Source organism: Scatophagus argus, chromosome 8, assembly GCF_020382885.2.
Source record: "Scatophagus argus isolate fScaArg1 chromosome 8, fScaArg1.pri, whole genome shotgun sequence".
Taxonomy (NCBI): domain Eukaryota; kingdom Metazoa; phylum Chordata; class Actinopteri; family Scatophagidae; genus Scatophagus; species Scatophagus argus.
This window is the reverse complement of record NC_058500.1, coordinates 14646917-14719005: the sequence shown is the minus strand read 5'-3', so window position 1 is coordinate 14719005 and position 72089 is coordinate 14646917. Positions and strand designations below refer to the sequence as shown.

Sequence of the window (72089 nt, the reverse complement as noted above, 5' to 3'; positions counted from 1 at the left end):
TTGTGTGTGACTGTATTTCCTCTCCTTCTCACTGTGTGTGAGTGTGAATGGTGGCTGAAAGTAGTTTATTAAATGCGCTCCTTAGCATTGTGTGGGTGGGAGGCAGTGTGGGACCTATTTCACTTAAAGATCCCTTTTTTGTATTGAACATTTTGTCTAAAGGGCAAAGCAGGCAACAGCCCATGTGCAATTAAGTGATTAATGTAGGGTCTGTTTGCCTTAATGTGCCACTGAGCCATTGCACACAAAATCAGGACACTGAAACCAGAAAAAGCAAAAGGAATGCAGCCATAATAATATCAGTTACACCTGTGTGTTTCCTGCTATGACATGAGGTCTGGTGTGAAAAGTTCTCTAAGCTCTCTGAAATATGGCTACAGTACACATCCTCTGTTTGTTCCTCTGGTCTGTTGTCAACATCACTGTTCGTGACCAACAAACATAAACGCACTGGTAACAAGAAGATGCTGCGTTTTAGATTTATTTTGGTTCATTCTGGATTATGGAATTTATGAAAATTATGCAGCACAGTTTTGTAACTTTGTTCGATTTATTTTTTTTGCCACGAACAGGTCATTGTAAAAAACATTCAGGAACCATTATCTGGCGTAGTCTGCTGCAGAGATACAAACTCTTAAGAGACACCTTTCAAGCCTTCATGCTCAAGTCATACAGGGCTTTCAAGGGGAAACTTACTTACTTGCTGTCTTACTGAAAAGACTGACTAAAAACATCCCCCATCATTCTAAAAGTTATTTTTGACAATTGTATCCTCTCAGCTAGCAAACAAAACTTCAACGGGGCAATTCATTTGTATCTTCTCATCTGCGTCTGATAAGAAAAAATAAGCCAGCTTCTGTGACTCAGCACAGCGTGATGCCGATCAGTCTTTCTAGAAAACACGCTCATAGGCTTTTGTTCATATTCTGAGATAAATGAGTTTCTACTGAAGCACTCGGTTTCAGAATTTCTTAACTATCACTGATGATCTCACAATTAATTGGTCATCATTCAGAAAAACTAAACCCCCCGTTAAGTTAGTTAGCTACACACTATGTAGTCTCCCAGTAATTACAAAACAAGATCTACGTACCGTGGGATCATGGGAGTTGTTGTCTTCATTGTTAAACAACCACCATTGCCAGTGAAAATCTATCTGACGTGACTCAACGCAGAAATGTTCACGGACGAATTATTGCTTTAAAGTTTTATTCAGTTCAAGTCTGGTTGCATTCTCAGGCTTCCTTCTCACACTATGACTCTTTCCTGGAAGTTATAGTGACAGGCGGTCAAATGATTGATGATGATTGATGTTTAAATTAGTGCTTTCTCTGGGTTTGAACACAGAGAGAAATACAGAACTCAACAAAATATATAATAAAGGTACAGTTGAAATTTTGATACAGAAATGCTACATATTAGCCCATATGATTTACCAGTGTGCTCATTGCATGTCATCATAGCTGTTGGTTTCTTCCTTGTGCATGATAACCACCCACAGTGTCTTCTAATGTCATCTTCTAAACTGGCTAAACGTACCTTCCCTGCCTACAAGGTTTTGTTACAGGGATTACTGGATACTGGATTTGTAATAATTTGCACTATAATCTCCTAATCTTCTGGATTAGAAGCTCACTTTGGCTCTCTATTCAAACACATTCCCTCTGTCCATTTCATAAAATACAAAGTTAACATTCAACACATTTTCAAAGGAACTCTCCTATGTTTTAGCAATCCAAGCAATCCACATATGCTTGAAATCCAAGCAGAATATGTGACAGAAAGACATTCTACTCTGGGAGGTGTTGAAAACCTTTATTTCCTGACCAACTATCCCACGGTGCAGAGACCCGTGGTCCTCTCAGGACCCTGGCTGAACAAGGTGGTGACAGCCGCACTGTTACAAGAGCATTATCACCTTAGCGCTGTGGAGAGGGGGGCATTGTCCCCTAAACAGGATGTCCTGGTGTCTGGTCCCATCTCATATGGGCTATCCTTTGTGTGTGTCTCTGTCTGTGGACGTTGCTGCAAATCCTTAAAGCAGATGTGACCAGGATTTGAAAAGCTGCCATCACCCTTTTAAAATGTCGAGCTCTTCCTTCCCTTACCGTGTCAGCAGATCAACATGTTTTTTCCCTTTCTTTAACACAAAGTTTTCCTACATATGGATTATAAAAAAAAACAGCAAGCAGACACTGAAAGTGTAGTGTGAGTGAGAGTGTGTATGTGTGTCATTGTGTCTTTGCACTGCGTGCGGTAGGGAGCTGGAGTTATGAGATGAGCCCTTGTTTCTTTTTTTTTTCTTTTCTTTATTCTCTCCTCTCTGCCTCTTTTCATGCCATGGGAAGGTAAACACTCATCCACTTTGCTCTTGTTTTTCTTATGGTAACTGTTGAACAGTGTGTGCTCCACTCGTGGTTTTATTGCCTGGATTGTCATGCAGGAGGCAGGAGAGACAAGTGTCAATAAGTGGATGGGCTCACTCCAAACAAACGCACCCAGAGAATGGGCCAAGAGAGCTGAGAATGCAGCTGGGTACACACACTCACACACACACACACACACACACACACACATACACACACATGCACAGACACACTTACACACACACACACACACACACACACACACACTCACACACACACACACACACACTCACTCATACACACACACATGCACACACACACATGCACAGACACACTTACACACACACACACACACACACACACACACACACACATGCACACACACACTCACACACGCTCCCTGAAGACATTAGTCAAACACAATTCAAACAAGATATAGCAAGAGCACAACTGTGGCTATAATTTTCATTTTTAAAAAAAATCTCTTTGGGGCATAACGCTCTAGTAAAATGTCTACTTAGATGAAGCTTTTACATCTTTAGGTGCAGGGCTAGGGTTTCAGGTTTTGAAAGTAAAATTGCCTTAATCTGCATGAGATGCATAAACCAGACTTGCAGGCAAGAAACAATTTGCTAAGTGTTAAAGTCTGGGCCTTTAGCTGCAGCTGCTAGTTATTGTCAGCAACATTAAATACATTTTGACCACTTTATTGCAAGCACAAAAGACCTACATCTTCCATGCTTACATTCCTTACTTTACTGTAGTATAAACAGGGGAGTTTTTCCTGTTAATTTAATTTGCCTTGCAGCAGTTTGATGTTATCAGGAGGTAACTTCAGCTGTTGTGCCTGAGTGGCTAATGCAACTCATGCACTATCATGTCCAAATCAAAGAAAAATCATGTGTTGCTTTAAATATTACGACCGCCATGACAGGAAATGTTGATGCACAGAACCTGTCAACACTTCCAAACCCTTCTGCACACATCAGTCACACAGGTGTCACACTCTTATCTTTTTGTCTTCATTATTTATTTATAATAGACAATAGACTGACAGGAGATGAAGTCTGCAGCCGCCTTGTGTCTGTCTGTCTGCTGGTGGTCATCACTCCAGGATGGATCACCCGTCCCACATGACCACTCATCTCCAGCCTCGCTCTGCTCTCAAGAGCTTAAAAAGAAGGGGCCTCATGATGAAAACATGGAGCCGTGATAAGATTAGCACAAGCCAAACACACACATGGGGCTCTGTGCAGCATGTTATTCTCAGTCGCAGCCCATTCATGAAGGGTTGCCTCCCATGGTGAATGTCTGGCTGTGTGTCTCTCACTGACATTCTCTTTCCATATCTCCCTGGCTCCTGCTTTATTTAGGATGTTTAGGGGTCCATTTGTTTTTCTAGGTCCTGTGTAAATACAGTAGAGGTGGGTAATGTTTTTTCCAGAAACAATATCCCCTTGTTTCACTGGATAATCAACCAACCAGTCAATGTGAACTGTTCCATTAGAACTACTGTGCACAGGTGATGCTTTCAATGTCAAGTCTTTTTTTTTTTTTTTTGAGAATTGACACAAACATCTCAGGGATCCATCTCACCGTGTTTTCACTGTAGCTGGCACAGGATAAAGTAATTACTAGAATGGCAGACAGATATGCTTCTGATTGGCACTCAGTTGGCAGTAATGAAAATATCTGTTACTGTACATGTCCCTGTATCAGTAATTAGTGTCCGTATTGGTCATTCTGTGTCCAGTATTACTGTACTTGCTACCAAATGTTGTTGTTTTCTCTACCAAAGAAATAGTCCCTGATATTAATTAGAAGCAGTTCTTTTCATCCAGAGTAACAGGGACACTGATTCAGAGAAAACTCACCTCTACTATATCTCTGTTATATCTCTATTCCTCCCTCTGTCTACTGGCAAATGTTTCAAAGACATACATCTCAAAATGTAGGCAAATAAATGTGAAACTCTCAGCTGTGATGAAAAATTTGCTTTTTTGTTTTTCTTTATTGTAATTTTGGGTGAAATGACCCTTTAGAGTAATCCTTAAAGTGACTGAACAAACCACAAAGTTTCTCAGAGTAAATGATAAAAAAGACACCTGTGGGTTGCAGCTGCCTGTTTCCAAGAACTGTGCAACCCCTAACCACTGCTAAGTCTGGGAACGGTCTGAGTCTAATCTGAGCGTTAACGTCTGTGTGTGTGTGTGTGTGTGTGTGTGTGAGAGAGAGAGAGGGAGAGAGAGAGAGAGAGAGAGAGAGAGAGAGAGAGAGAGAGAGAGACAGAGATGCCCGGCCACCCCCTGCAGTGCTGGTCTGCGTTGACTGACAGCAGCAGTGCGGCTGTACAATAGCTGATCTTTGCTCTGTGTCTGACTGTATAAACACAGAGTGGGATGGTTCCCTCATGCAGAACTCCAGTATTGATCACTTTGCCGAGATCCCACAGCCACACTCATTGTCTTCTGCCCCTTTCTCTCCTGCCAATCAATAGCTCTTTGTGTAGATTTTTACCCATTGACAAATCACTCTGCCCCATTGCCTTTGTTAAGCTGTCAATCAAGCGGAAGGTATTACCTCATTTGATCCTCATTCAGTCCACAGTTTCATCCAGGAGTACAATCAGCACTAAAAAGCAGGGGATGTTTACAACTTGCTATAGCTTAACAAATAAAATATTTAAGTTTTGAAAAATTCTGGCAAGATAGTCAGTATTGTTTTTCAGAGGAACATCAGTAACATGTTAGTTAATCATGGAAAGAAATCAAAACAACCTTGTTGCTCACATGCATAAGCTGTAAACTGTATGCAGTACATAGGTCTTAAGTTATAAACACTACATGTATTTAATTATGCATATGTTCCTGATTTTCTCGAGAAAGCCGGTAATCGTAAATTAAAAGGTTATTATACTACCTTCATCCTTTTGGTGTGACAATGCCAGCACCCATCAGCCTGTCAGCATCTTCCTGAGGGATCTTCCTGAGAACCTGGCCTGAATCCTGTTGTCGCTGCAGACGATGATGACGTGGGTCACAGCGAGAGACCACTGACAGTAACACACGGCTGAGCCTCACAGACTCACAGTGCATGGCTGAATCAGGCTAATGAACCTGCTGACATGGCTCTGTTGTTTGGTAACTCTTTAAGAAGCCACTAAGGCGACAGTCAATCAAAGAGCATTTTGAAAATGACTGTTTATCTTATTTTTGTTGAAGATATAGTTTAGTCAGTGAGTGTGTCTCCTGTTCAGATTTTTGGTGTGCTTTGCGATTGCGCTTTTTGGTTAATGTGACAAAATAAAGCGTCATGGATCAACCACCTGCTTTACATCTTTCCAGACATTTTGTAGCTGCAAGAATTCTCTCTGCGTCTGATTTTCACGTCTCCACTATCTTTTGGATAACTCTGTGACACTGTCGACTCAGGTTCGTTTCCACGTGTGTGTTTATCCCATGGCACAGCCCATTCTTTCCCATATGGCCAGTTGCCATGAGTCAGCGTCAATGGTCAGAGGTTTCCACTCCTAGACACAACAGTCTATCCGGGAAAAACAACTCTGTGATGCCTCAGCCTTCCTATATTGTCTGGGATGATTCCGAGTTGGGAGAGGCTTATTGTTTGGATGTCTTTGTAGTGCAGGTCCATTGCTGCGGAATGTGGGGATTTCCTCCCTCGCGGGTATTTTTAGATCTCTGTGTGAATTCAAGAGAGCTCTGCATAATGCTGTGCATTGTGGGGTCTAAGGGTGGGGTCTGTACACCCATGCACATGTGAGGGAATCTGTGTGTCTGCTCATATGATCACAGAGAGGATCTGTATATCTGTGTGTGTGTGTGTGTGTGTGTGTGTTGGGAGCAGTGCAGTATGCCCATATTTCTGTGCAGAATCACATCCATAGTTACTGTATGTCATACAAGACTAAAATCAGGATCAGCAAGGACCGGAGAGTGGAGCATCACACTCCAGGCTTTGTTGATTAAGACTGATGTTCAGCCTGAATTTCATTTGAAATTTCACACTGTTTTTAAATAGTGTTTTCAATTTGATAGCTCCAGATTGGACCGTTGAGTGTCAGTTGAAAACAGACCTAGTCTGGACACTGCATGTTCGCTGAAGTGTTTCGAGGGAGCTTCACCGGGTCACCTGGGGGTCTCTGACCTCCCAGGGTAATGGTCTCTTGCAGGTCTCTCTCTTTGACAGCAGTCAATGGAGGCGTCCATGCAGGGGACAGCCGGGCGGATTGCTGGGGTGAAATCAGGGAATAGACAGGTCATATCCAGAAGGACCTGTCACCTCTGCATCAAACCAAGTGAGATCTCCTTCCGGGTCTCACTCACAACCCGTCACCTTCACTGACATCAAGTGACACTAAGGCTTGACCTGTCTTGTATGAATGTGTGTGTGTGTGTGTGTGTGTGTGTATTCCTCCACAGGAATTCACTTGCTGAATTTCTTCATCATGAGGAGCATCTATAAATTGATTTTACAGCCATTCCAGCATCTTTGTGAGGCTGGGGTGTTTTCAGCTGAATACTAACATCAGTGTGCTAACACGCTCACAATGAAAATGTTAACATGCAGATGTTTAGCATGTTCACCATGTTCACAAACTTTAGCATGTTTACATTCTGATACTTGCAAATTCGCACTAAACAAGGATTGGACAAATTTAAACTTTGAGGCAATTTGTTGTTAAGTAGAGGCACAAATATTATTTATTAACAGTTATTTATTTCAGTTTCAAAGTCATTTCAGTTTATCCTGAGGGAACGTCAGTTTCCAAGGCAATCCATCCAATAACTGTTGAGATATTTAACTCAAAACCACAAATGTCAGCTTCAGTGTGGTGACCCTGATGTAGTGGGCCAACTGAGTGACTGTTATAGCCATCCCTAGAGCCATGACCACATCTGAATTTGGCCTGCCACTAACTTATCTCTGATGTGTTGACTGTTTTGTTTGTTTGTTGTTTGTTTTTAAATTACAGTAAGCGTAATTAACAGGTGGGCTGTATATAAAATGTTCCCTGAACTTAGTATGGTCTCCTCACATTGTTCTGTGTGATATCATCATTTCAGCACTAATACTGTAAATTATGAGCCCTCAATCACTTGGCTGTCAAGTTTTAATTGAGTAGAAAGTTCATAAAAAAGTAAGTAAGTATCTTAATGTGCCAAATGAGAGGAATCGCCTCCATGTTTCTATAGTTTAAAAGGAGAGCATCTGCACTGCCTTAAGTGAATGGTCGACCCCAAACAGCCCTCCCACCATACAAAGCCTGGAATGACATCATGACATATTTTGGTGGTGAGTAATGAAACAGGTCAACTCTTAAATGTCGTGTTCACACACTGCTTAACTTTCCTTAAGGAATTAGACCTCCTCTGCTCATACGCCTTTTCTCTGAGGGCTTTTCCCCTCAAACAATCGGCAGCCCTGTGTTCATATCACAGTGCCGGTTATCACTAACTCAGTAAGATGGCAAGAAACCTCAAAACCAGCGCAACAAAACATAAATGGTGTAAGTTACATGATAGATTGATTCAGATTTCTTGTTTTCTTTCATTCTTCATACCACATTTTTGTCTGGTGTACCCCTGTATCCCCATTACATGAGTTCAAGTACACTCATGTCCTAAATAGAATGTTACTTAATAATAGGAATCACATAAAATGTAATATGATATCAGAATTCATTCATATGAGATGTACCACTGTCCAGAGTATGTAATAAACCTTAATAACACCTAACTATCTAAGAAAGCACCAAAATGTCACATTTGTAAGACAAAAAACATATGCAAAGAATGGAAACTATGCAGTTTATAAAATTCAGTGTATATCTTTTTCTCATCTGGAGGACGACTGTAATAAACAATTCCTTCCAAGGTTGACATTTCACTAGCTTTTAACCTTTTATTAGAAAAAGTGTGGTTGAAAAAGTTAAAATCAGTTAACATTTTTTTTTTTTTTAGAAATAATTATGTATCTGACATTTAAAATACAGATACTTCAGATAATAAACTCAAAAACATGCTTGAGCGGAAACAAACTCCTGACAAAGGAAACACCACAAAAAAAATCCTGCATCAGCTGAAATAAAAACGCATGTGCATTTGAAGAGTTTTGAGCCAATGGGTATTGAAAGAACTGACATATGCTTCATTCTATTATGTCTTTAAGTTAATGCCTTTTTCCTCAGTCTCCTCTCTTTCACCTTAAACAAAAAGAGAGGCCTTTAATGTGCGTATTAATGTAGAAGCAGGTGGTAAAGGAGCCTTTGTTAATCACTTAATGATGAATTCCCCCCACTTTACATGGTGGCTTTTTCACCAGCCGTTTACTTCTTGTGCATGGGCTGTGGAAACTTTATAAAAAGTTTATTTTACCATGAAATGAGTAGGCACGGATAAATGGCTAACGTGGGGTTTTGTTCATCAATGCAGTCAGCCTATTGGGGGTCCACCGACTGGGCAGGTTTGGACCATATGTCATCATTCCGGCCCTTTGTGTGGGCGTGTCTCTGTGGCAACCGCATCAGCTGTGGCCATTGTGTGCTGGGATTCAACGGCCCATATATTCATTGCAGGGCTAGTGTGGGCCCCGCAACAGAAACAAATTGATACATACAAGCCCCAGCCCCATTTGGCTCGCATGACACATTTCAAATGCACAAAAAAGGACATTTTAGCCTGTTGAAAATCTTGAGAAAAGCTTGGTCGCCATAGTTACTGTGCAGTAAAAGCGGCCATGGGCCATTAAACTCCAATCAGATGTAAATTTGGGCTGCCCCCGGGCCCACGGATGGAAAGGCCCCTTCACACAGCAGACACAAATTAAACAGTTTGTTTGCCAATTCACATGTCATCTTAATGAGTTTTTATTCGTTTGCCCTTTGTTTAAATGAAGAGAATTACAAACTGCCATTGATTTATAATATTGGACCACTTCAGCCTGTCTGCACATAGTCTACTCATTACTCACTCCAAGTCAGATTGGTAAAAGGAGATAAAGGACATTTTAAAAACTTGTGAACTGTTAAAGAGGAGCCAACAGGAAAATTGTTTTATCCATGATGAAATAAGTGAAATAAGCAGTTAATCCACTTTCTATGAATATGTTTCTGTCCGGGCCACAGATCAGATCAGATCTCAATTTTCCAATAATAAAAATTTCCTGTTCAAGTTACACCTGTGTTCTCTGAAAACTGTTTCTGTTTTAAATACCGTAAACATGGCATGGTTGCGTTCCTCATTTTAGAGCATATTATTATCATTTTTACCCAATAAATATGCCCTGTAACACAGGAAACAAGGTCTGTGGAAAACAAGGAGGCTCTGGTTGACACAGTCTCCGGGAGAGGAAGCAATGTGCCCTTGTGATTGGGCAGAGAAAATATTTAGCTTGACTTGATGGCTGGAGATTTGTCCGAGATTGTCATGCCATTCCTATTCACATTTGGGGTCACGTGCAGTCTTCTGATGTTATTGTAATAATCAGGAATATTATGTTTCACAAAGACTGGCCTCTGTCAGAATACAGGCCAACAAAGAGGGGCAGCAGCTGGAGGATAAGTCTACTGCTACTGATTGCTGTGCAGCTTGTCAACACACACATTCAGACTACACTTACTTTTTATTGACAATCATTAGGAGGGGCGGAATTCCTGTATGCTGTAATTACTGCTTAACACATATAGCCGTAAGATACACGGCGAGAACAAAATTTAATTGATAACAGTAGACAGCAGTAATTATGTGCAATAACGGGCATTTGTTTTGCAATCAGTGTTGTAAAAAAACAAGCTGAGTAGTTGCAGTGTTACAGAGAAACAAATGACGTTGGTCTTTGTGGACTTTTGACTGATTTGTAAGTGGGATTATTTGTAGCAAGTTATCACAGTTAGCTGATGGATTGATACATTTTCAAAAATTATACATGTGTAATCTGCAACGTATTACATTTTGGAAGTAATTTTCCCAGCCCCTCTGGCAGAGTCATTTAAGCGACTTTACACTTGTTGTTGCTACTCCCTGTAGGTCCATGTCAGAACATGTAAAAGGGAAGAAAAGAGGAACAAAACCACTGCTGATGATAATGAGAAATGAGTGTGTGGTCCTGTTGTTTTTGTCTGTCGTCTAGAGGCTGCAGCCGGTCTTGTCTTTGCTCCGGCCTCATACAGTAAAATTGCTCTGTTATGACAACACCGGACAGGCACAGCGCAGCATGGGCTTCCACTGGCTGTGGACCAAGCTGACCTGGGACCTGACATTACCAGTATAGCTGCAGCCTCCCCATTGCTAGCCCTTTGTTGCACAGTGTGGCTAACGATGCCCTTTCTATCTGCTGTGGTGTCTTCCATGCAGGGCAGGGGGAATACTAATTTGACAGAGGGATGATTAACTACAGCAGCCACAGCAGCAAACTGCCTCATTTTCATGTGTTATTGTTTCCAGTGTCCCACCTCCCAGAGAGATTTGACTGCTCTATTAACAGGTTTTTGTGGCACAGGAGCTAAACAGTTTATCATAAAGGCCTTGTATGCCACCCAGGACCACCTTGTGTAAAAATTATTTTGCTGTTTGTTTTCAAGTGTATGTCTTTTAAAGTGAAGAGGTTCTCCTCTATATCTGGTTTGAAATGTATTCCTTGTAAAGTGTTAGTCATCAAGTAGAATGAGAGTCAGATGACGTTAAAATAAGATGAACTGCTCAGCAACTCCACAAAACATTGTTTCTTGGACTTCGCTAGAATGAAAGAGGCCAGGAGGCCATGAGAGATGCAAAGAGAAAGGCTTAAAAGGAGGCAGGATGGTGTACTGTCTGGCTGTCTGGTGTCCACACAGAGCTGTGTCTTGTCCACTGGTGGCTGTGGAGGATTCATTAAACTCCACATTCACTCCCCCTGCACGTGAGTGACAGGTCCCTACAGCCAGTGTCATCCCTCTCTCTAAAGCACCGCGGATCATCCAACTCCTCTCTCGCCCATCTGGCTGCCTGAATCTAACAAGGGGTGGCCTCCAGTGGTAAGAGGGTATAGAGAGGGAGGAAAAGTTAAAGACTTGAAGATCCCATCAGATTCTCCGTGGTCTGTGGGCTCCAATTATTCAAAGCTTATCTTTTCAGCTTGGCTGATCTCCAAATGAATAAAGTGCGGGCCATATTACTGCCGGCCGGGTGCACCTCTAAAGGGGCTGTAGGAGGATCAGGGCTGTGTGTTATGGTGTCAATCTGGGCCTGACCCCTGGGGTTAGGGGGGTGACGTTATGTAGTCGCTGCGCCCAGGCATCCCCTTGTAGCACCTCCATTTAGAGTCCGTCTGGATAAATGCAAAAGGGCAATCACATTAGAAGATGTTTCTTTCCATTTTGAAGTGAGAGAGAGTGAGAGACAGAAGCAGAGAGAGAGAAAGAGAGAGAGAGAGAGAGAGAACAAGGGAAAAAAAATCTCTAAGCCACCAAGTGACTGACTCTTGACTTTAAAGTCAGCTCCAAGACTGCGGCTGGAAAAGGTAGAAGTCAGAGGGTTAAGCTGGCACACTGAGTGCTGGTGTCAAGAGCTGCATCAAATGGTTTTAGAAGAAGGCCACGAGCAACACAACAGATGGCTTATTTGGAGTATTTTCACACAAAATTTTGAATGCACGCAGTGTTTTTTTTTGGGGGGGGGGGGTCCCAATATGGATCCCAAATAAATCCCAATAACACATTTTAATACACATATTTTAAATTAACCTCTTTTAAATTAATTTGTTTGTAGGCTCCCTTATATTCGTCTTCATTTACTCACTGATCCTGCGTGAGACCAAAAATGATCTTCAAATATTTCTCACTGTAGCAGAGTGAAAAAATGTCTGTTTGAATCAGTTTGCAAGCCATCTAAAATATAAACCACACTGTTTCAACATTTAAGGACGAATGCTCCCCCTAAACTATGTATTGACCAATGTCAAATAATTTCCTAATAAGTGAATAATATATTACTAATATTTATGCCACATCTCAGGGTTAAATAAAGTGACACTCCTGGACAAGTTCCACTCTGCGCTTGGCACTGAGCTGGGGCACAATGAGAGACTGGTGGTCCTTGGTTTTGCCGTGGCCCTTCTATCCCTGAGAATCCCCAACTCTCAGATCCTCCGACAAGTGTTGCCGATGCCTCTTTTTTCTTCTGCGTTCATGGAGACGGCTGGGAGATTCTCATGCCACCACACAATGCCTAAACAAGCGGGTATGTCTAATTCAATTAAGTCCACAGGGCTGTGCCAAGTGGGTCCTGGTCCCGTGTGACAGGGATAATGAGCGGGTAGAGAGGAGGAGGAGGAGGGCGGTCAGTGGTGGCTTGCAGGGAGCTGAAGAGGGAGACTTGAGCTCATTCAGATGTTCATAGTTCATTCTTTTTATATTCTACTTGGGGCTTTAATGTACCCATGATGATCTGGTTCATTTCGTGTCAAATGGAATATTTTGCATTCCAGCATTACTGCTCAAATGAGCTTGTTGTGGGACACTGAGAGATCGAGAATTATAAGTAGGATGGCCTCTGAAATCCTATAGTTCAGCACTTAAAAATGTCTTCAAATCTGGATTATTCCCCACTGATGAGAACAGTGTGTCACAGAAAAGGAGACTGAAAACTGACTCAACAAATGACTCATCAGTGTAGACACCTGGAAAGGGGGAGAGAGTGAAGCACTAATACTCTTATGTGTTCTGCCATATGCTTGAGTTGATGAAGGACCTAACCTTTAAGAACTAGTAAGTTGGATTTAGTAGCATATAGGGGCATGGTCACAGTTAGCAACCAGCTGAACACCCCTCGTCTCACAGTCCCCACCAAAAATGCAAAAAACAAATGTGGCAGGCTCTCTCTAGAACCAGTGTTTGGTTTGAGCAGTGCAACATGGCAAACTCTGTGGAAGAGGACCCGCTCCCTGTAGATATCATCAGGCTCATTCTAAGGTAATGAAAACACAACAATTCTTAGTTTAAGATTATACACAGTCATGAAAATCTTATTATTAACTGCACAAACCCCCCCTAAATCTGACACGCTGGGCCTTTAACGAAGCAGTAATAGAAACTCACACATGCTTTCTACAGGAAAATGACAAACAACATACAACATAAGTTAGAGGACTCGTGTGTGTTGTTTTCCGTAGATGTATTTTCCTGCATATGCCTGTATATTCCTGCAGAATGTCTGCCCCATGTTTTGTGGAGTTATTTTACAACAAAAATCATTTGCATTTGAGAGTGGGTAGGCTAGTGTAGTGCGGGTGACACCCACTTATCCAGTGTCAGAGAAGAAATTCGCTAAATAGCGCAGCAGTCATGGTTGACAGGGAGTCAGACATTGTTTAAGAAAACCTGCATTTTCAACACTTTTGACTTCAGCTGGGAAGTATCTCAGACCTGAGAGGCCTTTAGTTTCACAGAAGTTTCCAAAGGACTCCTGCTGCTCCTCTGGGACCCTTGTATCCAACCAGCACAAAAAAGCCTCTTAAACGTTTGACTTTCTCACAGAAACAGCTTGCTAAATGGTATTTCTGTAATGGACTCCTGCTAGGGTTCATATGTGTTGTAGCCACGTTGCACAGAGTTGAGTCAACACGATTACCATGAGAATGCTCCCAAAGAAAGGCCCAAAAAGGGTTTTTTTGAATAAAAAAATCTGAAACTATAGAATTCTTTGTCTTCCCAGGGAAAAAAAGATGAAAATCAAAGACATCGATGGTCATTTTTTCCATCGGAAAAGTGCTGCCGAATGAATGTCTTATTTACATGCCAAAGGGAAGGGCCATGGTTTTAAAAGGATGGGAAAGCAGGGGCCTCTATTATGGTGGTGCTGGTCGCAGAGGCCGTGGCTACTCTGGCAGCCTCCCTGCCAGGCAGCGGTTAACAAGGCCTCAGCTGAATTAAAGAATGGCAATGAGTTTTTAATTGGTGACACATTATATTTATCAAGCTGACAGCGGAGTGACTGCACTGCAGCCTTCTTGTTTTGTCCTTGTGCGCGCATTACTTCCCCCTATGTGCCCCTGCATGATACCCCCTATCTGCCGGGGTCCCTCACGTGTGAAGAAAGAAGAAAAACATAATAATCGAGCATCAAGTTGAACGATAACACTGAATTATTCATAAGGGTCCCTTAAAGTGTTGGATAAATCAACCCCCCACTCCCACCCCTGTCTCTTCTTCTTCTTCTTAGCATAAATGCAAGTCCTTTTCAGCCCTTTTTGTCCATCGTGACAGAAGTTTTGCTGCAGGGTCGGAAAAGTTATTAACAAGTGTTTAGTATTTGGATGGGAGTGTTTGGCTCACCTCTTCTATACATGGCATTTATGAGTAGTCCTCCTATACAGCAAGCGGCTTATGACTTAACACTTAATAATGACGCTCAATATTGCTAATGTGACCATATGTCATGAATATATTTGAATTTTAATAAAGTTCAATTATTCAGCTTTTATCTTGAAGATGGTCAGACTCAAGTACTCTGTAAAAAGTACTCACAGTCCACTTCAACTACCTACTGTTGTCAACCTGATTTAACAATTAATCTGGTTGTAGTTATAGTTGCAAGTATGCATCTAGCTACTTGTACTTATACTTGTAATGTAATATAAATCATAACACGCCAAACAAAATAAATCATTGGTGGCTGTAGGTTGGTATAAAAATACTAATATGCAAAAGTTTTGTTCAGTTTTGGAGGAGACCCCTGATAAAGCTTTGGTGAATTAAAATTTTTAAAGTTTATTTGCCATTTTGCCAACAGGAACTACTCCTGTGTTTTCAGAGCAATGTACACAACTGGCACAAGTTCACTAAATGCATCCAGGGTGGTATAAAAAGAAATGAAAGCATCCAGAGAAAGACATAAAACAAGAGTGCAATAAAAAAAAAATATTCAAATGAAGCAGAAGCAAAGTAAAAAAAAAAGAAAAAAAGACAAGATATACATATAGACACATGCACGCATGCATATATAGTGTGGATGGTGTTTTTATATTGTGTAACTAAGGTTGAAATCCAGAAGGCTCTAAAGTGTTCATTAAAAAGGAAGGTAGAAGACGCGTTATATTTGAACTTCTATTCATATGAATTATTTGTCTAAATTTACATGAGATGTAACGTATCACAGCTGTTTTCCCCTGTTTAATTTTAAACACTGGTTGTTTTAAAACTAACAGAAGATTCAAAACAGTTTTGGAAGAAATCCTTTGTTGTTCTTCAGGGCGTTACTAAAGCGAAGGGGGGTTAAGAGTAGAGGTCCTGGCGATGCTCTCCAAAATGGCAGTGAAAGAGAGAGAGCTGGTCTAAGGAGGCCTAATGAAATATTTAAGATTTAGGCTAAAAAGGAACTCTGAAAAAGTCTGCAACAAAGGGGTCTGCCAAGGGCCTCCATTGTTGTGGGACCTGGCGGAAGCAGGGGCCAAGTTGCTACAGATATGAGGAGGGCCCATATTGAGCAGGGATGTGTAGGCTCTGCTCACAGCTGTGTCGCCGCACTCCCGCCCCAGCCACCAGCCCCCTGCCTTTGTGAGCCTTTGTGAGGGCCACAGAGCGGCGATTTTACACCGAGCTGATTGCACAGCAACGGCTTTGTGTGGGCAACGACAAGGTACCACCCATTCCTGACCATCGACACTCTCTCCCTCCGCATCGTAGACACACACAAATACACGCATTCATCCCAATCCTCTCAGCCTACACTGAAATTCAGCCTCATAGTCTTTTTCTTAAAGATGACAAGGTGATGAATCCCCTTTCAGTGGGCCGATATGAACTGTGGTGGTCGGCTGGGTGAGGGAGGAGTATCTCTCATCCTGACTCCTCATCTGCCTATTTAGTGCCTAACTGCTTTTGATTAATGGAGGGCCCATTGTTTGTAACATATGTCATTTTAGGATCCAAGAAGGGGACCACATTGGCTGATGTTTTTGAGCAATGATGTCACCAGGTCACAGCGAGCAGGGTTAGACAGAAATAAAGCCTTTTCATTTGTTAAAGAGCAGTCAGTCCTACATCTGGTGCGAGCTAAATGTGTTTAAGTCACTAGTTATGTGTCTAAAGTGGAGAGATGAGAGTGAGCTGCAATAAGTCAACATTCAGTTGTTTTTCTTCTTAGTTGGATCTTTATGCCTGATTTGTCTTCTACTGTCTGGCTAAAAATAAATGTCATTTTTATGTGTAAGTTGTCATTATTTCATTCATGATAAAGACAACTTTCTCACTAAGTCATTCCCTTCACAAGAGTTTTAGTTTATGCATCTGGCCCTTGGTCCTTCATTGTACTCATCTGATCAATAAAAACGCTCTGCTTCAGAGATGATGTGACCCCTCAAATAAGGCTAAAATCTCCCTGAATGCTCAGCCGTTCCCTCTAAATCCCTGGGTGTCACTCAGAGCCACGAGGCGAGTTCAGGCCTGAGCATGAGGGCGCAGCAGCTTAACACCAACCTTAACACATGGCTCAGTCGATCCAAGCTCATAAACTCTTCTTAATGTGGCTAATGTGATGGACAATATAGCCATGCCCCAAGGAATGATTGGGTCAGGGACCTGCAACAATACAACTCCTAACAAATAAAGAAATCTCTTTTGGTCTAAATCTTTGTTAAGGTTTTAATATTTACTGCAGGTTGCAAGTTTTAAATTTTACTGAAGACAGTTATGCACATGTTGATTCTAGGATTTAATTTAAATGTTACATCGTGTAGAAATGCATGGACTTGGCATCTAAATGGACAATATTACTGTGTAGGTTCAGTATGTGATGTGAAAACTATAAAATTTTATCACGCAGCCCACGATTATTAGTTCACTTTTCAATTAATCAGGTACCAATTAAATACTTACAGTGCTTGTTCCAACCAGTATAATCAATACTTGATATGTATTATGTGAGTTTCGTGATATTTCTGTCACCTTACTTTACACCAGAGTTTTAGTATATTGTAACTGTGAAATCGGTTTATGAAATTCCTGTTAATACCCAGTTAGTACTACCTTATTGCTCATAGTCTTGTTTTACCAGTAGGACCAGGACCAGTAGGATCTCCTATCTATTATATTGGAAACTGATTCATTCAACAAAATACAAATCACAGGCTGTACTATTAAGTGTTAAAATAACTTGATGTTTTAACATTGTATTAAAAACAATATTGTGTTGTCATGTATATTAGTTAACAAGCAGGTTAAAGGGTAACTTCACCTAAATTACCCTACTGGGAAAAAGCAAAACAAAACATACAGATAGTTTTACTTTAATTTGTCCCTTTGCCCAGAATTTTAGATTTTTGTGAGTAACACTTAAAGAAGAGTTATTACAACAGTCTTAATATTCTGCAATTTCACCATAAGTAAAACTGCCTCCAACAGAATTCTCAGAGACAGGTATATCAAATCCTGGATAAACTGAACCAAAGGTTTTGGTTCGATGACTCAATGACACCAGGGATAAATAAGATATTGATAATATTTTTTTGTTCATTGAAATTTGGGTGAAATGTATCTTTAATACGTAGAATGAGGCCATTTGAATAGTATGTTGTTACCAAAGGTGTTTTCCCCCTCATAAAGTATGTTGCACCGCCAATAGGAGGATGTAGGAGTGCAGCAATGACATCACCGAAGCTGGAAAATCCTGCCTCTAATGATCCTCCTATATTGTGTCTGTTTGCATCTGCCCTGCAAGAGTTTTGGCTAACAGCACAGACTCATTCCACTGGGATGCTTAATAGCCCTTAATAGATCTGAGGCTGTGGGAGCAAGTGAGCCAGCACAGAAGGCTTGACGCAAACCAGACTCAAGACTGGCTAACCTGTTAGCCTCCCCTTTATTTAAGCAGGGCCTTGCTAGCTGCACTTTCCTGTGAGTTTGTCTCTCTGTTCTTCACAAAGACCTGTCACGTTTAATGGCCTGTTGGCTGAGTGGGCTGCTGTAGCCCTCTCTAGAAGAAAGCCCCATGAAGAAAGGCTCATGGTCAGCTAATGCAGCTTAATATTCTTTAAAAAGGTTTGGGGGACAATTAAAGAGTGTTTCCCATGGTTCTCCCCCCAGCGGTGCGCGGCTGCTTGTGCAGCAGCTCGTCTGTTTGATGGACTCTGAATGCATCTTATTGATGGGGGTCAGAGATTAGAAGCGACCATGCGGGGGATGAGAGAGAAAAGAGGGTCCCACACGGTGGCCTCAGTGAGGCTCAGACTCATACACACATAACTGCTAACAACTATTCCACTTGTCTGTCTGTGAATGGAATTCATCTAAGTTGAATGAGTGATTGAGTGTTGCATGTCCCCTCATGGAGACTCACAGAGTGTCACAAAACTGTTTTTAGTCCTCTTTTTTACTTTACTTTACTGTTACATCTTTCATCCAGCTTCAGACAACACCAGATAAAAACTCTCATCATTAATTTGTTAATAGAAGCTTGTCTCTTCTAAAAGATCTGCTTCATGCTGTTTCTTTTGGTTGTCTTGCTGGCGCAGCAGTGCTTTGGTATGCAGCTGCCATGCAGATGCCACATGTGTGAATGTCTTAGGTCATGACCCTGATAACAGACGCACAAAGTCATCAAGTGCATAGAAACCACACATTTCTGACTACAAGTGCAGACAGAAATTGGAGGACGGATGAGGACAAGACCATGCTTTGCTAGACGACTGATGTTTGTGAGCTGGGATAAATGCGAATTTCTTGTTATTGTGAATTTGTTGTTGCAAATGGGACAAAAAACTTGCTTGCAGCACCATCAGGGAAGTGGTCTGAGTCACATGAAAGCATATCAACCACTTTCCTGTCATCTGACTCACTCTGCACCTACTTTGTTGTTGGCACAGATCTCCTACATGATACCAAATAGATACAATGTTTCAGTCAATCTAAATTTCAGGTCTGTAATACTAAAGTATGGAAATAATTACATTCTTCTGATTTTTATCTCCTGGTGTAACATTGTGTATTTATCTTATAGTCCCATGTGGAGTGCTACAGGATGGTCCACCTACAGCTACAGCTGTAGCTGACCATGCAGTGGCAATTAGAGGAGTGTTTTGGGTCAAGGAGAGAGCAAGGGTTTTGTTTGCCTCCATCTCATGATTGAATGGCCATGTATAGGACCATGAAAGAAAAGAAGCCAATTAAGAGCAGGGCGGTTTGATTTTTTTGTCCCATGTTGTAATTAGGCCTAGGCTCCAAAAAACTTCCTCAAGTACCTTTCTGGTTGTTTGTCGGGCCATATCATTAGAGCCAAAATGATCCTCCCAGGTGCTTACTGCCTGAATATGTTAAGAGATCATGTAAAGAAAAACTGCTGTCCACAAGACCGCCGGACTTGTAATACACTCTGTGGTTCATATACGACTGCATAAGTGGAGTCCTTAAATTCTGCCAATCAAGCTAGTTCAAACAATGATGAATATGTTCCACATTCGGATCAGAGAAAACAAATGGGCTTCTAATGTCTGTGATGTACATTCAATCTGGAACTTCATCCTAAGTGCATTCTCAGAAAGATGACCAAAAAAAAAAAAAAATGAAGACAATGAAGGGGAGTAATTATTTTTGTTCCTTGGACATTAAAAAGGCACTTCAGTGCTTCTGTTACCTTTGATGGCCCAGAGCCAGGAAGTGGATCACGTGCTGTAAATGCTTAGCTTCATTCACAACCAAATCCACCCAATCCAAGTTCATTTCTGTCTCTACCACGAGATTTTGCAGTTCACATTTTTTCCACTTTCTGTTCTTTATGCCTCTTTAATAAAATCTTTGTTTGAAGTATTCACTGATTCATGCGGATTCTCTCATTTGGACTGCATGCCATAAATAATCATCCAACTTACTGATTAACTGGCTTTCTGCAGTAAAACTGTGGCCCTGACTGTTGTTAACTGTTCTGAGCATTTTGTCCCAGCTGTGTCAAGCGATTAGACAAATCAGTCCAAACTGTGACAGACAAAACAGGAACCGTTGGTATGCATATCTGACCAATTAATCAGACACCACGACCCCATAAACTCCCCACCCTGAGACACCCACACCCACACACACTTGCTGACACACTCCCTGCTCCCTGACTCTGGGAAAGCGAGAGTCCGACAGCTGCTGTCAGAGTGGGAGGTTAAGGGAGGGGGAGCCGAGGGGCATGGGAAGGATTTGAGTGTGCCATGTTAATAACTCACAAGTGGCCCGAGCCACTGGTCACTCTGTTATTAATGTGCCACCACACTCCTGGCATCTGACCCACGGATACATTCCTGGTGTAATGAGCAGCAGCTGTACCGAGGTTTCCGGGAGGACAGCTGAGAACAAGCGTGGGCGACTGTAGGGAACACCCACCTTTATCTCCCCCCTGATCCATAAACCTGCTCACTGGTCTCTCCCAACCAGGAAATCATTTCAGCTTGCCTGTTTATAAAGGAGGACAAGACAGAAAAATTACGATTTTACATCTTGTGCCAGTGGGTTTATGTCTCTTGGAGAACTCTTAGCTCCACTTTCTTGAAGTTTGAGTTTATTGGTTTCATTCAGTGTGTGCCATAGTTTTTACAGTATTAAGCCAAAATTTGAGAGTAAAAATTCAGCCGTACTTCGGCCTTCTCACATAGCCTCAATAAACAATGGACTGCAAATTACAATTAATACCTCGAAAAATTCTTGTGTGGAGACTAGGTAGGCCCAGACCAGTATAATACGTGTTGCAAGTTTTACAAGTTTTTCTTGTATGCTAAGGCAGCTTGTGTGAAGAAAGTTTTTGCCCTCTGTCATTGTAGTGATTTTTTTTTGTGAAGTCAGTAACAAGTTCTGCTTTCTTAGACATGCTAAAAATAACAACATCCTGCATATTTCAAGCTAAAAGCTGATAGAAAATGAAATGTCAAGAAAAGATCAGTATGCTCAGTTAAATAATTCATTGTGCTCTGATTCTGACACCCTCCCTCCTCTGAAACCAGTGAGTTACAGTTTAGAAAACTGACCCTGGGAAAAAAAAAAAAAAACTAAAGGCACCTTCTTTCAGTGTGCATGTGTACACAAGAAGTGGGGCTGACACACAGACCTCAGTCTTGGCTGACGACCAGCGGCCAGAGCAGCGTTGGCAGCAAAACCGTGAGAAACAGGGGGGCGACACCCAAATGTCATCACAGCTGCAAAACTGCTGAGCATAAAAGCCAAATTACAGAAATATGTACCCCGAGGCCTCCTGACAATGAAAACAGAGCCGCGTTTGAGTGGCTGCTGCCCGAGGAGTGCAGTGGAAGTTGTCCTGTGTTATGTTTCGTGGGATTCACTATGAGCAAGAAACTTCAGATTCCACAGCTGCTGGCAGACGTCAGTGGGTAGGATGTCGGTGGTCGTATAGGAATTCATATCAGCTTCGCTATCATCATGCCATGTTATTGCTCATCAAGCCTGATGCCCCATGAATATGCTCTTCACATGCTGCATGTATGAGGGAAGGCCGGGCTTTCAATTGGACACATTTATTATAATGACACTTATATTTTGATTCACAGTGGCTTGAAGGTCTTAATCATTTCTTAACTAATCTAGATTGTGAAGACGTTTGGGAGGAAATAATCATTTTAGTAGTATCATCAAAGAGTATTTTTGTTTTATGATTCTCATTAAATGGGATTTCAGACCTGTCATCATGCACACAAATGCCTCATTGGCAGGGAGGTCTTTATATAGCTTGCAGACCATGTAAACAATATGTGTCTGCATTTGAGGTGGGTGTGAGTATCAAAACATCTGCATGCTGCACTTCAAACTTTTCTTCCTTATGAGATAGTAGTAGTAGTAGCAGTGCACACTCTTGCTGGTATTTATATCCAACCAAACTGCAGTACCCTTTTCAGTGTAGCATCTGACCCACAAATAAAATATTCAAGGTGGCAGTAACAATTGTTCCTTTAGGAAACCTTACCGTACACAAGCGCACATGGTATTTATACCTGCAAAAGTAAAATTAAGCACCTCAAGTGACCAACATGTACCAAATAGGAAAGGCAGTATTCTCCCTGCAGTATTCCTTGTCTCTGCAAACTTCCACTGTCAGCGGATTGTGCAGACAGACCAAACAGTGGGGGTCACCAATTCCGTAACAGGACAGGATCCGTCAAACCTCATCGCTAGACAAGAACGTCAATACAATCAAGTGCAAAATGATGACTGAGAGAAATTACTTTTGTATGAATTTATACGTTGGGTTTTCTTTATAGGAATTTGGTGTATTTCCCTTACCTTAAAGGCATAAGGTCAAGGAAAGAATGTTAGAGTTAATAAAAAGACAAACATTAATTGTAGATGTGTTACAGGACACAAACTCTGGTCTCTTGTAAGAAAGTCAGGTTTTAGACACGTACATTAGCTTCTGCCTTGCTATATTAAGGACATACTACTTCACTGAATGACACAGAAGGATGACAGGGTTAACATAAATTCTGGGGTTCAGAAACTGAATATTAGAATAATCTGAATCTGAATAATTTGAAAGAATATTCCAGTCACAGGCTATACACTGGAAAACCATTTCATATGTTCAAAATGCATCTGGGGTCGATTATATGCATGTTATGGAGCATCTGTGAAAAATTTTTTTTTTTTCATTACAGAAATGTACTTCTATAGGACTGTGTTTGTGTGTGTGATGATAATCCTGCAAAATTAAAACAACTACTGCCCCGCTGTTATAAAATAATAGGCCTCAGTGTGTATTTACATATATACAGGTGAGTGTCTGCATATTTATATATACAAGTGTACAATGGTAACACAGCACACGTTGGTGTTTATTTGTGCATGAGAGTGAAGCTGGGAAAGTTTGAGAGTGGCAGTAGCCAGGCGGGTGGCTGCGAGGGAGGTAGGTTTGTGGTTTGGGTGGGATGGGGGTGTTAGTGATGTGAGCTTAAGGAGGCGGATGAAGAGAAGGGGTGTGCAGAGAGGGAGAGAGGGCCTGTGCTTGTGCCTTTCAAGGTGTGTTATTTGTTCAAGGCTGTCCAAACATTTACAGAGCGCTGGCAGCCCTGGAATGCAGAGGCAGGGCTGAGGCCGAGAGCAGCAGCCGTGGGAAACCGCTGCTCTCCTCAACCTCTGCAGACTCGTTCCCCCTCGGGCAGAGTGTCAACACAGACAGTGCCAGAGATGTGTGGGCCTGATAGTGACAGATCCCGTCAGCAGCAGCGCACACACATGCTCACACATACACGTAGTTACAGCAGGCACACAGCCGGGCTCATTGCCTCGCTTGCAGACTCACACACATAAACAGACAGAGGCAGAAGCCAGAGGCACCCGCTCGCCCGCCCTCCCACACACACACACACACACACACACACACACACACAAACACACACAACACACACACACGCATGCACGCATAACAAACACATTGTTCATTTACACTCCTACACAGACGCACATATAAACAATGGAGTTTAATATTTCTCAAACGTGTTGGTAGCTTTTTTATTAGAAAAATGTACTTATCTTAAATAAACTAAATGGTTTAAACTCCCCACCTCAAACACTCCAACTTGTATGCACTGAATCCAGGAAGTGTGGAAGATCACACAGATTATTCACAAGGTGAAAACTATGTCAAGGAGAACAACTTATTTGTTTGGCTGTAAGGAAACATGACAAACAAGATCACCAAATATTTTCTGGAAATAATATTTTTTGTCTGGAAATCATAAGGAAAGACCAGTATGTGCCTGAGAGCCAGTGTTGTCCAGTCAGGTGTAGCAAGGCATCCTGTTGAAAGACACATGTCAGTCGTCCCTTGTACACCCCACTGCATCCCAAGCAAATGTCTATTGGGCCTAGCCAGACCACAATGAGCAGAGTCAAAGTTCTGCGCTGACGTAATGAGGCCAGGTCATGGGTGGATGGCTAACAGCCAGTCAACCAAAAGATTTTTAAAAATTCTCTTGTTTCAGTATAGACAGTGGACATGACTTGAGAACAGTGACAAAGTGTAGAGACCAAGGTCAACAACTTGCTGTGTGCTTGTTCTTGTGAGCACATGTACATGCAAGCCTGTTTCTGACTCAGGCTACATGTGCATGAACATGTCCGTATGTGTCTCCTTAAAAGAGTACTGGACAGATTTAGCACTGACCTTGCAATCTCTCCAATTTACGGGCATTTTCAGTTGAGGTTCTTCTTCTTTGAGTTAGTTTCTAACTGCAGCTAGCTGCTTTTTAAATCCCCCATTGGTGGGTCCTATAGATGTCAGTTCAGTACGTCCACTACTGGCTTGGATGCAGAACAACAGTGCCCCAATTTTGTCTTGGAAGCCTAACTTTTATGCAGAATTTTGAGGTGGAACAATGCATCATCGCCATCTTTACAGGCTGTGTGAAGATGCTAGTGTCACAATGGAAGTTGAAAAAATATATAATCAAATCAATGAAGAAGAACTAGAAAGACTGTCTTTTTCATTCCACACATTCTTCTTTGTTGACAAAACCTGGCACCAATGATACCCACAATGCAGCTCGAACACTTTTGTCTGGGGACTTGAATGTAGTAGCAGCTAATATAGCCTTGAGCTGCTAGCCCCAAGCAGAGATGAAATGCGTTCCACAGGGTTCTGCAAACCTTTCGTATGTCTAACTTTCCACTCCATACTAACTGAGGCAATTTATCAGATATCACGCAGCATTGTCTCAAGCCACAGAGGGGTGTACTTTTTATTTCACTTTATGCAGTAGTACCTCACAGCACCTGTAAATACACTTTAAAACTCAAGTTAAATTGGAGCAGTTACCTTTGAAGTTAACAACATTGAATTGTAACATCAAATGTAATGAGCAGTATAGCAGAGTAAATACATTATGAGAGAAACTCCAGGCATGTTCAAACCACAAAAGGAAGCCATGAAAAACTCAATTCTTCAACATTTCCACTGTCACTCGGTCAGCATTAGTTGATATAATATAAACTGTAACTGACAGTATACTAGTTGTATGAACAGTTTCAGAACCTTTTACCAAAAAAACTCCTTTTATTTAACTTGAGGAACACAAAAACAGTGATTGGTTAAACATTCACCTCTTACTGCTCCTTGTCATTCAGACAGAGGTGACAGTAAACATGTCTCCAGGTGGAAACCTGCCAGTGCCAGGCATGTGAACCATGCCTTGTCAAAACCCACACCAGGAAGTTAGCTGTCACTGTGCACTGCTGAAGTGATATCCTGTGATAAGAGCTGATTCAGGAAGCTACCAAGGAGTTCACGTTGTTCCCAGGTATAGAGCAAGTTCACTCATATCTTGGTATATCTGTTCTTCGTTCAGAAACAAACACCACCCTCAACTGAGATAATGCATGGCTGACTTGTTGAACCTCGCACCTTGCCTTGAACTCACACAGTTTTCCAAAGAGTAAATAAAAAACAAATATAACTGCAATTTTAGTCAATGCCACAGTCATGTTCCATTGCGCACAGAAATACACAGGGTCAAAGAGTTCACTTGTGTGACTCTGCCTGGTAAGATGATTTGAGCAACTGAAACCTTGCCAAGCTACTCCGCGTAAAATGTGAATATAATGTATAAAATAAATATGTATATAAGACATTTTTTTACTGATATTTAACTGTTTACTGTTGCTTTCTGGACGAGTATAAAGGAGGTGAGAGTCGAGGTTTCAGTGAGCAGGTTTGTGTAGACCTGAGACTTGTGACTTGCACTCAAGTTGTCCTTAAGTCACAATACCAATTTAGTGAGGATGTCCAGTCAAACTAAAGAAAAACAGAAAAAAAAGATCTTTCCCAGCTCCACTCTAAGGAACAGTGATTGTGAAAAGTGATGTGGAAACCATCATCGTTTGGTTTAAGAGGCTCATTTGCCTATGTATTGGCAAAATATCCACTGTTTGTGTTTAGCACCTGTCTTAGGGTTGGTGGAGCAGCTGCTAAACACAAAGACAAAAGGTGAGGTGCTCCCAAACAGATATGCACACGGTGCTAAGCCAAGCCGCACAGATGTATGATACTTAGAGACTCTGAAGGTATGACAAAGCTGAGTGAAACTTGCTCCTCACACGCCTCTTTGTCCTCGTGTCTGGCACACACACTCACCTACTCCTTCTGCCCTGCAGCTTCATACACCTGCCTGCGCTGTCGGAGGAGTGTCGTGTTTCAGCAATGACGCAACGTCCGACCAATGAGCTGCGGTGAGAACGGTTAGGGAGCGTGGTGGGAACTCTCCTCCCATCTCTCCTCTCTCTACCTGGGAACCGGTGCTGCCTCAGGGAGGGGCCCCCAGCCGCCCGCTCTCTGAATGAACACCAAACAAAAACTCTCACCAACAGGTGAGTTACACGAGTCAATGTTGGTTTTTCTGTGGTCTATTATTTTCCCCTCCCCCATCAAATTCTTTTTCATTCATGGCTGGCACAGTGCTTTACATTTTGGCAGGATTGAAAAAATAAAGAGAGGAAAGAGACAGAAACCAAACAGTCGAAGTGTGGGAACTTTTCCTTGTTTCTTTTTTCTTCTTCCAAGAGCTTTTATCAGTATTAACTCTGCTTACACAGGTATTTGTGCACCTGTGGCATTGGATTAGTGGATCAGCTTCTTCATTGTGTGCAAAAATAAGCCCTGTGAATTATATTTAATTCCACGTTTGGGGCTGAAAACACATTTAATCCTGTGCTGAATTATTGTAAAAGCTTAGAGTTTTCAAAGGGAACTGTGTTCTTGTGTCACTTTAATAAAGTGCTTCAATACCTCGAGGTCGACAGTGAAGAACTGCTGTGACAAGTCTTACCTGGCGTTCACTTTGTTTTGAGTTGGTTCTTGTGTTTTTATTTTTATGGCAAGGTGACATACCCACCAGGTTTCCTTTGACCGCTGTTTGAAAGGTTGAAAACACTGTCAGAACTGAATCACCACTTTTAAAAGTGCCCCCTGATGATCCAACAAATCCAACAGTGCCTCCCTCAGTACAGAAAAGAGTAATGCCTTAATAAAATGACATCCAGCTTTTGGCCTCTGCATACTCTGCAAACATACTGTTTGTTTATAACTGAATGTGAACAAATGCTAGTTCTTATATGTGATTTATTTAATATCCAACACAAAACGTAACATAAATTATTCACCGTTAGAGAGCTGAAGTCATTGTTCTGCTATGAAGTTTGAGTCCACTGAATGTAAATAAACATTCTTCTTGTAGGATTAAGTGAAGCATTCAAAAGCTACAGGCTACTGCAGGTCAGGCTGGGACACATGCAAGGTTACTGGGGTGACCGTGAACAATAAAAATCTGCTTCGTCAGGATCATCAGCAGATCATCGTCAGATTATCTGCAGTACTTTCAGGTTGTAGCCATGCATATCTGAAGCTTCTTCCTTTTTTTTTTTAAATAACTGTATGACCCAAAATACATTTCTATACGTCAAGGAGTTCATATGGATGTGGTCATGGTGGTCGGTGGGTGAGAACAAAGCTAGATAGATCGAACCCTCTGCATCCCCATCACTGCTCAGTCCTTGGGGCACTTTGATACAAGTGTGTGCACATAAATAATAGTGTGTGTGTGTGTGTGGGGGGGGGGGGGGGGGGGGGGGGGGGGAGGGGGCTGATAACAGGATAGACACCTAAGTGTGAACGAATCCTCCCTCCTCTTTTACTGCAGCCCCCTGACAGAGCTGCACCGTCCACTTGACTGCCCAATAAAAACAAGTAAAAGGCTGACATTGCACTTCATTTAACACTGCATGCCCTTCACTCAGCCTCTTACTTAGGCCATTATCATCCGCAGGGACTTGGCTTTGTTGAGAGGTTCGTGTTGTCCATAAACCAAAACTCCAGACAACAATAGATGGGCAGCTGTTTCCTGGGCACGCAGTGTGTTTTGTGTCCTACGAGCAGGTGCTTTCTCATGATGTCATTTTGTGGGCTGATACACGTAACTTGAGTGACTAATGTCCTCCTGTCTTTTCCATGTCCTCCTTTTGCTGTAGTTCAACTAAATTCAGCGATGGATCTGTTTTCATTTTTATTTTATAATTTGGAAACTTACCTACAGCTCAGTTTGTTGATCTAAAACCACAGGACGGGTAATAAACTTCTCAAAATTAGCAGGAAAATATTATACTTATGACGATCATTAGACATTCTCTTACAGTAACTCTCATTAAGCCTGCTGATAAATTAAATCTAAAATGGCCTTAACCACAAATGAAAAACAAAGCCAGTGAGTGACCTCACCCCAGCCAGTTCAAAGCTACAAAACAAGTTCTTACAAACAAGAGAAGACAAACCTGTTAAATCAGCTCACAGCTGAGTGGGTAAATGGCTCAGTTGATTTGGCCTGAGTGAGGAGGATGTGCACTCTTTAGAGGATCATTCACAGTGAGGTGTCAGGTGTTAGAGTTGGGTTTTGTCCAACAATTCCCCAGGGCAACGCTCACAGTGGGCCACGACTTCATCCCGCTTGCTGGCCGGCTTTTGACTCCTTTGACTCCGTATGTTTGCAGAGAGTCCACAGAGAGGAAGCTGAGGAGCCACAAGCCCACATTAATCATTATTTGGACACAATTCAGTTATTCTTGTCCATAAAGAAAAGGTCTTTTATTGGCTTGAAAGTTTTGAAGGAGTTACTGTTCTTCCCATTTGTGTTTGCTCTATCTTGCAGTTTCCTTTTACTCAGCGGCTGTGAAGTGTACCACTGGTATCAGTAGCAGTGGAGACAAACACAATCTATTTATTCTTTGTGGTTCAACATTGATGCTTTCAAACTTCACCCTACTTTTCTTTTCTCTTCTTTTCTGACTTGATCTTTTCCCCTCCTTTTGTTATGCGTCTTTCAGTCTTTGGTTTACAGCAGGTCCACAGGGGAGAGGGACATGTTTGCTCACTCTCTCACCAGAAGGGGCTGGCAGAAAGCTGGCAATCACAATGAGCAAATATGTTCATGCAAAGTCAACCCTACTGAAGGAAACTGTGGGCTATTTGTTGTTGTATGGGATGAGATGGCGTTTGGTGACCATGCTGTGGCCACATGGGCCCCCTATTTACAACTGTTGTATTTCTTTCACGTACTCAAAGTGGTGACGAAGGCTTTTCTCACTCCTTCTACTGTAGCTTTTTGTCCTCCTGAGTCAAACAGACCATGCTGGTTCTCACCCACAGAGTCTCTGTGCAGTGCAGAGAAGGGGTCTGTCCAGTGTCAGGCAGAACATGAGTGGACCAAACCATGGCTGACTGAAGAAGAAGAAGGACATAATGATGTACTGTTTAGTCTTCAGAAAAACAGGAGCAATGAATCATGTCAGAGTTGTGGACTGTCCAGCTACTCCGAGACATCTTGTTTTAGTCCATTGCTAAAGTCTGAACAACAATGTTGTTCAAATTCAATACAAAGGTTAGCAGTAAAATAATTTATCATCTAATGTCTATACTTTACAGAACATATTTCTTAAGCACAGAATACTCCTTCAAAGTTTAACTTAACTGTTGTCTATATCAAATTTAAATTCAACACAGGTCATGCTCTGTGTAAAGTGATTCTTTTACATTTTTTTTTGGATTACTCAAACTATAAGGCCAAGTTTGCGTATGTGTCCCAGACCTAAATATGCAGCAGGAATGATGCAAAGTGATCAAGACATTTTTTTTCAAATAGGTGCTTTGGTTTGACCAAGGCTTCTAGGTGAAGGTGTAACTTTTTATTGCCACTGCTATTCCAAGCCTGCAGCACTTAACAGCCTTAAACCTTCAGCAGCATCTTGTGCCTTGGTAACAAAACCAGAACTCTTATTTACCTGACCCTGCCGTGAGTGAGCTGTCATGCATGGATTCAAATCCAACTGGTTTGGGCAGTGTCACAGGCTGGACAGGAAGGTCTGACTGGTTCTATTGTCTGCAGCAGCAGCAGCAGCAGCAGGTCTGCTCCTGTCCAGTAAGGCCATTCAGGTCTCCAGCGAATTAATAAACTTACTGACTTGACTAGAGCAAATGCTTTTATATACAACACACGCACAATGTGTGCATGCCCTTTGCTCTTCTCTGTTCCTCAGCTGCAGTCATAGCATGTTTGAGATGTCCTCAGACCGACACTTAGGTAAAGAAAGATCTTTACCTTTCATTTACATGAAATGTTTGATCTATTTCTCACTGGTGAATTCAAAGATACAGATAATGCCTACTCTCACCAACAAGCAATGAAGATGTTGTTTGCTTGAGAAGTAGGGAGACTAAGTAAATGTTGTTAGACTATTTTACTGCACAGTTTATAAAGAAGTGTCAGAAAGTAGGTGGCTTTCACGCTCTCACAGCCTTTTTTGGTAATTTGGTGCCAAATGAGAGAAATGTGTTGCCTTGCAGTAATGTGTGATTTCACACACATGTATTGTTGCCAGTATGACTAGTGCTAAGTAATCCATTAGCAGTGATGGAACTAAAGACACAGGAGTCAGTTGGATATATACAAAACACAAGCGAGCAGATGTACAGTACAAGATAAATCAATTCAGCTTCGGGCATTGATTTCTGTGCTTTTCATAGTCAAAAAAACACATTTTACAGTTGTGAGTGAAAGAGCCACCCCCTCAAGACTTTACCTCAGTATTTCCATGTTTGCACCCTCCTACAACCCCCTCCTGTCCACAGAGGAAGTGACTTGTTGCAGCACCACAAAAGCATGCCACCTAATAAAGTTAGGGGGAAATAAGTTACAGAAAGCGGGGAGGACTAGAAGAGAAAGCAAAGAGGACATAGGTGTGAAAACACTCAAGGAGAACAGTTTTATGGCTCCATGTTAATTGAAGTGATTTAAAAAAGAATCCCATATTCCTGGAGGGCTGAAAGAGACAGTAGAGAGCTGAGGGCAAAAAAGGAAGAGGGATGTGCTGTAAAACAGCTGCTCTTCACTTTTACCCACTGCTCCTCTGAACAAAGACACAATGAAAAAGTAATTGCATACATATGACACTGAAAAGCATAAGACATCCTTATAGGAAGTGATGTGGCATTCATGTCTACATAAATATTCAGTAGGATAATACAATGTCTCATATTATGCATGTGTTCTCTTGATGTTTTCCTTTTGATAAAGCAACTAAAGATTGGTCATAACCAGTCTGAAGCCCCTTAGTTATTTGTGCAGATCTTTTCAATTAAAGCACCTATAATGATCATTTGCAAAGATGGCGGTAGGCATGCTGCAATGGTGTCAGAGGGGATCAAAACAGCTTGTTTTCTATATCTTTGTTTTTGTCATTTTAAGGTCTCTCTTCAGCCCCACAGCTCAGTCATTTTTAAGCTAGAGTAGACCCTCTATCTCTAGGTTTTGTTCTATGAGCCTCCTGCTGGAAGCTGAGCCCTAAGACAAATCCCTGTTTACACTAATGGCCCACTAGGCCTTTGGCCACAGAAACAAATAACAGTGGGGGGGAAGTCAATAGAATTTAACATTTTGACATTTTTCCTCCAGCTCTCAAAACCAATATTGACCTAGCTCCCCTGCATGGCTCTCTTTAGTCCAGGACCTTGGCATACAAATCAAGCCAATGCAGCCAGAACTGCAGGCAGCCAGTCGAGGGGTGAGGCCAACAATAGGCTGCCCAGGATGGGGCTCTCCCACTGGGCAGGCAGAGTGGCTACTGTCCCTGGTCTCAAGCTGATCCACAGAGGCCTGATGTATGAAAGAACTCATGCTATCCCACCCGCTTTAATGATTCCATCTGAGAGGGCCAATTGTGTCTGTACTCCAGACCCTGCTGGTGAGTGAGTTGGACAAGTAGAAGGGCCAGTGGGGGCACTCACATGTGCAGAACAACCTCATAGTGGGCCAGTACTTCTCAAAGGCCAGATTACAATCAATTAGAGCCTAATGAGCGGGAAGCTGGACTTGTAACCTGTTGCAGCAGGGTAGTTGTTTAGAAAGCTCGCAGTTGGCGGACACATCAATAACCTCTGAAATAGCTCCAGACTGAAAGCAAAGCGCAGCAGGAAGCGCCTGAGTGCGTGGCCGTCTATGTCTGAGTCCTGCCTCTGTCCCTTCGCCCAACCTGACTGTGTCGTGCCTTGGCCGAGGGAAGGCGGAAAGGGAACAAGAACACACAGCAACACAAGATGCCTTATGTTATTCATCTTTTTGTTTCAAGGATTTCTTTTTTTAGTCATATGCAATCACCTGATTGTATTCTCATTTCTACACGGCTGCCTACGCTTCTAGGTGAAGGTGTAACTTTTTTGAAAGGAATATATAATTGATGAATGAATGATATCTGTATAGTTTGAAACAATCTGCAAATCGCTTTGGGCAAAAGTCTCTGCCAAATGGATGTAATGTAATGTAAAACAAAGACACTTTCTCCAGAGAAAGAGTACAGTCTATGAGCATGTGTCACGGCTCAGCGGGAGAGCTTGTCCTCAGGCCACTCTTACCTGTGGTGCCTGTCTTTCCATGGAGACAGTTCTTTACGTGGCAGGTTGGCCCACAGCAGGGGAACCGGGGATGGTCATATAAAAGAAGGTGAAACAGCAGGAATAAAAGTGACATTCTGGCCTGAGGTAAAGTCAGGAGGGAGTGGATTGGTCGGGACAAGTGAAAGCAAAGGCTCTTCTCCAATAGGCTTGAACCTAACTGTGCCTGTTTACAATAATGCATTGTTTCTGAAAGAACACAAATGGTACATTTGCAGAATGTTCTAATTTGACTGTAACAAGAGTAAGGAGGAATCATATAATATGATTACAATCATTTACACATGTCATCTTTGTGTTATCTTGTTTCATTGCTCTATGTACTACACATACATGGTTGTAATGACAATAAAGAACTCTGTGTATCCATGTATACTTTTATCTTATAGCCTTTAAATAATTTCATGCTGTTTCAGTACAAGCTCAAGGTGTTCACCGTGTGCATTCAAACCAAAGCACAGGTTTGGGATTGTGTTGATGAGGTTATGCTGCTCCAGATATCGTTAAGATGATGAAATTTGATCCAGGAAAGCCTGTTTGAAGTGTCAATCCGTGACCACCCACAGGACCCAGGTCCACAGGTTTATAATTGTAGAAAGCATTTTACAACTCTGGAAATCATATGAAAATTTCAGCCTCCCGTCTGGCAAATTGCTGACCACCACTTTCACATTACCAAGTATTCTAACATTAAACACTAAGCACTTACTTGATTTACTAAATTGCAGTGCATTGCTGAGTGACAGTTAGATTGCAGTAAAAGTTGAGCTAGATAAGAGTTTATGACCATTCTGTATTTATTTTTGCTGGAGAGCTCTGTGCTGGCACCTGTGTTACGTCACTGCGTTGGCCTCACTGAAACAACAGATGGGGCTTTGTGTCTTATGCAGTCCTCATGTCTGTCTGAACACCACCTTAAGAATCACCTCTATGAGCAATGTCTTAAGAGACAATCCCAGAAGTTAGTCTGTGAAGCAGGTGATGTTCTTGTCGCTTCAACAAATCCTAAAAAACCCCAACACGTTCACATCTAAGTGACACAGCCCTCTGTGGAGCCACAGAGTGCATGGCAGGATGAGGATGGGGTGGTTGGATGGGATAACAAAACACTGAGCCTTGACGCAGGAGGCTGCTGTTCCCTTCCTATTTCTTAAAGTCAACATGAGTTTCTTTTCATTATGATCATACTGTAGGTCATCAGTGTTATCCTGCTGATACGGGGCTTCAAAGCAAAACACGGTCATATGTGTTTAATTTGAAGGAGCAATCAGTTACTCAGAGTTTCAATGTCTGTATTCTCTGGCATAAAATAGGGAGTTCACTTATAATGAATTAGACAATCATATTTATCAAGGAGGCTTGGTATTTTAAATGTAAGCTTCTGGCCAGTGTTTACTGTATTATGTATTTTTGTATCATACTCTAAGTGTATTTCAGAGTCTAGACTAAATCTCATTCTGTTTTATCCTATTTTATTCTAGTCTATTATTATTATTATTATTATTATTATTATTATATATGTTTTGTCAGAAATCACATGTCAATTCAATATACAATAAATCAGGTTATAATATGTTAACTGTGGGACATACATGTCTGAAATAACTGAACTATGACTTTAAAGGGAGTATTTGTGATAACCAGGCATTGAGCTCATAACATAAACTGAAAGCTGACAGAGACTGACTCAATCGTTTCAGTGGGATGATATTAAAAAGACCTCACCCCTTTAAATCCCCATCGCCACATGCTCTTCGTCTCATGTTCTGATTGTTGTGGGAACACTCACAAGCTCCAGCTGATCATTGTAATATATGACGATGTTAGTTTCCTCACGGCAAGCAGTTGGGTACCACCGGTCACCACTGTGCTGAAACATTTTTAATCAACCAGAACCTACTGTGAAAGCCCGAGCCCCACCCGTCCCCCCACCCGCCAAACCCTAGCAATTCACCTCAGCAACCTCAAAGCGACAGCTAGTATTTAGTAATATCGTGTGGCAGTCCAGCAGCTTCGACTATAATGTACCCACTGACAGCACTAACCTCTCACAGCCCCGGTACCCCCTTCTAAGGGTATATTACAACACAGTGGGAGCTCTGAGAGAGTAGAGGAGGGGAAGGAGTGATTGTTTGGAAGTTCTCAAGACAAGCTGGCATTTTCCCAGGCTACAGTGGGGGTAGGCTCTCTCCCAGCATGCCATGTTCTGTGTAGCTTGATTAAAATTGTGAAGTACACAGAGTTGCTCAAGTATATGGTTGGTCTTTGTTGGCCTCTTTTCTTCCAACTACCCATCACTCCAGCTCTTTCAGTCAAGAGTGGCCGCACATAAAAACTTGCATTTTGACCATCGAGACCCTGTGTGGGTTTTCCAAGTGTAAGCATTCTGAAAAATGTAGCGTGGGCAACAATATTTAAAACTGTGTTTGTGGCGAAACATTACACCACATGGTCGAACTGACAGTGTGCTAAGGTAATTGCTTCCATGATAAAACAAGGCAGAGTGACAGCCACTTTGTAACAGCATGTTGTGACATATGCTTTTTTGTCTGGATCCAACAAAGACAACGCATACATTAATGATAATCGTTTACATCTGAAGAACTGTACACCAGAATGTTTTGCTCATGTGCCCAGGCATCCACCAGCATCACAGCACTGGTACAGTCCACTGCAGTTTAACATTCGTACCAGATTAGCGGAGAGCTTGCAGTGAACCCAGGGAGTGTGATGAAATCATCATCATCACCACCAGCAGCACAGCCGAAAGCTGGCAGGTGTTTGTTTCTCCTGGCTCTTCTTCATTATTCACTATTATTATTATTATAGTTTTCTAAATGCCCTTCAGTAATTTGTGTTTGTTTAAAACAAAAACAGGAACTGCAACAAGATTAGGACAACTTTAAAGGAGTAGCTTACATTATATAAATTTGTTTGTTTATTTGACTACACACATTCTGATCATTTGATTATACAGCCAGTATTGATGATTCTGCAGTGTGAAAGGGTTGCAGCTCTGAGAGGTTTTAGGAGCTGACAGCATTTGTAATGCTGACCTCTGACCATTTGCTTTTGTTGTGCCTCATTAAGCAGGAGGAACACGTCAGCCAATACTACTTATTACCCTTTCTGTTAGGGCAACTACCAAGCAAACAAGCTTCAACTTGCCTCTTGTTACCTAAGCTCTCCATTTGGCCTCTGGCATCATACAAGTGAAGAGTCTCTTTCCGTGGAGAGCTGCATTCCCCCCAGACCAAGAAGAACACTGGAGCACTTATCAGGAACCCGCTGTATTGTAGCATGAACCATGCAGCCTCAATGCAAATTCCTCTACACTCTCAGGCGGCAAATGCCAGCATTGACTAATTGGTTGTGTTAATTCAGCTGCCTTTCAATCCTACTTGATCCACGGTCTTCTAGACCTCAATGGCAAAAGAGTTAAAAACATTTAAAGTGTAAGCGCAAGAATGTGCCATTGAGCCTCGAAGCAACGCATCATTAACAAATGTCAGGCCACAAACAACCAGCTGTGGTTAAACAAACCAGGGAGGTAGGCTCTATAGTTTACCTCACTGTCAAGGCTCTGCTGTCAGCCATTGATAACCTTGTGCACTGAGTGGTTTCAGGGGAGAATTGTTTTAACGTGGTGGGTGATCCAAATCAACAGGAAGCAAACAAGCCGGAGATCTGGAGGAAGAAATATGTGGCTGGTAAATGACAAATATATCCAGAAGTTGATTAATCTTGTGCCCTCTCTCAGTCATTCTGCCCAGTGATGACGTCACGTAGACGCTCACACCGGGGTTACACAAGGGACAGCCCATGCTCTGAGCAGCAGAACGCCCACTCTCACCAGTCGGCTGACTCAGACCCAGAGGGCAAGCAGGGCACAGCACACGCAGGCAGGCATCTGACTCAGACTTGCTGTGTGGGGGCACCAAGCCTGAGGGCGTAGACTGCAGGGCTGCACACCTCAACCGTGATTTACTGGCTGGTTTTGACAGGGTTGCAACCTGTACAGCGTGCCGTTTCCTTTCTGGAGAGGAGACACCCTGAAAACAGACTTCATGGTCATGTTACAGCCCAACTCTAAAGATAACGCTTTTGTGAGAGACCAAGTGCTAATTATGAGTCTATCACTTCATGTTGCTATTGCATTAACGCATTTGTTTAGCTGTCTCTTTTACGTAAAGTCACTAACAGTAAGGGCACTCAAACATGAAACTACAATCCAAAAATAGGATAGACCTGAGTCATTTGCAGCACCTTGAAATGAATCTTGAGCAGCCAGTGCTGGGTGCGAGGAGGAGCAGTTCTCTGGGGAACTTGGCTTTAGAGTATCTTTCTTGATGTGAAACTGGCTCCTGAAAGATAACAATAAGATCAAATTAAACCCAGAGAACGTAAACGTAACTAGATAAGATTAGCTTCATCACTTTGGCAGCTAATTTTTGTGGGACAACTAACATAATTCATCTTTTCAGATGGACCATTATCCTCTCAATATAGAAATAAAGTAAAAAAGTAAATAAAAATAAAAAGTGCATTATTTTCAGTGTAAATGAAGGGATCTACATCAAATATGTCCATAGTGACAAGTATTAAAGGTAAGCCAAGGTGGCTGCAAATTTAAAATATTATATATAATGTTAGGTGATCTATTTAAAAACAAGTCCAAACAAAATACCAGATATACCAAAATGTCATTCTCCCTTACTTAAAGGAACAGTTCACCTCAAAAGTTGCAGATTTTTTGAATCATCTGCCAGAGAGATATCTGCCTTCTCTCAAGCATAATGGAACTAAATGACACTTTGCTTGTGGCTCTCAAAGCATCAAACATAAAAAATAATAAAGTATTTATCTATGTGATAGTGTGTGATAACAATGATCTGGTGATAATTCATTGTAGGTTTTTCCACACTGAGCAAAAGTAACACTCAGGTGTCCCCTCTTGGCTTTTGGACTTGTGTACATCTAAAAATATTTGCAATGATAATTATGCCAACAGTACGTATGCTGTCATGTGGGTCATGAGTTCTACACAGATGCTCCGCACAGGCACCGACACCAGGTCACAACTGTTGTCAGCCTCTGACAGTGATCACTAGTAATAAATGGGAGGTCAAAGGGCTGTTTCATGCTATGTGACACGTTGGCTAAAGTGGTGACAGCCGAGGAGTCTGGACGTATCACATGTGATGGCAGCGCTCTGTTTCTCATGGAACAGCTCTGTGTGGAGGCATGCAGGAGGTGAGTGACAGTGCTACAATGTGATTGGTCTTACCACTTCCTATTGTTCCTCTGTCATTGATAACCCCGATGACCCGGGCCAAAGGAAGGAAGGCCATCGCTCGGTTTGTGGTGGTGGGCTTGTCAGCTCTTTGTCCTCAGATAACTTATTAACCCACTGAGTCTGCCGAGAGAAGAATGATTTCTCACATGGCTCACCGTATGGTTAACCCAGAGTAAACAGCTTTTTGGGAGTCTGTCTGCAGCGAGAGAGACAAGGAAGGAAGGGTATTATTTGGTCTCCAAGGAAAGTGCATACAAACGTACCAGGAGGAAAGGAACCATATCTTTTCATTCAGTCCAAGCCTCTCTGAAATAAACTGGATGTAAGCCCTTTAGTAGCCGTGAAAACAGTGGCTTGAAGCTACACTGAAACTTTTGTTTCAGATTAGATGACATTTTCCCAAATACTGAGGGTTAACTGGGTTGTTGCAGGAACTGAGAGAACACAGATTTAAATTAGTCTTACGGTAATACATTATGAAAAATTTCTGGAAATAAATACAGCAATCAAACAAATGGAAAGGTTAAGGTTGCTTTATTTTGGAAGATAATCATTGTTTGTTTTGCAGATAAGAGGATGTCCTGTTTGAAAAGCAAAACGATACAAGCGATACTTTCACTCATCTGAAACAAAAGGTTCATGATGTCAGAGCTTTTGGGAATAATCACACTATAAATAATGTCAACACAGTTTTGACTGACAAAATAATTCACACAATACTTCATAGTCATGACGAGGTCAGGGGAGGAGGGAGGTGAATTAACAGATAAGAGAGATATTTTGACTTTAGCATCAAATGCTGCTGTTAAGAGTGAACAGTGTTGGCTCTCTTTCACTGATTGACCCGGCCGATGAGGCCTGTAGGGCTGCATGTGTTCAGGACAGACAGAGACCAGAGGCAGACCAGCGTCAGCTGGGGTCACTCCACACCTCGGGCACTTAGCTGATGTCACATGTCTGCTGCCTTAATTGTGCACTGTTCAGCTTCAACAGTCTGCATGTCTCACTCAGCTTGCTTTACAATCATTTCAGCTGTTTCACTTCAAGTGAAGAAGTGATGAAAATGGGCTGTTTTATGTGACACGAGTCAGTCTGCATTGAAACTGACTTGAAACTGAAAGAGAAATTCAACCTGCTGTCAGGGTGTCTACAAACACTTTGACATCCGCTAATGTGTAATGATGTGGTTGTATGCATATTAGTGAGGGGGGAGGAAGCAGTAGAGATGGAACCTATGACTCAAATATCGGACCAATGAAGGTGGTTCTGCGCTCAATGAAAACATCCTTTGTGCAGCTGTATGGTTTAATATACTTTAGAGCTGTCAGAAAGTCTGCCCAGTTTTTTTTGTTGTAAACAATCAGCAGATTAGGAAGGTTATAGAGCTACACATGGCATACTGAGCTGAAAGGAATATCTTAATATTTCAAAATACGTATATAATGCACAGATATGGTCTTTTACTCCTGCATCAGAAAGTTCACCATGAAAGCATACAAGTTAAGTGTGTTGTCAACAAGATGTTGTCTTACTGCTCCAAAGAGACCAAACTGGAAGAGACACAAAAGCTGTGAAATGACAATGAAGCAATCCAGAAAGATTCTTGTGGGTCGTCTGATTTTGGTGTTGATGGCACATTGCAAAACATTCTTTATGGAGGAAAACAACAAAAGCGTATAACATTATACTGATTATATAATCATTCTGTGCTTAATCTGTAGAAGAGAGTAGGCCACAGAGAAAAACTGCCATTGTCAAAGGGCAGTACAATCTGGGCATGTGTTATTCCTGGATGTATTTGTTGCAGGAAATGTAGCCTTGGGTTTCCCTATTTACAGTAGTGAAATGTCAGAAAATACAGCACTTAAGTGTATTTTTTAGGTACTTGTTTTACTTGGTTGCTCCAATTTTGTGCTCCGTTTCCGTTTACTGAGTCCATGTAGTGATATCTTTTATACAATAGTGTTTTTTAAAATCTTGCCTGAGCCTTTCAGTGATGTTCCTTTCATACCCAGTGCTGACGCCATCACCTGTGACCAGTGAATCTGTGTACCTGTGGAATGTCCCAAACAGGTGTTTCCTGACCAGTACTTTCCCAGCCTTTTGCTGAAATACATTGGTAGAATCAAATTCCAAATAAGCAGATATTTTAAAAAAAGAAATCAATGAAGTTGAAGAGGTAAAAGTTAAATATATTGTATTCATACTGTTTTCAATGGAGTACATGTCAAAAAATTAGCAAACGGTTAAATTCTGATTTTTTTTTTTTTTAGTTTTACATAACTTTCCAACTTTTTGGAGTTTGCTCTTGCTTATACTCCACAATACTTAAGGGGATATAATGTGCTTTTCATTCAATTTTACTTTAATCTATCTGTTACAGATGCTAACTATTTGTCCCTTCAAAGTCCTGTGCACCTGTACAGGTGCCTATTTTCGCTGAGTAGACCTTTCTGTTGAGATCAAAACTGGTTGGAACTAAAATTAAGCAAGCTCTCATAAGGTTTTTTTTTCTGTACATTTACAGAATAACATGTTAAATGCAGGTCTTTTGCGTTTGAAACGAAATTTAGTGTTTTAGTTGGTCCTTTTACTTCCCTGTTTATCTATTTAACTTATCCTTAACGGCACCAATGGAGCTTCATGAGGGATGGTTGGTCGGTGGTTGGTGCCATCTTGTGGTTTACAAAAATACGGTCAAAAATAAAAAGTCATCGAGGTCAGGACAGTGAAAACTGGGTAAGTTCAATCATTCTCATATTTCCAGAAGCAGCCCTCTAAGCAGCCCTTAGAGTACATTTGTCTGATTTGAAGGCACTTCGTGGCCAACATTGCATAATAAAAGTCCATTTCCTCACAGTTTTACAACCAAACGCTTGTATTTTCCATATTGTGGCAGCGAAATGAACCAACTTGGCTTCTTTTCTTCTCGAGCACGTCGCAGTGTGTGTACAGTAGCCTGGAGGTACAGTATAAATTCTGGGTGGATTTTGACATGACCCCCAAACGGCTCGGGCACTGATACTTCTGTGTTGTCGGTGACATTTGAGGTGAGGACAAAGATGTTTTGTTAGCGCGCCTGATCAAATCTCACCATTGTCAGGACGCATAATCCTCCTGAGTGCCTGCAGGCGCCCCCGGCTTCTCTCTCAGGTCAGCATAATAAACCTCGTCTGTTCCACGGCCGTTTTCAGTTTTATGGTGAGAGTGGACTAGTTCGTGGTGTTCTGAAATGATCAATTACAATATTAGATTTAATATATTAGAGCAGCTTCACTCTCGCTGAGGTACTCGGGCCTGTGAATGCAAAGTCTTCTAGAAAGAAAAGTGGACAATAAGAAGAAGAAGAATCAGATTTATTCAGAATCAGAATCAGAATTCCTTTATTAATGCCTGGAGGGAAATTCTTGAAATTTTGGCAGTATATATATTTTTACATACACACACTGAATTTGTCTTCTGCATCTGACCCATCCTTAGTTGAACACACACATGCAGCACCCAGGAAATTACACGCAGTGAAACACACACAGGAGCAGTGGGCTGCATCAAGCGACCGGGGAGCAAATAGTGGGTTAAGTGCCTTGCTCAAGGGCACATCAGCCGGCTAATGGAGGGGGGGGGGGACATTTTTTGCCTTAATCACTCCACCACACTCAAATTTTTCTTAGTCTGAAGAACAAGTCTCATACATTTTTTTAAAAATACTTTAAAAATAATTCCTTTAATAAATAATAAAAGTCCTTTAAAAATACTTTGTATATACTCATGGTTTTGTTATTTGCATTATGATCACCAAGTAGGGCTCAGAGATCCCCCACCTTGTTATTTGTAAAGAAACAACTGATCACAAATCAAAGGTGAAGGGTTAAATTTGAACAGAAAATGCCGATAAAAAACACATCCTCATTAAAAACCATAAAATATCGGGGCATCATGGCATCAGATAAAGAAGCTCAACAGGCTTATGTGCAGCACACAAGTCAATTTATGCGCATCCTTTTTTCATTTTAAAATGTTTAAATACAAGGGGAAAAAATAGACTGAAACGGGAGAAGCAGTAACAGAAGCTGTACGCGTCCCGTTGAGCCAGCTTCTCAAAAGAAACAATGACTACCAACTGGAGAGTAATTGCTAATATATTTCAACCCAGTCCGGGTTTTCATTAGTTCATCCTTTCATATGTACATATTGTTTAGTTGAAGTACTTTTTTCGCCCATTGCTTCGAATTGTTTTGAACTCATTTCTACTCTCAGCAGTTAAGCCCTCCTGTAAGGAGTCCACATCAACCTGTGTGGCATTTGTCAATTGCTAAACAGCCAGTGTGCTTTCTAAACAACCCCAAAAGATCCCAAACAGGAATCTTTGTGTAGTGTTTTCTGTTTTTCTACCCTTTGCTATAATTGAGACTTTGCACCTCTGTTTGACACATAAGATGCCACCAGCCTAGGATGCTTGGTAACAGGACCATACACAAACTCCACTCTGTTTAAACATCGTGTCACTGAGCTGCTGCTGAATGCGTCTGTTTACTGGCCTTTGTTTGATTGATGCTGAATTGCCGGGGCTGACATGGTAAACAATTAGGGTGAAATTTGGTAGCATTAGCCACTGTGAAACAGCCCGAACAGATTCCAATCTTAACTCCAAGGACTGACTCATAAGAGCCTAATCCTGTTGATGGAAACAGAATCCCACCCGTGTCAAAACGGCCCGCTGCCCCAGGTGCAGTAGCCACACAGGCCCTGGCTTGTCTCTCTTTATCACAGCTGATGAATTGAGAGGGCCCTCTTGGGCACACAGCCCAGGCTGTGGTTTGCCTAATTAGAGGGTCTGTTTTCTCATAAATATCTATAGTGATGAAAATTAGGCAAATAAATAGGCTGTAGTTACAGCCTGTGAAAGTGTGAGTTGCAAATTCTGAATGTAGAGTGATAAATCCGAGTGATGTGAGTCCTTATAAATGCAAGATATTTAAGTTTAAGTTCTGTGATGTACATATTAACCTGTTGCAAAACCAAGACTAAGACTAGATCCTCAAAATTCATCACTTTTCAGATAGTTAATTCACCAAGCTGCAGTGTCAGTGGCCATTTAAATGTATACCGTGAGGATATTTTGTTCTGAATTAGCAATGGGAACCCATTATCATTAATCAATACATTCAACTGTAATTAAGGCACAATAGGCATCTGTTAAGCACAGTTTAACAGTTGATAATGAGATCAGGACTGATAGGTTATCCTGGCATCTTTTAGTGTCAGTGACATTTTGACAGCGAGGATGGTCCTGTAATCACATTGTCCTTACTAAGTCTTACTGATAGCTATAAACAAAGGCTCAAGCTCTCTTCAGATAAGCCCTGGTTTTAGCCTGCCATCTGTGACATAATTTCAGCTATCCGGGAGTTTATGGGGCTCCCACTGCTGACCAGAATGTTCATTTGTTATATTTAAAGTTGAATTGAAAGAACAAAGTTTACTTTGTGCATCTGTCTTTCTGTTCATATCCACAGGAAGATAGATCCACTGAAGATTTAAACTTTCAAAAGCAAAGGAGGATAAGATCACATATAATGTAGCAAGACAGGAAGCCAAACCCCTTTTAGTAATAGTAAAAGTTTATACCTGACATTTTGGAAAAGCATGTGCATGCAACAAATGAATCAAAGCTCAGACTAAAGCCCAGTTTCAGTCCTTTCAACCGCACCTTACAAATTGCAGCTGACAGGACTTTTGAGTCTGAAATATTTTGCTATACACTAGGTTGCAACTTTCTAATATGGCATTTAGTAAAGGAAGCTAGCTGACTTAGAAGCAAGTAGCAAGTAACTTGTGTGGCAATAAATAATTCATTAACATTTTACAGATCAGTAATAATGCATTTACAAGGAAAATGTTTGAGTTGTCAGATTGTGAGAAAACCACTTAAGTAGTGTTTATCCTCTTTTTATCAAAGTCTTTTTATTTAATTCATCAGGAGGACTTCTCAAGTCGACCAGTTACCGTCTGGAAGTCAACTGCATGGTATCAGGGCCAACACGAAAGGAGAAGGACTTTGCTGATTTGCTATTTTCAGTTACCCAAAGTGGCAAAACCACAAAGGTTATTAAGTGCAAACTTTCTGCATAATCACTCAGAATTGAATTACACACCCATTGAGCAACAGCTGTATAGCTTATCTCCTTCCACAATCTTATGCCACCAACTTATCAATCACGAGAAACATTAAAACACTCCTCCGTCACTGAAATATCCACAATCTAGTGAGAATAAGTGAGAATTTTTTTATTTAAAAAAGTTAACTGTCAGACAGTTAAAGCCGTCTCCTCCTTCACTGAGAAGGCCAAGGCCTCAGTGCATGTGAACTGTTGGCTTCAGGTTTCCACATCACACGTCTCTAAGTCGCATGTTAGACCATGACTGGCCACAAAACTAGCTGTGATGTCACAGAATCAGCTGGTGCACACATGTCTTAAACGCTTACATTTTTATGGTAAATTTGAGTTGAGCTCAAAGGAAAGTTCCCTCTTCAGCAGATTAATGTGAAGACAAACTGCGCTTCATTTTGTACAGTGAAATATCCAACTGAAGGACTAATAAGAAGGAGAAAGACTTAAACTGTATAATACAGTCATTAGTTTCAACTTAGAAATCTTTTATGAAAGTAACCCTTTTTAAAAAGTAGAACCAATTTTAGCTTTTCTCAAATGCAGTAAACTTTTTTTTCTGTCATTTAGGTCAGCGGAGTCTCACATTATGCACCTCCAGTCTCATCTCCTGATAATTCTGGCTCTCCTGCAGCGTCTGGAAAGACTGCATGGGAAAGTTTCAGATCCACTGTCACCCCATGACATCACACCAGGGAGGTATCAGCTGACCAACACGCACCCCGATTGACCCCCGTAACTGCTGAGAGCCTGACTGTTGTTGGAACCAGCTGCAGCGGCTGAAGGTACATCTGGGTTATTCGATTCAGTATCGTAATACAGAATTAGTTTGAAAAGGCACTGAAAAGGCACCACATCGATAACAAAACAGTACATTTATAAATACCATGTGACCACTTTAGCGGCTTGCCAGTGGAGAGTCTATTTAAAGTTGTGAAACATTATGCCTCTGTCGGAGAGGGTTAAGAACACTGCGTGTATTACGTGATCAGAAGCGCCAATCTATATTTATCAAATCATGGGGCTTGCTGCACTGCATACTCCTGCAAAAGAACGCCCACCAAAGGACATGCAGCATGGTGCTGCCGAGACTCCAGACTTCCTAATCCTTCACCCCCCTGCAGACCAGGATCACAGCTGAGGCAGGACAGGTAGGGAACCTGTGTGGTTGTACAAGGACGTATACAGACAAGCCAGAAATACAAACTACATTAATACTGTAATTTTAGTTTATTTTATAGTTTTAGGTTACTGGATCGTTTATTATTATATTATATGACATTGCTAGAAATATTGTTGCATTTGATTAATATTATTTCTATATGTTTAATAAGCATGCTTGTGTTTTGTTTTATCACATAAGTTGCTTTATGTATCTGTTGTTTTAATTTCCTTGTGGTAGCTTTGTGTTTGGTATTCATACTTCCAGTTTTGATTCTGAAAATTTTCTGATGCTAAAATTACCTAAAAGAAATACAAATACTTTTGCCAGTGATTACTTTTCAAATATAGTGCTTTTCATTGATTTTGCAGGCCGTCGTGTGCCCTTTAAGTCCAATGGAAGAGTTTGAATACAGCGTGGAGATCTCTGATCGTGACTGGGAATGTTTCTTTGTGGAGTGCGAGGAGTGTAACCTGCTTCCTCCTTCATTAGCAGGTGTGGATGACTCGGGGATGAGTGACATTGATGAAACAGGGTCCATCTTTGCCAAGAGGGTTCAAAAAGTCAGCCTAACAGCCGGCTTTTCAGAGATTGACCGTCCCATTGACGGCCCCCCCGACTGTGAGGGCTCTCCTGCAGAGCATTACCTCAGCAAACACGGTGTTGGTGGAATGGAGAGCGTCCTTTCGGGCAGTGAGGAGGATATACACCTACAGTCTATCAATATATTCTTTGAAAGGTTGAAAAATGCTACAGAGGCTGAGAGGATCAGTAAGCCAAGCCAAGTGAGAGCTGGAAAAAACAGAGAGGCAATGCAATGTGACTGGCAACAGGCCAGTAGCAACACTTTGCCAAAAAACATCCCCAAATTAATGCCTGCCAGGGGTGAAACAGCAGTTGGCAAAAGGACCAGTGAGTCTGTCGACACCATCAGCAGCATAACGACAAAAGACGAGCCTGGTTTCAGCAGTTCCCCTGAACCGGCAGCCAGTAACTCAGTGCTCCAGACTAACCAATCAGCTCACTCTGAAACAAAGTTATTAATCACAGAGGAGGCCTGCACAAAAACCAGAGTAAGTGAGCCGCCACAGTGGAGTCAGACTCATGACTCATCAGGTGGGGTTGCAACAACACCTCACACTGGCAAAGTGATGAAGGTGGTCATGTGTACGCCTCTGGATGATGTTAAGCAGGAGGATTTGTTCACAGACCATGTGACTCTCAAGAAAAAGTGTAGCACTGATTCCTGGAGTGATCTAGAAATGGTGACAAATGTTAAGTGGAAGGAAGACCCGAATGTTTTACAGTCAGACACAACAAGTCCGAAGAAAAGAATGAGCCAAGAATCGTCTCCATCCGCCTCCGTCAGAAGGAAGAGGAGGAGGAAGAGACGACTCAGCACAGAGCCGGCTGAAAGCGTGCATGGATGCGAGAGGCAGGTTTTAGTCAAGCCGAGTGACTCAGAGGAAGAGCAGTGTGCGTGGAGAGGAGGAGCAGATCTGTGTATATTTGAGGATATTAATTCATTTTATTTAAATGAACCTCAAAAAAATGTTACGTCCCTTTTAAACACATACTCAGCCAACAGCAGTGTCCCAGGGAAGATATCTGTGAAGGAGATTAAAGTAAGTGGCCTTTCTCACTTCAGTCCTCCATGTGAGAGCATAGTCAGACTGGGAAGGTGTGAAGCAACAGGTTCAGCTGAAAATAATGCAACTAACAAGAGGTCCATAACCCCACCGAGTCAAACTGACGACAATGTAATGTGTGCGTCAAACAACAGTAATAATTCCCCAAATTTACAACCATGCAGTAAATTACAGGAAGAAAAATCAGCTGGGTTGCCAGTTTCAGTTTCAGACAGTGTAACTGATATATCAGACCTGACCACAGAAACAGCAAACTGTGGAAGAGAGGCTGCTCATATTGGGTGTTTTTGGCAGTCTGATCAGATGAATAATTCTGTCGTGTGTTGTGAAAATGAACAGTTGTGCACAGCAGAGGTCAAATCCCTAACTGACAGCATTTCACTGAGCGCAGAGTCAAACGATCCCACTGTGGAAGTCGGCCAAAATGACAAACACTCCTATGCAAAGCCAGACCTGGCTGAAGGGGCTGTGGATTCTGACAGAGACAACCACACACTGTGTCAAAGAGAGGCTGAGCCCCAACAACAGCTGGAAATTGACTGTCGCTACACAGACCAATATAGCTCTATGCTGGAAAAGACACACTATCCCCTGTCTGCAGATGGTATGAGCAGTTCTGATGCTCTCAACGCAAAACCCAAGCCATTTAACACTGGAATCTGTCCATTCTTAGACAACATGTCCACACGAGTGGACTGTGCTAAACCATCATTAGATACCAGCAATTCATTATCTGATAAATGCTGCCCGTCTGAAAGTTTCTCCAGGTTAGATATAAACATTCCAGTACAGGAAACAGATAAATCCACAACAGCTGAGAAAGCAAAATTTCCAGCAACACAAATAACAGCTTGTCATAGTGGGAATATCTTTCTGTCTGGTGAACTGAATCTAAGAGGCAAAAGTCAGAGAGAAACCAACTCGCCCATGTCTGAAGACTTACTCACAAGTCCTTCAGACATTACACCTGTGTCATCCTTCTGTTCTGTGGACACAGAATCAGTGATGTCACTCTCAAGTAAAGATATGACAGACATGTCAGGAAGTTCTTGTATATCTGTTAGTCAAAACGACTCTAGAGGTCAAGGAGAAAACACATCACTAACTCTAACAAAACATCAGAAAGGTGATTTCACATCTGGATCTAAAAGCCCGTCTGTATCTAATGATGCAGCAGATTCAAAATATGATTTAGTGCTTGAAGAAGTAGATGCCATCGCAGCATCTAAAGCAGAATGTGGACCTGGAATGCTACCAGATTCAAAACAGTCAGTATTTGCTATGTCTTCTTTCTGGAGTGAGATGGAGAAACTGACAATAAATGATATTCTGGGTTTAAGAATGATCAGCAAAGCTGCTCCAGCCGGCTCCCTCGCACCCTTACAAGAAAGTGAGGAGACTGATGTGTTTGCTCTGACTGATTCAGGCTTTTTTACTCAACTGGATGAATCCAAGCCTGAACAAATCAATGAGGACATGTCAAGTGGTCCAAACTCTGTAGAATCGAGTTCAGCTCCAGTGTCTTCCACAGGCGTTATGTGGGACAGTAAACCCGTCCCGGTGAATCTGGGTCCTGATATTTACACTGGGAACATGATGTTGACATCCGACATTTCTCAAGCTGTCCTCCCTGAAAATACTCAGACGTGCATCAGAAAGATTTGTAAAAATGTAAGTGTGCACAATCTACATGCCCTGGAGTCTTTCAGCTACACATGGAAAGGCCAAACTTTACAAAACTTGGACAAAGGAGAATTAGAAAAAGTAGAGTATTTCACTGATGGACACATGCTTAAGCAAGACAAAGATGTGGACTGCTCGGCTTCATCTGCAACAGACAGCTATGGATTCTCCCTCACAGATATATTTCAGTACCTCTTTGGCGGAAAGCAGTCAAATCCCAGCCATTCAGCCACAGATAACATAACCACCTGCTACACTGATGGAAATTCTGTCCCTGAAACTTATGATCATTTCTTCTCAGAGTTTGATACAGAAAGCTTCTTCTACCCTCTCATCACAGCAGAGGATCAGACCAAAGACGAGCTGGTTCCTGTCTTTTCCTGCTCTCGCTCAGCTAACAGAAATCTGCAGTTCCCAGAGTCTTACGAGTATTTCTTTGCATCGTCGTCTTCTGATGAGTCTTCTGTGGAATCTGATGAAGAAGATTACTGCGGTCCCGTGAGGGTGGTTAACAAGTTCAGCCGTACGTCAAGCTCATCGAAGATTTGTACAGACATATATGAAAATTTCTTCACAGACAGAGACCTAAGACAGGATTTCTTTTGGAAAAACACACTCTCCTTGAGGAATATCACTTTTACTGGATCTTCAGTCCATAAGCAGAGTCTCTCAAATTCTCTTGTGCCCGTGAGGTCAAGTGGCAGTACCCTTGGAAGCAGGTTTCATTCTGTAAATGCGCTGGGAAATCAAGATGTGGTGTTTTCTGATTCACTTCTCTACCACTTGGAGGACAGGATCTCAAGACAACTAGTTCAGCAGCCCTTCAAATACGAGGAATTACAGACGACTGTTTCAAATCCAAGTAAGTCCAGTTTGACACCATCGTGCATCGTTATAGATGAGAATTAGCCAGAAGTTGTTTCTGGTTGGTACCCATTAAAACAGGGACATGATGTGATCTGGTTTCACACTAAAATCGCTTAAAATGGAGCAACAACTTCACATGTCAAAAGCTGTTTACCAGTCTTGGAGAGTAGCTACTACTGCCAAAATGAACAAGGTTCTCGACTGGAAGTTTGTAGCTCGTGGCTACATTAGCTGCTAATAACATAACACACCTGAACGCAACTGTCTGTTGCATTGTGGATAATGTTTTTAATAATGATAATAAGAGGAAAAGACTAATAAATATCAAGCTCAGGGACAATGTGCTTTCTCTAAGGGGGGAAACCCGTGTGAGATCCCCTGTGTGACACACACATTGTGGAACATGAAAGCACACATATCAAACAGCACTGAGCCCATCAGTAAACATTACAAACAGATGTGCAGGTGTGAATAAAGAAAGTGATAAAGGTAAAATGTAGATAAGATGAATAAACTAATATAAAGTTGGTGAAATTCAAGTCGAAGAAGTGACTGCATATGACAAATATAACAAGCAGCTGCTTGGAAAACAAGCACAATTTAAATATTTAATGACAGTTGAAATGAAACACTATAAAATAGTAATGTAAAATAAAAAAAAAACAAACAACGAAGGCAAAACACTGTTAAGTAAAACATATTGTGAAAGTGAGCATTAAAAAGCTGCAGTGGAGTCTGCCAATCTTAAAAATTATCATTCTCTGTGTTATTAAAACTGAACATACGTCTTATTTTGCAGATGTTTCTTAATTACTAAAAATAAAATTTTGTCATATTTCTAGTATGCTGCTATAAGGATAAGTGGCTATCAAAAGTTACCCCAAGATTCTCTGCCACAGACTTAACATTTGGAGTAAGTAAACAAAAGGAGCACAATATCTGTAGTTTATAATGTTCTGGACCCAAACCTCAGCTTTATTGCTATTAAAAGGTGAAAAGTTAGCTGCTATCCAGTCCTAGTTATACTTCAGATTGAAGTCTAAATTCATCAGCTGATTAGGTGTTCAGTCTCAGTGAGCACTTGAATGGTTTTGCATTCTGGTTAGATTAAGATTTACTGGTTGCAATTAGATTTTAAGCAGTTTAAAGTGAAGGTAAATGATTTGAAATAATGACAGTAAATCAAGAATGTATTTATTCCATTAGTGTGCAGGTGATGTTGAATGTTACCATGTAGGCAGCCTGTCACAAAGCTAACACAGACAACTGTTGGAGTTAAGTAAATCAAGTCGATATTCTCCACTGTTGAATTTAAAATCATTCAGTCTCTACGTTTCCCTCACATGTGGACAGTTGTAACGTAGGATATATCACCCACTCGGTCAGCTGTTACAGTCGTGACCGGAACAGACTGTCTTTCGTCAGCTGTAAGAGGACACTGACTGGACTGCATGCACGTAGTAGTGAAAGCCAGAAGGAACAGTTGTACGTGATAACTTCACTTGATTCAATGAGTGTCCTCTCTAAGCTGCTACTCTAATTTATGCCTGGCTGTGAAGGGAAATTAAGATACCTCAACCCGAGGAGTCTTTATGTGTATGTAAAATCCTCTTCTTAATTTTCAATGAGCTGTAATTAAGATAATAACTTACAAACTACTGATACAGCATCTCAGGTTAAACAGTTGCCTGCAAGGATTATCTTTAAGGACACTAGAGTCATAATTTCAAATATCAGTAGCATGGAGCAGTCTTGTTTGTTTGAATAATGGTAATCACTGCACGGGCTGGGCTTTGACCAGGTTACAGTGGGACAAAACAGGATGTCCAGTCATATTACCGAGAGCTTATGCTCAGCTGTTGGTGTGTTAGTGCCAGTTTTAATACCCTTGACCTCTCACTGCCTCAAGTGTGTGTGTGAGACCGCCAAATGAGTGAAGGTGTCTTCTATTAAACTGTGCCACTCTCTTTGAAGGGTTGGATGCCTCCCTCCTCCCTCTCAAACAGTCAGACATGTGTTTGGTCTGTATTGCATTTGCTTCATGGGTGCTGAAGACTGCAAATCCACAAGTTGGAGATGCCTGGAAGGCTGGTAGGTGTGATAATGTGTAGCATTAATGTACTTTTTCATAACAGAAAACCTTCAGCTGCTTTTTAAGGAGCTTTTAAAGATTGAAATTGCGTTCGGTTACTGTGTTTCTTTTCATTTTACATTTGACTAAATTTCATATTGAAATCAGTTTAATTTCACCTTTTTGAAAGACTGTAAGGACTGTTAATCGTAATGGTAACAGTAAAGGCTAAATCAAGATGAGCAGATAAATTCAATGTTGGGTTGCAATGTCTTGTGAGTAACACAGTGACACACTTTCACATGTGTTTTCACACAGTTCTGCTGGCGAATGTCAGTGCTCTGTCAGCCATCCGATACCTGCGTAAATACGTCAAGATGGAGGAAGCATCCAATGAGAGGAAACTACAGCTCACCGCCCCGTCTGAGTCTTGACGTCACTTCCTCTGAATACGGTTCAAATGAAACATCTTTCCATGAACATCTGACAACATCTGATGCATGACTTCAGACTTTCGAGGAATTTTTCAGACGCTTGATGTGTTGGTACTTGTTTGCCCTACGTATGTGCACAGCAGGTAAGGGTTTCTTTTCGTCTCTGATTTGCTCCTTGATAAATTCATTTGGCTGTCATTTTAACTCTTTGATATCTGAAAGCGTTTGCATAAAATATGATCGCAGGCAAGATGAGACATTTCCTGTATATTCATAAGAAATATGTAAATAGGGTTTCAATAAGTACGGAAAGATTAGAAGCAGGTTTATTCAGAGCTGTACAGAGTTGAGATGTTAGATGAAAATATGATATATGGATCAACATGAGGGACTTGAAGAGTTACAGTTTGTTCCTGTTACATTGCATTCATTTAGCAGCCGTTTTTGTGTTAAATATTTCAAACAACTGAACGTATTTGATAAAATAAGATGATGTTAAGTCTGGTCTAATGTTTCATTCAACTTAACGCCATTGCAAATTACTATTCATTTGAGGGACTGTGTTCTGTGCCAGTATCAGTTTTCTATGTATGAAGGGCATCTTATGTTCGTGATGGATCATTTATAGATGACTGTACAGTGTTTTGTCATATGTGTTGCTCTGTGAGCTGCCGTTGTCGTTTCATTTTAAACCACAGTAAACAGCATCTCGGAGACGTGTCGTATGTGTCTTTTTTTAATTCCACTCACACCTGAAGGTGAAGCTTCTCAAACACTAGAGGGCGATGTAAGCTCATGTAAGAGCCTGAGTATCACAGCTGGGTGAGCTCAAGTTATGTACAATACTTTTTTTGATGATGATGACCTTATCACCAGTAGGACAAATGTGTTAATTACTTAATTAATACTTTCTTAGTAAGTGCTAATAAATTGCTTATTCAGTATTACTGCTAAGTATTTACAGGAAATCTTCGCCTCTTAGACATTTTTTTCCAGCAGGTGGCAAAGTTGAGCTATAAAAATTAAAGTGACCTGCAGTTGAGCACACAGCTGGTTTTTAGCTCTTTGTGTCATTAGTTTTCCATGTCACAAAGGAAATCTTATTAGATTTTACTACTTATCTTATCTGTCTTGTCCATCTCCGAGTAGTTAGCTTTACAACAGTCAGTATGCTTTTTGGTTGTATAGTAGATTTTCTACCACAGATTTAAACCTGTAATAACTTTATATTGTTATTACTTGTTGTTCACAAACAGTTGCTTATTTACATGTTCAGCAGCTAAAGAGCAATATTAGCATTTATTTGGCGACGTGTTTTTGGCCACTTGATCAATTTAAGGCCAGTAGTCACACTCCACAACCTCTGAAGGCCTCTTAGGAACTGATAAAAGCTCAATTATGTGCTTGCTGAGGCTGAAAAACAATAAAACAGTAAAGTTGTGGACTGAACAACTCAATAAAAAAAATGGTACATTGTTATTTGATACATTTGCATTATAAAAATATTGATTAAAAGCTGTTTTAACAGTATCATTGGAAGAAGACAAAAAAAGAGATCAACTAGTTTAATTTTTCAGCTTTATTTCCAAATATAAATTAACACCTCAAACAAAAAATGAAGCCACACAGTTGTCAGTACTGCAGTAGTGACAGTAATATACCTTTAAAGCAGTCAGTTGAAGCCGTACATATTTGTCTCAATAATGTGACCTGACAAAATAAGAAATCTACAACATTTACAAAAATATGCATTCTTTATTTTATAACAAGCCCTGATGGAATGCTTTTAATAGCTCTAATGACAAACAAACAAAAAAGAAAATTAACAACAAGAAAACTGGACAGCATGTTAGAAAATACTTTAAATATTAAAAAGAAAAAGTTCAGGCACACATGAAACTTTTAGTGCAAATATAAAATACATAAAAAAAATAAAATAACATTACAGCTACACAGTATGTTCACCCCACTGTCCTCTCACTTGAATGCTACATATCAAACAGTTGATTGTGTCAGTTATCACCTTCTTTAAAGCTTTGTTTTTAGCCCGTTCCTCTCCATACCTGCACTCATAATTCCTCTGCTTGGCTGCCCAGCATGTAACAACGCAGTTCATGGGATTTGTTGGTTCATACTGTGCGCAGGAGGATCAACACAGGGCTGTGCTTGTTGGCTTTTATTATCTCTCTGATAGAGATCTGGTGTTTGCACACGTCCAGACGAGTGCCGGGCTATTGTTTTGTTTTATGACCATTTCTGCTGGGTTGCCATGGCGCCAAGGCCTATGGCCCCAAAGTCTAATCCTGTCCGGTGTGTCGAAATTCCAGACGTTGGCTGAATCATTCCAGTATCACAGTCGTACTCCCAAATGTTGTCATAGTCCATTTCCTGGTCATCTGGTTCTGTGGGTTCAAGGTACGAGTGGTGATCTATAGGAGCGAGAAAAGATTCCCAGGCTTTTAGGTCCAAACAGTGAAAGGCAAACTTCGCCCTGACTAAATAAACTTGGACACAGTCCCAGTGTATTTATGGTGTGATGGGCCTTGTACCAACACATAATCTTACTGTAAAACTGGTAGTGCGACATGCCACTGCTATACCACACACATTTGTTATTCATATTCTCTTCCTAATGCAGTACAGAAACATGCAACCTGTCAGACGAAATACTCTGGTAAGAAGAGTTGTGTTAGAATTAATCTGTAAATCAAAGTAAACAGCAGGTCAATTCTAGTCATCTGATTTCATTATGATAACAGAGCCTGTTGATAAGTGAGTAAACATAGGCAGTTGTGTGCTGTCAATCACAGAGCAGGAGTAAAATCTGTCTGTGCAACTCTTCTACCGGACTTCCCCCACATGGGACGTCTGCACAAATGGCGTTCAGAGCTGCTCTAAGCTCCATTTCATTGGCACATTAGTGCATTTCCTGCACTTTCAATTCTGTAGCCTTTAACCCCCTGACTACCCGCTGACAGACCCAATGGGTCAAACAATCCAAAGTCACATCCAGTGTTTAATTTAAGGTATAATGGACTGTGAGCAATCTGTTGTGTCCTTGGTGGTATTTAGGAAAGCTGCTGACAACGTTGACTGTCATACTTGTGGGGAAATGTGATGCTGCACGGTTAGAGCTATGAGCTATAGCTGTGATTGAAAGACTGCCCATTGTTTTATTTAGCCCTCTCTGTTTTCTTTCTTTCTTTCTTTCTTCAACAACATGAGAAATGTTTATGATATGTTATGATATATGATTTTTTTGTTGTTTTTTTGTCTAGGAAGCATATAGTCATTAGAAACTGTTGGACATACTTTAACTTCATACTTTAACTCAAACATGCAATACAAAAGCAGAGGAATCTTTCATCAGGTTTACGTTTGCATGCCTTTAGTTCTTACCTGGTGAGTAACCATAAGGCATCTGAGGGGTGTTCCTTACAGAGCTCAATGGGAGGTGAGTCTATCAGCAGATGTGAAAACAAAAAAGAAGTTACTTCCTGTGATCAACTATAATAAACATTCGCATGCTCTCTAAAAGATCAGTTTCATCTGTGGCACCTGTTCAGCACCACCTGCAGAACAAGTATATACTGACGCTCAGCTACCATACAGCGCACCACTGTTGCACTTTGTACCACAGCATTCCAGAAACCAGAGTGTCCTGGGAGACGAGTATCTCTGTGTTTCTCACCTGCTCTTGCAGTTGGCCAGGCACTGGCAGCAGCTTCAGCCTTGACACGGCCTCGGCTCTCTGCTCTGCTTGACTTTGAGGAGTCTCCATCTCTAGTCCCAGAGTCTGTCCCTGAGAGTTGGTCAGGACCAGGCTTCTCCTGCAGCGCCTGCCCATGGGAGGAGTGCGGAGCTGGAAGGTGGAGGGTAGGAGATGGGGGCTTTGCTGCAGGTGGTGTTGCTGAATTGGCTCTTGCCAGCTCTGCTGCTAAAGAACAGAGGGAAGCATGTCAGAGTATGACAGCTGTAAGCATACAAAACAGGAGTTTAGATGATCAGCATGAAGAATAATTTCACTTGATCTCTGCGCAAAAACAGTAAAACTGTAATTAATTAATTTTGTTAAAAATAACTCTTTTTCTATATAATCAAATATACCTGAGATAGTTTGAAATCATGTATGTAAACCAGGTAAAATGCTATGAACACTCTGAGGTGGCTGCACTGCCTACACCTGAACTTCCTTACTTTTTCCTGTTAACATGCACATATGTGTGCACTGTTTGATATCAGACAGGCTGTGCAGGTGTAAACTGAACCCGTGGATCCAGTAACATTGACCCACTTACCACTGCACTGGCCTCATCCAGGGAGTAGATTTCGGGGCTGCAGGGCTCATCGTACAGGGGTGACAACGGTTGTCGGGCGGCGCACATGTCCGAGTGGCGCTGGGGGGGGTTTAGAGAGTAGCCCAGGGATGTCTGAGGGGTGCTCCAGCTGTTAGACTGCTCACAAAAGATTCAGAGAGAACCAAGAGTTAGTTTAAAGCACCAAGCAATGAGAGCGAAATCAGTTGCTGATTTTTTCTTCCCTCTCTCTTTCACTGTCTGCCTCTCTCTCATCTCTCTCTCTTCACGCAGGGTCATCACATAAGTCATACTTAGAGGTCAGGTTACTGAGTATTGGTTTGGGATTAATGTCAGTCGTGATTTGCAGCAGTGCTGATGAGACAATCTGTTATGTCTCACAAATTTGCTTTCAGCTGTCAGTCTTGTGTATAAAACTGTACTCCTAAGTGCCACAGTAATGTAGGAATGCCTCAAAGTACAGGAAATGTTTTCTAATTGATGCTTTAAGTTTTGTTTATCAGTTATAATGGAGACCCATAAAGAAAATTGATCTTTCAACTTCAGTTCTGCACAAATGCCACTATAACCCCATTTGTTAACACCTTATACATCATGACCCCTCTCAGTCAACTGCTCGGTGTGTCTATTTTGAGGTACTACGCACATGGCATGTAAAATAAGTCACCGGTCTCGAGGGGAATATTTGGTTATCACGTTAGACGCCAGACTGAATTACCTTGACGAGCGGGGCTCTCTCCATCCGCTGTGGACTGGCACGATGGGCAGAGTACGGCGTGCTGTAGATCTGAGACAACACTGCGCTCTCAATGGGGTGGAGGTAGGAGCTGCGCTGGGGGGAGGAGTAGCGCAGTGACAAAGGTCGCAGGTCACGCTCTGGCCTGCTGTGAGAAGAAACGCTGTTGGTCCTGCTGCCCAGGCGGGCGGTCTCAGTCGAGGAGGGACGACTGGAGCTGTACTGTAAGGACAACAAACACACACAAGACACAAGTCAGTCAAAAACTGTGGGTTTACAATACTGGCAGCATCAGAAATTTCAACCACTGAGTCTGATAGAACAAACATTAAAACTGTTTCTCTGCTCCACAGTATTAGCCTTCTTCTTTTCTGGAAAACACAGACGTCCCAGTGTGACAGAGAAAGGTTCAGTTCAGTTGATGTTCAGATCAGAAGCTGAAGAACAACATGTCTTCTGGGCACTGAGCTTCTTAAAGCTAACTGGATGGACAATCTGCCTACATAATCCTGTTCCTGGGGGAGTCTGGTGAAAATTCCTGATAGTTTAAAGAGACTGAAGTTAACAAGCAAACTTTTCACAGCTGAAACAGCATGTTCTACAAGAGCTTCTAAATTCCCTAAATTCAAAAGTTGATTTTATGTACAGACACACGACACGACATGACATTGGTGTGATTTTTTTTTTTCAACAAGAATGTCTGACTATCATCATCTGAGCCCATGTAACAGGAGCAGATTAGTCTCTAAACCTCAATTAATATTTAACTCAGCTCCGCCAAAACAAACACAAGCTCTAATTTTGAAATGTACAACTAACTGCCACATGTGTATCTGTGCAAGTATTATCATGTTGATGTGTTTGCCTCAGTTTGTTAGCTCAAGGTTACTTGAACTTGCAAAGTAGGGCACAGCTGACTTACGCAGAGAGGTTCAGAATATCCTGGAGAGAGAGGGTTGTCTTCATGACTGGGTAACTGAAGGTTGCGGGACCCACGTCCACTCGATGTGCGCTTGAACTCAGTTTGTCCTTGGCTGCTTCCACTCCATCTGTCGAACTGTGGAGTCTAGAGATCACAAGATAAAATGTTATAAATCAAAATACTTGTTGTTTTTTTCAGGCTTCTGTGAGAAGGTAGTGGTAGTTGTAAATCATTTCGTAGTGTTGCTGAATGTTAATTCACAACAGAGGCAGGGTCATGTTGTCTGTTTCCTATATCACTATTGCTCACTTAAATTCACTAAACCCACAGGTTCACAAAGCAGGTGGAGACAGCTCGCTCAGTGGTTAGGAGTGAAAGGAAAGAGGGAAGGTCTCACCTCTCTGTGCGTTGGGGTGTAGATGATGTCATACACGGGGGGCGGAGGGGAGAGAACAGGCACATCAGCAGCTTTGAAATGCTGGATCCAGTCGCAGAACTCGGTCCTATCCAGACACGACACCACTATGGGGTTGATCAGTTTCCCTGGGAAGAGAGGAGGGGGAGGACAAAGCCTGTCATTCGGTCCATTCACTCACTGGAATGTGCCACGGTCAGATTGTCATTCTGGAGATAAAACCAGCTCATTCATGGAGGGTTACACTGTGTGACACTAGTGGATTCATGGAAAATGCCACTTAGTGTAAAACATGCGTAAGAATGTACACTCATTAAAATCCCTTTAAGATGTCCTTTTAAATGCCGGGGTGCTAAAGACACTGCAGATCAGCAGCTCACCGATTCAGTGTATTTACCTTCAATCATAAAGGTGTTGGGCTTGACGTCTTGGCAGGGTGTGGTCACAGTGATCATGTTGAGAGGAAGTTTTCCCTGTAATCATAATTAGTCATTAATGCAAACTCTGGATATACTGTGTGTACACAGCTGGGGATATGATTAAGAGTAAAAGGTCAGCGAGGACAATGGTACCTTATAGAAGAGCCCATCATTCTCCTCTGAGAGGATGATCAGCGTCGATGGGTACATTACCAACAGCCTGTCACTCTGTTCCTGTGGACAGAAGAGTAAAGTTGCTGGTGAGCTTTATGTGTGTGTAGTCGTGTGTCATTGTGGTGATTGTACAGTGTTAAACAATTAGGATAATGCTAACGTCATTTCTATGTGATATCAGTTACATGTTGTCTGTGTTTTTTTTTACATTGATACATATTTACATAATTTAGCATGGAAAACTCAATGGTGGCAGAAGTCAACCGTGGAAGACAATGATACAAATAAATATATCTAAGGCAACACAATCCCTGATAACTCCACTTGTGCTGACTGTGTGAAGATAAGACTTTGAAAAGTACGAAGCGCAGAGACATCAGTGAGACCCGGTGCAAACATTAAAAAGACACCAGTATTATCCTTTAATACTCTGTTGAGAGGCACAGTTTAAATCCCAGCAAGATCTTCAGTCAGACCAGTTAGTGGGGCATTTAAAGGTGCGGCAGACTGAGAGTTTATGTTTCCTCTCCCTCTCAGAGGGTGTGTCTGGACAGACAGCTGACATTCCAGCTGTGAGGTGAGTCGAGTCACTACAAATGCTTCTCACACACCCAGGCCCTAAATCTCACACACTTCAATAAGGCTGCCGCTATTTCCCACAGAGAATTACATACTGACATCCCAGCAAGACGTGTCATGACTGCTGTTCATTGGCTGCTATGTGATGCCATATCAGCATTATTTATTTGTGCTAATCTCTGATTTGGTTAGCTGATTTTTCCTCAGTTGGTTGCAGGTGTCTGACACTGTCTTAACCGTGACAGAAAAACAGACACAATGCCATTCACCAAAATATGGACTCCACCCTTTTCTCACAACTACATTATGTTGAGGTAATGTATGTGTTGCACAATTTTAAAACTATGTGAGTCACCTGGACTTAGAGGTGATGTGATCCTGCGTGTATTCATCATGTGAAAAATCCCCAGAGTTTGAAAACATGTATCATGAGTTACAGTGTGCGCTACTGTACATTTCCATAACAAGGCAAGATCAGAGATGATGTGTTTTGTGTCCACTTGAACATTCAGAGTGATTCACTCATGATAAGCGTCAGTGACGTCGTACCTGACAGGGCAGGTGCTGCAGTCGCACTTTAGTGACATAGGTGATGGCCCCCAAGCTGTCCCGCTGTGAGCCCTCCCACTCGTAGATGGGCTCTCTGTTGACGGAGTTCCTCAGCTCCTCTCTGCCCTCAGGGGTCTTGTCCCGGTTTAGCTACAGTGGGTACACAGGGGAGAATCATCAGAAAAGCAAATATGAACTGAGCGCTGCGCTGTTAAGCAAATTTAAACATGCTGACTTTTTTTCTCAGAATATCACTCTTCTTTGTTCGTGGTAAAGGTTTCTAAACTAAGGCTTATTAAAGCAGCATGAGTTATTTTCTTCTGTCATGACACATCTAGGTTTATATGTTTCAACAGCCATTTCACCACCTGTGGGTGTGGAGTCAGCACTTTAACCCTTTGCAGATGTGAGGGTGAGTCTACCGTAGGCTGTGATGTGGTCAAGGCCTCTCCCTAGTATCCAGGCCTCAGGGAGAGCCAGCAGTGAGCTGCTTGACTCACCAAATCTACATGCTCACACACACGCACACACCATGTTTTATCAGAAGTGGTGAGAGCCAAAGAATTTTTTTCTGGCAAATTCACCCGGAGGATTAAGAGATGACTACACTCACACGATCGTTTGAATTTGACAAAAATGAACACGAATCTTTGCTGCAGCATGAGAGCCAGTTTTCTCACATAATGACACATCTACAATTTGGAGATGACATCAGAATTCAAAATGTTCTTGAACTTACTTTCATTCTAGTGTAGTTTTCAGGTGCAATTGGAGTGCCTCCATTGGCCTCAATATTTTCTTTGAGCATATGAAACCATAGGTCCATTTCTTCTTGGTTGGCACAGTAGACAATGATCGGGTTGAGACTGACACCTGCAGGGTACAAAGGTCACGAGGTCAGAAAGGGAAAGTGTAGCCTGAAAGCCTGAGTCTTTCTGAGACAGTTTTCTGCCACAGCGGTGAATTATTAACCATGTTCACAACCTGCTTCCGTGGCTGTTTACAACATGTTATACAATAAGTACAATAAACGTTAACACATGTACAAGACGGTAAACCACAGCCCAAGATCCCCATCGACCTGCTTCTTTAGGTATTTTAAAGTCTTAGCAGACTCCCACATACACTGCTTAACCAGGAGGAATGGACAAGGCCTGGAATGAAAAGAGCTGGAATCTCCATCTATCTGTCAGTCCCACACATACCAGAGATAACAGCAGAGATAGACTGTTTCATTCCAGCCCCATGGCTTTGTACTGTAATTGGTGGGAACCGTAACCCACTGACTGCTCCTCAGTAAGCTGCCGCTCTGGACTTATCTGTTGACTTTCTCTTCATCCCATCTCTTAATCGTAGGCCTTGACCATAGCACTGACATGAAATGTTGCGTGTGAAATGTTGTGTTTTTCCACAATTCAAGCAAGATGAGTGAAAAATCTTGATTGGAAGTTGATATGGAGACTTTCTTTCCTTTAAACTTCCATTAGGTTTACAGAGGTCGTTAACTACTGTTAAAAGCAATTAACTATCATTATCTGACTTTCACAGCCACATTAATTCAAACCATGTGAAGGCTTCCGGTAATGTTTAGAGACCATCTCGTGCCGTCACTGTAATTTCCCAGCCTGGGATCAATAACGTATATCTATCTATCTATCTATTTATCTACCTATCTGTCTATCTTTACTTCGTCACTCTCTAACTCACCAACACCACTTTACGCCAAAGCTGATTCATATTTTCAGCTCAGTGAGAGGAAGACGCGGGTCTCACGGAGGAAATCTCTACAGAATATCTCTCACTTGACTCAGAATTTCGTCATGTTTCCCCTACATGTTTCCTGTCAGCGACGCCTCCCGTAAGGCAAATAAAGTTTCACACTGAACAATGAAAACAACTGAAATACAACGCCACAAAATAACAGGCTTGATCCAGGAAATTGCACAGTCAAATATGACAAAACAACACACAAGTGTCAATATTGTGACAGCAGATGAGAGATGCTTCAAATTTCAGTGAGATGGTTCTGATAAAGAAATAAAAACACAGAAAGCTTACACTCTTAATGACTGGGATTGACTTTTCACTCAGTCAGAAATTTTATATTAATCCCTCACTTCACTGATTTAATTTTTCCCAGGCAAGGACCAAAGCCATGTGGTCATTACAGCTGCTTATTCCTTCTTAGTGAAAAGAAATCAGGTTTCATGTCGTTTTTATCCATTCAAAAGAGTTCAAAAGCTAAGTGGCATTTCTACCCCGACATTAACCTGAGCAGTTTTTGGAATGTGCCATAGATTATATGCACTGACAAGGTTAAGAGCAGTAGCTGGGATTTTCTGTGCGACAGCTGGCCTGACTGAAGTGCACCTGTTGTCTAACAAGCAGGGTCTTTAAGGCCGATTTGGCCCCCTGACCAAGGGTGAAGGGGGCCCAGCTCTAGTTAGTCTTGGGGTTGAGTGGAGGTGAAGAGGGTCGCGGCACCTTTGAATCACTGGAATGTGACAACATAGGAAATGCTGTAGCTTGAAAATAGCATGTGGTTTCTTGCTGGACTTTTAGGTGGAGAGATTTTTTACTTTGATCCATAACGGATGAGAAGGTGGAATACAGCAGGCTACCAGCAGGGGTAAAAAAAAGGGAGCGATTATGAGCATTAAATTAAGACAAATGTGAGGCAAAGACCAAGACTGTCATTCTTACTGTAGTTCATCCACAGCTTTCCTGTACTGAAGTTTGAAGTCAGCCACTGGCTTATAAACATCCCGAGGATCAGTAGGTTCCAATCTGATTGATTGATTAGCTAGATTCACCACAGCCAATAAAACTCAAAACAGACAACATTCCAGGGCTTGGTGCCAACATCCACTTGAGTCCTTTCTAGTGAAGTTGAACTTACCGTTTATTTGAAAGGCAAATTCTTGGGGTTGGCTGTGGTTGCAGTTTTGTTGCAGGTTGCAGATAGTTAGTTCTTTCAATGGAAGAGTTCCCTGTTAACACAAAACAACAAAAAAGCTTGATTAGCATGCCAAAAGGATTGTCTGCAACATTTGCCTTTGCCGTTCTGCTCTATTTGAGCCAGCTGTTCGGCCCAAAATGTTAACACAGGTATTAATCATCATGGAGCTGAGGTTAGCTTTATAAGTCAATGATGTATTCATGTCTGCCTTGCATTTGCCGTCATCCATATTCTGACTAATACTGTGTACAGGTGCTGAGCTGTCCCTTTTGATACTGGAACTGAACTACCAACAGACACAGTAACATGATTAATGGCTGTTCAAACCTTATGAGACAGGTGAGGAATTACAATCATACTTTCTGTTTACCAACACACTGCTGGTTGACAGGATACTGATGTCAAAAGCTGTGACTACATACCCTAAAACTCTGCCCCAAAGGAATATTGAAACTATAAAAATCACTCCTGAGGTATTAGCAGATATTGAGGGGCCATGGTTGTGAAGGGAGGATTGTGTGTTGAAGTGAAACTCACCTGGTATGTCAATCCAGTGGGGTTGTTGGAGACAAAGTGAAGGTGTGTCTGGAAGAGGTCCAGGTAGCAGTCATGTACATCCTGCAGAGATAACATGTGAAGTCTAAGGGTGGAACACTTAGAGATACTGATACAGTGTTGATGAAATTAGTCCTGTCTAGGAAAACTGATATCTTCATGTTGCTGTGCTGTCAAATTCCAAAATTCACATACAGTGAGAGCAGCTGATTTCACAGATGGACATTCTTTTAGTTAGAAAATAAATTTGTAAAATTATCTTGTTTCATGTGGATGAAATTAAATTTTGCATGCACAAATGGACATGTTGTACAACAATGTCTTTTCTGATGTTTGTTCCTTATGGGGAAAGAATGATAAATGACAGTCTAATAAGCTTTATAAGATTACTTTTTAAATCCCTGGGATAACATATGGAACATTTTGTTCTTGTTGTTCATCTGCTGATTCATGAAGCACCAACAGGAAATGCTCTGATTTGATGTAGGTTTAGTTTGGACAAGGATACGCAGAGACACGGGAATTTCTTCTTTAACCACGAAATGCAATTAAAAGTCAGCAATCCTCAATGGTTCATGTATGCCTCTCTGACAACACTTAGGTAATACACGTTTCCTTCCTTTGTGGTTCTTTATGTTATTTTACAATGTGTTCTTTTGTCCTCATGACGGCATTCATTCCATCAATCTTTTCTTTCTGCTCTTTGACAGGACTGTTGTGTCACAGCTCTGACAAATCACAGTTCCCACACTGAGGAGCCAGCGTGTCCTCTATCAGTGCCTGGGATCAGCGGAACTCTCTCTACCCTGAGGTTTTCTCTCAGAGATATTTCACAACTGCAGCAGAAACGAGCATGTCCAAACATAGGTTGCCGTCCGCTTTGTGGAAAACTGATTGGATTATTCAGCCAGCCACCGTGTCAGTGCCAGTAGCAAGTTACAGTGTGTTTGGTGGCTGCAAAGTAACATCCTGTTACTTCCCACAAGTATTTTTTTTCTTTGTATGTTTTGTTTTGACACACTTTGCCAGATGACTGGAATGATGTGTCACTGTAGGATTGGTCATCGTTTAAGACCTCATTGACCACAAAAAGCATTGTGCAGCATTAGTTTTGTTTCTTCTATTTCAACAGAGAATCATGAAAAAGCTATTTTGCTTCACTCACCTGGCAGTGGAGGAAGCGGAAACGAACTTTGGAGCTGTGAATCATCCGTCCGTAATTCTTCACATTGATGCTGCTTTTCTTCCAGCCACTGGCCGGGTCATAGGGAGGATCCCATTTTATGTTCTCTATCGTCTGCAGATCTTTATGGGACATTTCCTGCAGCCAGTTATAATGTTAGTGAACTTCAAACACGTTTACACCTGTTAAAATCAGTCAGCAACACAGGCTGACATGTATAGGAGAGCAGGCATGGTTTGCATTTCATCACCATGTCCTACGAGTGGGGTTTTTTACCTTCCTGGGGGTGACAGTGCACAGGATGTTGATGATGCTGTTAGACTTCTCCTGTCCCTCTTGGGGATTCTTCTTGCGAAACAGTCGACTGCTGTCAGAGAGAGAAGAAGACCACGTGTTACAGCTCACTTTCCAATGTTTACCATTTATATTTTGTTTGCCGCTCAGCAAACTTCCCAACTACAGTTTGGGGAAACATTTCCTGTTTGTGGGAGTTCACTGTCATCTACTGTTGTCAGATGGAGAGTTGACCTAAATACAACAGTATTTGCTCTATAATGTTTTGCATTTCAAATTCAGGGTCAGTGACTTCGTTCTCTGTCTTTACCCTTTTTTCCATAGCAATCAAGTCACACACAGTTCAGTTTTCACAGCAGATTAATGGCTTTGAATCGTGATTTGTGTCTCATGTCATATAAATTAACCAGAGCCCCTTTCTTTGTCCTCATTCCATCAATGATGGCCATTTAAATAATAAGAACAATCAGGTCTTGTGTTTCTGATGGTGAGGATATGCATAGGAAAATCAGCATTCAATGCCCCTCTTTGTTTTGCATGACCCTCATCTGTTACCACTAATGTCACATCTTTATGAGGAAGCTCCCTCGCTGCAACGATAAGGCTTGAAGACTGCTTTTACCATATCAGCTAATAGTTTGTCTGCTTATCTGCACATATGTGTGCCAGTATCCTCTGTACACAATGTAGGCTTTTGTTTGCTCGGTGGGAATCAAGGTCTTTCTAATGAGAAGATCCATGTCCAGCATCAATCACTGATTAATGTTTAGTGAGTGATAATGTTCTGCTACGTCCGTTCTTACAACCGAGAAAAATATGATAATCCGGCATGCTGATGCAATTTGCAGTTGTAAAGTGTAAGAGGAATGTAGATAATAGACAGGTAGTGGATTTGCACACCCTACATTCTCCGAGTCACTCAGCTGCAATGCTCCTCTTCTCTGTGGGGAATACCTGAGCCTGGCCTGATTCACCAGCACAAAGAGTTAGCGGAGAACATGGGAAATGAGAACACTACTCGTATTGTCCACGCTGGACCGTTGACCCAACTTGGGAGGTGTATCATAGTTCAAGCTTGAGCCGCTGGGTTTTTGACGGTTGCGCACCTCCTGGTTTTATTTGAATACCAAAAGCTACATGGCACATTTGACAAAACCAGACCCTGACTCATCACACAACACAGAGAAGACTAGAGCTGAGGCTAATTAGAATCAGATGTGATGGTCCAGCAGAGTGGGCTGTACCAAGTGTAACATGCCCAGGCATAGAAACCTGAAGGATTAAAGAAAATCAAGTATATCCCATTTATGTCAGTTAGTTCCTATATTCATGTTCAAAGACTCCTGGTCCGACAAGCTGCTAACTTAATCAGGTATCATTAACCAGATATTATGTGTAATCTAGTTAATTACACATAATATCTGGTTAATGACACCTGATTGCCCACATGTGATCGTGATAATGAATGGGGTCAGGTCCTGATTTTGGAGGGAAACCAGATTCACTGACAGCTGGCAGATCAACTTCACAGCGATGCAAAGAGCAAGCAAATGGCAACTGGATCATTGACACCGTTGGCCAGACGGGCACCACTGAGGCACGACTTGGGAACTATCCTGTCTTACCATATGATCCTGACCCTGGCCTCACAAAATTCACAACCTCTGTTTCACCCCACTGCTCAAACCCTGAGGAATAACAAGAATTCCTTCCAGCTGAAACTCAGGGTCTAAAATAACAAACGGCAGTCAAGAGCCCGACATGTGCTCAGTGTAGAGCAGACACACTGACAGTACAGTAAGAACACCTGGACAAGTTGTGCTGCTCTTACCTGTTTCTGCGTATGAAACTCTTGCTGGAGAATCTGAAGTTGTGCTCGGGGACACATGACATGCTGCTCCCCATGGTGCTGTGGTCTGTGGGGCTTTGCGCTGCTCTGAAGCGAAACTGAATTCCTCCTGTGAAGAAAGGTAGTAATCCACGAGTGCAGTGTGCTCACTGCTGAAGTCAGGCTTGTAGTGAGGGAGAAGTGAGCAGGATGAGGGCTCTATAGTCAGACCAGTGAGTGTGTGTCTGTGTAAAAGGGGTGGAGTTTGGGTGCTGCGTCACAGTGTGTGTGTGTGTGTGTGTGTGTGTGTGTGTGTATGGGGTGAATAACTAGTAGGACTCACACCTCCTGCCTGTTAAATCAATCCCAACAATAAAGACGGGGGCTCAGGGGGAGAAGTGTGCCATTTCACACCTTCCAGGAGCCAAATGGAGCTCACTGTTGGGTCACTACTGCAATGAGTGGTCAGTAAACATACTGGATGGTGTGTGTCAATCAAAGGAAAAGACAGGAGTTTCCATTGGCATGTCCAGACATGAAAAATGCCAGCAGAGTTAAGAAGTGTGTTTATTATTGGACCATATGCTTTAAAACATCAGTTTCATTTTGAGATTTCAGTAACTGGGAAGTGTGATACTACACTCCGTCCTTGTTTCTGTTATAAAAAATTGAAAATAACATCACTTTGATATTTAAAAAGAGGAGGCTAACATATCAGGTTTCACATTGTTTTCATACGCTGTAAATATGAGAGTTTTTTTAGCCACTTATCGGGCAGTCATCTGTCAGTGGGAGGGGAAGGGAGGATAGTTTAAACAGGAAGCATGTGTATTCAAAGGGTCTCATTTTCATAAGGCAAGAGGTGTATGCAAACATTTCTTCTTTGCATATAAGGAGTCTGTTCCTATCCACCACCTTAAACAGTTGAACTCATTCAAACAAAAATCTAATTAAAATGTTTAAATAAGCTTTCCTTTGCCTGTGTTCGCACTTTTTCCCAAGGCATGTACAGCGTCGTAGAAAAGGGGATTCATTTTGATAAAATGTCAACAAAGCATGAATTGTGATGTTAATCCTCCAACATAATGAAACTAGCCTTTTTTTTAACTTTTCCATGCAAACATTTTGAGAAGTAATAATAATAATCAGTTTTATTTAGCAGCACAGTAGACAGACTCACAGTAGAGAAGATGTCATGTTTCACGGCATGTCTCCTTAAATGGACAGTGACACATTGTCTTAGCAATCAGACTGAGCAGTCAAACACTTGTGATCATCCTGTGTTTGCTCATTAATTAGGTCATTGTCTGTGGTGATCTGCCGTGCTGAAAGTCATAAAATGAATTGTGTTGATGCTCGCTGTCAGGTGACCTAACTTGCTCAGCCGGGTTGTTCAAGCGGATACACCTGAGGCAGCAACAGTCATCAGCTCATTAAAACCAACTGTAGAGTTGTTATCAGATGCCAGCTTCTCACATACTCTATGATTGTTTTCTAAAATCCTGTCTGATGGGCCAAAGAGCTCATAACAAGTAATCTCATCAATGAATACTGATTGCACTGCCTGTGGTGACTGACAAGATATAAAGGTGACAAAAGAAAATGTTTTATCTCATCAGTAGATGAAATCAAGACAGATAAAATCAACTACTTGTGTTTTATGTTACCTTCATTTAAAATAATGTCTGCCACTCACATGACTGGCATTAAGTGGGATGATTATGTCTGCATCAGAATGTAGAAAGTAACGTGTGAAATACACCACCAACAAGTAGCGACATGTTAGATCAAATGGCCACCAGAAACACGCTGTCTCAAACTATCACTGTGGCTTATCTTGAGGATCTTGTGGCCATAAAGTTATATCAGACAATGTTAAGCTACTTCACATTTTCATATAGGCTACATATGGGGTCAAAGTAGCTAACAGCAGCAGCAGCAACAACAGTGACCCTTAGGCTATATGTACAACATACCCTAAAGTAAAAAGTAATAGATAATTACAATCATCAGGGAAAAATGTTATTTTTATATTTTTTCTTAAACAAAATTGTTATTGCTTGTTTGACGTTTACTGTCAATACTTTGATAAACACGTTTTGTTTTATTTTCTATAGATTCCTACAATTCATGGGCATTTTAATATTTCAATCTATCCACTATAGGAAATGATTTCTGTCTGTGACTTACTGCTGTGCTGGTTGTTGTTCGAGCATGCTGATTTTAAGTTTTATTTTACCTGGATCAGTTGAAAGTAATCGGAATATTTTACTGAGTAACCATTACATTATAATCAGCATAGTCATGTGAAAGCCTCTTTTTGGTTTGGTTGTGGATCATCATGGAAAAACAGGAGGATTAACTTGACGTGCAGCCAGCCTGGTGACTCACCCCTGAATTGCAGTTTTCCTTAAACATGAGGAAGGCAGCTGGCAGCAAAAAAGCAGGGATTTTTCATGGTGAGGTCAAACAAGTTTCAGGTAAGGTGCATCATCCGGTTTTCAATAAGATTACAATTATCAGATAGGATGCAACTCATTCCCAAGAATCACATTATTCTTTACACAAGAAAGCTGCCGTTCCAGGAACAAAATTGAAAATGGGTAGACAGATACAAATCTGTCACCCAAAATCTATCTTAAACTTTATATCTTTTTTCATCCTTTCAAACAATGTCAGGACTGAAAAATCTAAACGTGATGGATTTCCCTGAATTTTGGATGAGATGTCACTGACCACACTTCATTTCAGAAAACCTCTGAAACTAATGAGTGAAATCCAGCTACCGTAAGCAGTTAAGAAATGCTAAACATAGCCCGTTAAAATGCTAAATGCTAGCATGTTCCACTGAGTGTAGTCTACACAAGCCAACTTAAGTATAAATTCAGTTATGTTAATAAGATACTGAAATCAATTTTATCAGATGTTAACATTTAACATCAAGCACCAAACTCTTTTGACTAAAAGTTTTACCTCTCAGAACACAGAAGTTGCTGGTCAGTTGGTTTGTTTGTGCTATTGTGTGGTTTTTAACACATTAGTTCACAATTGACCGCTAACACTTTAAAACCAGATTTCCTCGACAGATTGATAGATCAATAGGTTCCTCAAGGCCCAATTACAAAATTTTTTGTTCCTAATAGTCCTTTAAACTTCAAAAGCTTGACAAGTTGATGGTGCTGAGACTCATGTTTACTGTGTTTACTTTGTAAGTGAAATCTTTTTAAAAACTCTAATTTGACAAGTTGCTATTTACATTAATGTTTATAGGGATTTCTGTCATTATCTTCTACATTTTGAGATTATATTAAAATACAAAAATACATTTTGTTTAAATAATAAATATTAACAGCAAAGGTGCCTGTTGTTAGATAACTTACTTGTTACTGTTTGTTTTGATTCCAGAAGTAAATCCCGCTCTTTCAGCTTTGTGTCCCACATTACTCAATGGGAGAGGGAAATACCAAGTGCTTTGCCTAAAGCAACATCAACATCATATCTGGAAAGACAAACAGCCGACTCACTCTCTTAGCATTTCATGTGTTGAGGCTCACAATTCCCGAGTGTACTGATTCTTAACAATAGCCCACAGAATTTCTCGTTAAAATAAATGACTTTACACTTAGATGTCACCTTTTTTTTTTTTTGCTTAAATCAGGCCATATGCAATTGCACCAATGTGAATTATACTTAATTTTGGGTTTCTTTAAAGTTTAAACCAGCTGTTTAATTTTATTAGTTGTGTCACATCTGTTCAAAAGAAGAAACCTAAATGACATTTTCATAACATCATTCCCTCCATGTGTGGTGGGTTAAAGTTTGTCTCCCTCTGAGAAGTCACTCGCTTGTGTTTATCCAGACTCTGCGGGTGTGAGCAATGGTGCTAAAGTCACACCTCAGGCCACTAAAACGGAGTCTGGATATGAGGCCTCCAACATCAGGTGTCCAACAGAGAGGCTGGCGTGGCAAATTCTCACACAGGACAACCATAAAGGATTCTTAATTGGACCCTGGCCCTTCTTTGAAGGCAAGATCAGTCAAAGTCAACTTTAAGCATTTCAGTATCTAAATTCAATAGATCCCAGTTTGTGTTACATACCACATGATTATGCGATCATGATAAACCAGTGAAAAGACTAACACAAAAACAAAAAATGGCATGGAAAATGCAGATCACGCATTCATTTGAACTTTCTTTTGTCATTTATGATCCATTCTTTGGAAAGTAATAGACAAGCATCAGCAGGGTACAGACAGAAATGTGTTGGTTCATGATTTCCTTGGAACACTTTATAAACCTTATCTGATCTTCTGGTCTAATGTAATCCACAATGACTGTCAGGTTTTGATTGAAATCAGAAACTCACTGTCATATATATATATATATATATATATATATTGCCTTACATTATCATGAAAATATTGCAAATATTGGTTTATCAAGATTGTCAAATTTGTTTCAAAGCAGACACACAGTTGTGTCTACCCATATACGTGAGCTGTAACACACACCCTTAACTCTTGTGTTTGCTACAGCATTAAAGCTTTGTTTCTATTCTGAACACACTTCTCAGTAGCTGTACATTCATAAACAGTTTTGATTGGGTTGACAGATTTTGCATTTCAAGCATGATCTTTGCCTGATAAGGGCTGTGCAGTGGCTGACTCCAGGGAAGGAGAAACTCCAGTGACAGGAGTGCTGAGAGGACGGACGGGAGGAACTCAGCCCCTCCCTGCAGCTCAACTGCAGCAGCTCCACAGTGAACACATTCATCTAGACAGGTTGTAAACTCATTAGCATCTACATAGCAGCAGACAACAATCAGAGACATGCAACAGTCCTATGCACACCTTTAAATGCAAACACACAAACGTGAACACACAGTACAGAGATGCTCCACCCACAATCTGTCTGGTCGGTTTGAAAACTTTACAGCCTGTACAGCCTGATGAGCAGCAATAATCACATAGATTCTTACGGCGAAAAACACCACTTCCTTGTTG

General features: G+C 41.5%; 2 protein-coding genes across 2 annotated transcripts; one reads left to right on the top strand and one right to left on the bottom strand.

Annotated features, from left to right (window-relative positions):
• The first annotated feature begins 40586 nt into the window (after positions 1-40586).
• LOC124063800 (PPARGC1 and ESRR induced regulator, muscle 1) lies at positions 40587-52870 on the top strand. Its single transcript, XM_046397822.1, has 6 exons — positions 40587-40859; positions 44101-44225; positions 44861-45441; positions 45824-49646; positions 51626-51742; positions 52041-52870. Exons 4-6 carry the CDS (start codon positions 45848-45850, stop codon positions 52154-52156), a joined length of 4032 nt encoding a protein of 1343 aa, XP_046253778.1. The 5' UTR covers positions 40587-40859; positions 44101-44225; positions 44861-45441; positions 45824-45847; the 3' UTR covers positions 52157-52870.
• An 847-nt stretch (positions 52871-53717) lies between these two features.
• Positions 53718-67279, bottom strand: plekhn1 (pleckstrin homology domain containing, family N member 1). Its single transcript, XM_046397512.1, has 16 exons — positions 67089-67279; positions 65240-65330; positions 64946-65101; positions 63763-63843; positions 63166-63256; positions 61006-61139; positions 60267-60416; positions 59118-59198; positions 58943-59018; positions 58528-58673; positions 58131-58274; positions 57191-57430; positions 56455-56610; positions 55848-56093; positions 55556-55616; positions 53718-54585 (listed from the first exon to the last, which is right to left on the bottom strand). Exons 1-16 carry the CDS (start codon positions 67160-67162, stop codon positions 54401-54403), a joined length of 2112 nt encoding a protein of 703 aa, XP_046253468.1. The 5' UTR covers positions 67163-67279; the 3' UTR covers positions 53718-54400.
• Between the last annotated feature and the right edge of the window lie 4810 nt (positions 67280-72089).

Bases quoted from the DNA above. Each gene is read 5' to 3' on its own strand.
- LOC124063800 (XM_046397822.1), top strand. From the start codon at position 45,848: ATGGAAGAGTTTGAATACAGCGTGGAGATCTCTGATCGTGACTGGGAA. The intron at 49,647-51,625 runs GTAAGTCCAGTT...CTCTCTTTGAAG, and splicing joins GACGACTGTTTCAAATCCAA to GGTTGGATGCCTCCCTCCTC. The intron at 51,743-52,040 runs GTAGGTGTGATA...GTTTTCACACAG, and splicing joins TGGAGATGCCTGGAAGGCTG to TTCTGCTGGCGAATGTCAGT.
- plekhn1 (XM_046397512.1), bottom strand. From the start codon at position 67,162: ATGGGGAGCAGCATGTCATGTGTCCCCGAGCACAACTTCAGATTCTCC. The intron at 65,102-65,239 runs GTAAAAAACCCC...AACTGGCTGCAG, and splicing joins GCACTGTCACCCCCAGGAAG to GAAATGTCCCATAAAGATCT. The intron at 63,844-64,945 runs GTGAGTGAAGCA...TTATCTCTGCAG, and splicing joins TCCGCTTCCTCCACTGCCAG to GATGTACATGACTGCTACCT.